Source organism: Gastrolobium bilobum, unplaced genomic scaffold (genome assembly GCF_033153095.1).
Source record: "Gastrolobium bilobum isolate Gb01-03AN ecotype WA unplaced genomic scaffold, APGP_CSIRO_Gbil_v1 utg17070, whole genome shotgun sequence".
Classification (NCBI taxonomy): domain Eukaryota; kingdom Viridiplantae; phylum Streptophyta; class Magnoliopsida; order Fabales; family Fabaceae; genus Gastrolobium; species Gastrolobium bilobum.
The window spans coordinates 54,831-112,794 of record NW_026895873.1 but is presented as its reverse complement, the minus strand read 5'-3'; the positions used below and the strand labels follow the sequence as shown (position 1 = coordinate 112,794).

The following is a 57,964-nucleotide window of genomic DNA, read 5'->3' as shown; positions in this document are numbered from 1 at the left end:
GTAATAATTAACTAAGTCAGAATCTAATTGATTAAGGGCTTGTGGCTTTGTGAGGAGCCTAAAGACGTAAAACGTAAGAGAAATGTGTCGTCTTTTTGACTATGCTTATAGAGTATGAATATTGATGTTATAATTGGTCTAAACAGATTATGATCTTGCTGTTTGTGGACTTTGAGATTGTGTGGACTCTTGGCTTGAATAGCTAGCTTGCAAGGTAAGCTTTCGTGTCCTCGGTTTAGCCATTGTTGGTTCCACCATGTCCCATGGGGGGTATGGTTATATGTATGATGTTGTTTTCATGATATATTGTGAAATGCTATTGAGCTGTTATATGTGAGTGCCTTTTTGATATGCATGTGGTGTTCCACCTATACGGTAAGCTTGAGTATATGGCACATATAAGTGGGTGAGGCTGTGGGTGAGGTGCAAGCGGTGTTCCTTGTACTTATTGTGGGGTTGTAGACGTACGTCCTGCATTTCTCTAGCCAGTAGAATAGTTTTGACACACATGGCATGAATATCTGTTGCACTGCATAGTTTTGGAACTTATACTGTTAAATGCTCTTGAACTTATATTGCATATGTAAGTGAGCTTGGGGTGGAAGATCCTTGAGGACCCCTTGTCTTACTGAGATTTCTTGTTTAGAGATCTCACCCCACGTTTGGGGGCGCTTATTTCAGGTTCAGGTAACCAGGGGGTCGATACCTCTAGTGGCAGGAGGCCAGAGCTTAGTTAATACCTATTTTTGCTATTATGCTTGGATGCTGGATCCTGCTTACTGCTTTGTGCTTTTAGCTTCAGTTATGGATTACATTGTTGAGACTTTGTTGTTATGTTGTCTATTTGGTGAGCATGGGGTTTGTCTATGCCACATTGACTTGTCTATGTTTTAGTTTGGATTAGAGTTGTAATAATATATCAGGATTATGTCCGGATTATGTGTTGTAGATCTGTGACTTTAGATACTCACTATTATTTTATGAGGTATTTCAGTTAGTTATCCTTTGCAATTACATACAGGCGATATTTTTTATGAAATTGATTAAGTAATCAACTTGGCTAAGATTAATGACGTCATAATTGAACAGAAAAAGATATTCCGCCTTTTTAATTAAGCGTGGCTTAATACGATGACATGTTAACAAACCGGGTATGCACGGGGTGTTACAGGGTCCTACCACGATTACATGACGGTATTAATAACTACCCACGTTTAGAATAACTACCTATGTAAGGGCTATATATACCAAGAATAATAGCCTAAGAAAGACATATTTGAACCATACCATATCCATACTGATGTTCATCCTGAACACTTATAAAATAGGGTTTGATGTTTGTCATTTTAAATGACATAAGTTATGTCATATTAGGAGAGAGATAGACACAAGGAATGAAAATCATGAGGGAGAAAGTGAGTGATTTTTTTAATTTAAATTTTAAATAAAAAAATTAGTTTGTGTCTATCTCTCTCTTAAAATGACATAACTTTATGTAATTTAAAATGACAAACACTTTTTCCTATAAAATAATATTAAATGAAAGATGTTAATTTAATTTTAACATAACGATGATAAAATAATTGTTACAGAGAAATATTATAAATAATATATATATATATATGTGTGTGTATATGTAAACATTATTTTTTTTATTTTTAAATATTATGAAAGAAATCATCATGATAAAATTTTGTTGTTTGGCTCACCAAAAAAAAAAATTGTTGTTTTTTATTTTAAAATTATAAAAATATATATGAAGATAATATAATATTTTATGATTATAAACGAATATATATTTACTTAAAAGAATCATTTTTTTATTTTGAATTACATCTTTAAATGATCTAATTGGTTTTTACATATTTAATCATTTATATTTTATCCGTTGAATGATACCAAATTATCTCATATATACATAAAAATAGATGTGATCTACTTTTTATTTTTCTTCCTCTTTATTTTACTGGGGTTGACTCACTTTTTTGAATGTGCATGAAACACCATCATGAAAAATGTATTCCCCAATTTTGAAACAACGGATCTTGGTTTTGTAGTTCATTTTCTTTTCAATTGTGTGGTAGCTTAATCATTGTGATTTTTTTAATCAATTCATACTATATAATAAATAAATAAATAAATGCGTTATTTTTCACACTCTCAACATCCTTGTTGTGCTATTGTGGAGTTAGAGCTATATTTATATCCCTCAAGAGATGTAGTATTTTGTTGTGTATATGCTCAATGAGACAATGATATGTACCAAAGAGTCACATGACTGCTATCTAGAGTATGGCTGGGAGAAGTGAATGTGTAATGGCCCGAAAACTCTAAAATTTAACATACTAACACCTCAATAAAGTAACAATGCAAAATGCAACTTCAACTACAGAAGAGGGATTTATGTAGGTAAAAAATATTCCTTAATGATATGGGAGAGAGTAAGAGTCTCACGATTTTGTCTATTTCACCTATCTATTATGAGTGAGGAGGGGCATTACTACATATATGCAGTGAGAGTGAAATGATAGTTCCTCTGAGATGAAATTTGTTCTCATTATGAAAAGGCAGGAGTGTGATTTCTTAACGAATCTTTACACACCAATCCACATGTATTGAGATGTGAACGTCATTTCTGAACATTTGTCTATTTAACAAATAATGAAAATAATTTATAAAAAAATAATGAAAATAAACCAACGTATGTTTGCCGTATTATCAAGAAAATCAGACACATTAAATTACAACTAGAGAAATTTTAATTTTTGAAGTCTCAATTCCAACATTTTCACGCTATTTCAAATCTCATTTCCACCTCAGAAGCAAGGCTATTTTTAAAAAGGTCCTTTAAAACTTGAAAATTTATATATATATTTTTACAATAGTCAATATGAAAATTATTGTTGCATAGAGTTAGTCCTACCATGATATAAATATTATTGACTCGAGCAGAATTGCCTCTGTGGAAAATACTTGTTGTAGTTTATTGAAAAAAAAAGGACTCCAAAGATTTATAGGAAATTTTTTTTAAGACTATTACTATTAGTGGATGATATACTTTTATTAGTGGGGATTAATGAATAATATGTTATTATTGACATTAAGAATTGGTTGTGATCTGGATAAAATATGATAGGCCCATCAAAGACCAAAATCCATAAGAGCAAGGTCCAAACCCACAAGGCCCAGATTATGGCGTGATGTCTCCTATCGCGCATCAGAGGGCGCAATTTTTCCATTGTGTCTGAATCAACTTTCGACATAACTTCAGAGATAAGGAAACAATCACAGGAACTAATAAAGATTCACCGCACCACTGAATAAATAAACAGAAGACAACACCACCTTGCCACCACTCTACCAAGATAGCCTGACATAATAAGATAAGGCTATGGAAGCACCAGCTAAACCTGTAGCCCGGGAACAGCCAATTAAAAAGTCATACCGTCTACCTATGGCGGCATCAAATTCACTATATAAACACAGGGTACATGCCCAGGTATAACGATCTAATTCAGTAAGAATACACATAAACCTCACATTGATACTGACTTGAGCGTCAGAGTGTCATTGCAGGTACCCCCCAGTCGGAGAAGAATCATACTCCACACATCATCAACAACTATCTACTGCCCAGGAAACAGACAGCCCAACCCAAAGTCTTCTCATCTCAACCGTGTGGGATTAGGCCCTTTACACTTTGGCCAACCCTTATTGTATTGGTCTAATCATTAGCGCCACCTGTGGGGATTTATCAATTAGAACCCATTCATTCATAATCTAAAAACATGGTTGATACCAGAAGCAAATCCCAGAACGGTTCCAAAGGGAAGTAGAAATAAACACCAGCCTCCCGTGAAAAATCAGCTTCATCGGTTGCACCAATCTTCGTGCACCACGATAATCCACCCACAACCCAACACCTGTTGAAACTTATTACTCAACAAAGCAAAAAAATCGCCCAGCAGAATCGAGACTTAGCTTGATTGAAAAAATCACAAAAGGCTAGGGAGAAAAACTAGGAAAAAGGAAAAGAAAAACAAAAATAACCTGAGAAAGAAGCTGGAAAAGAGTTTGAAAATTCTGGCGAAAGTGAGTCAGGAGATGAATATTCAAAACAAGATCCTGGACCCTCTGGTCAGAAAAAGAAAGGAGAAGAAGAAAAAGAAACCCATGAAAATTCTCAGGGAAATTCTAGGACAGTCTCACGAGTCTTTCATCCCTTTACCCCATGTATCATGAGCGTTATAACACCTATTATTTCTAAAATATATAGTTATATATTAAATATGGATTAAAGGATAGGATTAGCGAAAATCCTGAAATTAGGGTTAAAATACAAAGGAAGGGTAAAACAATAATTAACCAAACACGTAACACTAGAAAGCAAAATTCTGGGAGCACTTTCTTGGATGAGAACCCTTAGGCTGTATGCCGAGGCCAATAGGCTGGATGTTGCATGGTATTGGCATCGACCATTCCAGCTTCATCGTATTTTGTTGCCTATGCTTACCTACTTCACTAAATCCCTTGCTTTATCCCGTTTTGAATGTTGTGTTATATTATTGATATGCATCGAAGTGAGCAATTGGGCGGAGTAATCTCCAGAACCTCTGGGTTACTGAGATATATTCGTATATCTCACCCCATTTTGGGGATTTTATTTCAGGTTGTGGCAGTTGTACGGGAGCGGCGGGCAAGAGGCTCGTGGGATGAGCATGATTGTCTAGTGCCCATTTTGCATTTTGTGGCCATTTGACCTAGGCTAGACTTAGGACATGAACACTGCATTGAGCTAGGAATATTCATATTGTCATCTTTGTTCATGTCACTTTTTGGCTAAGTTTAGTTATGATTTATCATGTTCATTTAAGGAATTATTATATTGTAATTAAAGTTGTAAATCGTATTATGTTTAATTGGAGAAGTTGTAATATTGAGACTTTGTTTAATATTGAAGCATGTATATGATGAAAAGGCAATAGGCCTATTCTAGGATATGATTTATGTTTTATGCCAAAAGAATGCATGCAATGGAATTAATGTGATTGAAATTGTTTAAGATTTGATAATGTAATCAATGAGTTGTAAGTAAGCTTTTGATATAAATTGTGAAGGGTTGTAAGAGCACCAAGACATTGTTGGTCCTTGAGTGCCACCCATGTTTATAGGTACAAATTGAGGATAGACAACACACTTTCAAAATTGGGATATATTGGAAAAACAAATGAGACTCTGGCAAAATTTCTATAAATGGGCAGATTTGGAGTGAACTTTGGGAGAGCATATCTCTCTCCACAAAAGTCCAATAGGGACGTTCCATACACCATTGTAAATCTTGAGATGTCAACTACCTTGTGTCAAAATTTGAGAACCATAGGAGTAGCATGATGCCCTGTAGAAGTCGTGGAACACAGACTGCCCAAAATCCCCTGCACTTGGGGGCTGTCACTGTCTAGTTTTTTGTATAAAAATTTGAGAGCTATTGGTATAGTGGTTTATCCGGAATCATTCAAAGAGTGAGGGCTTCTTGGAGCCCAGTTTGAGGTTGGCTGGCAGATTTGTTTGTCCAACTTCAAACAGAGATATCCGGAGCAAATGAGAACTTTTTAGAGCATGTGATAGCTCATTAGAAAGATAATTAAGTGTAGATTAACATACTAAAAGATGAGAGGCGCACGACATTCAAATTTTTCGCAATATCCAAAATACCGAACCATGTTCGAATAGGTAAAAACCATAAAAGTGAAATTTAGGCTAAGTGGATTTAAGGGAACCCCTTTGTGTCTTGAGAGAAGTATTATATGATATCTAGGCATTTTATATTATTATTTTGCAATTAGTTTTCAGTTACAGTCACAACTTTTATTTCTTACGCTTTATTATTATTTTAAATGCTCGCGTAATAAAAAGAAAAAAGTTTACTCGCATTTTTATAAATGAATTGCTATGATTGTAACTGCGCTTAATATCATAATCAATGTTAACAATACTGGTGTACAACTGACTGTTACAAGCGTCCCCATCCCCAGGGACATAAAAATTACAGCCGAGAAGTGTAATGGAAAGGGAGACCCTCAAGAACATCTGGAACAATTCCAGACAAATATGATGGCACAAGATGTTGCTGATCCAATAGCTTGCAGGCTATTCCCAACAACCTTGAATGAAGTAGTGCTTAGATGGTACTCCGCTTTAACAACTAAATAAATTCAAAGTTGGGAGGATCTAACCAACCAATTTCTTATACGGTTCGCAACGAGCAAGGCGCAGTTTAAATCCACACACACCTTAAAAACAGTACGACATGGACCACACGAAACTCTGCGCGATTACCTCAATTGGTTTTTTGAGGAAGTGCTCTTAGTAAGAGATCTAGATCCACAAGTTTCCCTACATCTCATCATATAGGGATTGCTTGAAAGGCCATTCTCTATGTCGTTGGCCAAACAACGCCCATGAACCATAACGGAACTAAGCGCGATTTGAAAATTCATTAATCTGGAAGATTATAAACGATCGCGGGATACTTCTAGCATCAAAACAGAATCAGACAATTTTGAAAAAGATGTCTAAAAGAATTTTCAAAGACAATTCCGCGAGAAAAAAAAGTGGAAAAAGTTTGATAATTATACTCCTTTGAACACATCCCGCAGACGAATCCTAAAGGAAGTCTTCCAAACCGGTTATGTTCGCGTTGCTAAGCCCCCCATTGAAAAAAGGAGGACAATGTGACGAAATCAAATTCTGCAAGTTTCATAATGATACCGGTCATACCACTGACGAGTGTTTTGATTTGAAAAACACCATCGAAATACTTATCAGAGCAGGCAAACTCCAAGAATTTATTTCTACCCGCAGAGAGTTTAAGGCACAAAGAAGGCGCGATAGAAGTCCGGATCACGATCAGAATCCTGACTGATAAAGGGCATATCCCAGGAAGGACTATAACCCTGCCAGAACTAACAATAATAGGAACACGCACGATGACCCCACTGATAAATGTTAAGGAATCCCAATGCGGGATAGACAGCAGGCAGCACAACAACACCAATTGCCCAATAATGCTGCCGGAGTTTTAGCCACCATCGCTGGCAGAATAGCCAGAGGAGGGGCTACTAGCTCACAATGTAAGAGACATTTAAAATCAGTCATGACAGTTCGCGATCATGCACAACCATCTACATCCCGCGTTTATCGTCAATCAATCAGCTTTGACGATGATGATTATGGCGACATCATCTCAGACCATGATGACTCGCTGATGATTTCCGCTTGCAAGGCCAATCTCCAGGTAAAACGAATTATGATTGATAACGACAGTTCTGCTGATAATCTTCTGGGATGCGTTCCGCGCGATGAATATCCTAGAAGAACATTTAATTCCAGGCTGTACAAATTTGATCGATTTTCCAGTGAATCTGTACAACCCAAAGGTACCATCGAAATGTGGGTAACCTTTGGGGTTATGCCTCTAGCTCGTACTGTTAAAGTACGCTTTTATGTTATCAAATATGCATCTGCATATAACGACATCTTGAGACATCCCACCTTTGTCGCTTTTGATTTGAAAAACACCAGCTTACGAGTAAAGTCAGCAACTCATCACGTTGAGAAAGGCAAGGCATCAATCAATATGACTGACTTAGACATGCACGAAGATTTGCGCAATGCGTGACCCCAGCCTGATGGTGAGTTAGAAGAACTCCAACTTGGTCCGTTACCTGAAAACGTTACCAAATTTGGACGTAACCTACCAGAAAGTGAGAAAAAGCAATTGGTGGCGGTATTTTTAAAAAATAAAGACCTTTTTGCTTGGACAACAGCTGATATTTAAGGAGTAGATCCTGCCTTAATAGGCCATCACCTTACTCTTGATCCTAAAGCAATTCGGTCTTAAAAACGCTGGCGCGACATACCAATGGGTGATGAACAAGGTCTTTAGGCAGCAGATTGGCCAAATGCTGGAAGTAAATACAGATGACATGATTGTCAAAACCATGACGACTCCACAACACCCTCAGGACTTAGAGCAGGTGTTTCAACAGTTGCGTAAACATAAATTACGATTTAATCCAGCCAAATGCGCATTTGGAGTTCCCCCTAGAAAATTCTTGGGATTCATGTTATCACATTGAGGCATAGAGGCAAACCCTGAAAAATGCAAAGTAGTCCTCGACATGGCTAGCCCTCGAAATATTAAAGAATTACAACAGTTCACTGGAAGGATAACAGCTTTAACTCGATTCCTGTCCGCATCAGCACAAAAGTCATTACCCATATTCAAACTGTTGCGCAAACAAACAGATTTCAGTTGGACTCCAGAATGTGAAGCAGGATTTATGGCTATTAAAGAGCATTTGGCTAATCCCTCAGTCTTGGTAAGACCACAACCTGACGAAACCTTGGTCTTATACTTTTCGGTAAGTGGCGAGGCGATTAGCGCGGTGCTATTATGCAAAGATGCCAGGGGTCAACAACCAATTTATTTTTTCAGCAAAGCCCTCCAAAGTCCTGAGATGCGTTATCAACAGATTGAAAAGGTGGCCTTTGCACTTGTTATAACGGTTGCGACATTACTTTCAAAGGCACACCATCAAAGTAAAAACTAATCTTGCGTCAACCTGATCTCGCGGGACGAATGATTACCTGGTCAATAGAATTATTAGAATACGACATCGTTTATGAACCACGCCAAGTCATTAAGGCCTAGGTATTAGCTGATTTTCTTGTAGAAATGACGCACTCCCAACAAATTCAGCCAGAAGATGATTGGACAATCTTCGTTGATGGATCTTCCAATCTCAAAGGAAGTGGGGCAGGAATTATCATTAAAAGTCCTCAAGGCGTCATAGTAGAACATGCTATCCATTTTGGATTCAAAGCCTCGAATAATCAAGACGAATATAAGGCAGTTCTGGCTAGACTAGCAATGGAAAAGGACTTGGGAGCAACAAGAATAATCTTGAAAAATGATTCACAATTGGTGGTTGCACAAGTACAAGGAAACTACCAAGCAAATGAGGCTCTAATGGCAAAGTATTTGGATAAGGTACGTTTGTTGTTAGGTGATTTTGAGAGTTTTAAAATTAAGCACATCCCAAGAGAGAAGAACGCCAAGGCAGATATCTTATCTAAGCTCGCTAGTACTAAAGGCCCTAGGAATAATAGACCTGTCATTCAACAAAGTGTTCCCAACCCAAGCATTGTGATGGCTGTCGCCAAGCGCAAAGCTCGTCCCTCTCACGATGCAGAACACATGATAGATGATGACGAGATACAACCAAATGATAGAGAAACTTGGTTGACTCCATTTTGGAACTATTTGACTAAAGGAATAGCGCCCTCAGAACCGCGTTCAACAAGGAAGTTAGCGTGCAAGGCTTCATTTTATACCATCATCAATAACCAGTTGTATAAAAAAGGATTTTCTTCCTCAATTTTGAAATGTTTAGACCCACAACAAGCCCAATATGTCATCACTGAGGTTCACGAAGGAATTGGTGGTATCCAGAAAGTTACTTTGCGCAGGGTATTTTTGGCCCAATATGGAAGAAGACTCTAAAAAGCACGTGCGACATTGTGTCAAATGCCAAGAGCATGCGAACTTACACGATGCTCCTCCTGTGGAATTATCTTCACTCATATCCCCATAGTCGTTTTACCAATGGGGTATGGATTTATTCGGACCATTTTCAATTGCGGTAGGGGGAGTAAAATGGTTAATAGTCACGATTGACTACTTCACCAAATGGATTGAGGCTGAAGCTTTAGCCATAATATCAACTAGCAACATCCGCCGATTCTTTTATCGCAAGATCATATGCAGATTTGGTGTCCTTCATTCCATTATTAATGACAATGGAACACAGTTTTTGGATAAAATGTTCAATCAAGTGCTTCAAGATCTACACATCAAACACAGGTATACATCCGTTGAACATCCACAAACCAATGGCTTAGCTGAAGCCGCGAATATAGTTTTAAAACGAGGGTTGGAAAGAAGATTGGAAGCAGGAAAAGGATAATGGCAGGAGCATTTGGATTATGTATTTTGGGGTTACAGAACTACTCCACACTCAACCACTGGTGAAACACCATTTTGCATAGTTTGTGGGAGTGAAGCAATGATTCCAGTTGAAATTGGAGAGCCATCTTGGAGAAAGATGTATGCAACAGAGGAGAGCAATTCTCAAGCATTATTACATAACTTAGATACAATCAATGAAATGCGCGAGATTGCTCATATCAAAGAAGCCGTGTTGAAACAGAGAATAACAACGTGCTATAATTCGAAGGTCATTAAACGAAGTTTCAATGTCGGAGAATTAGTCTTGCGCAGAGCAGATATTGGCAATAAAAATGGACGCCAAGGTAAATTGGCCACGAATTGGGAAGGGCCATATCGCGTCCAAGGTAAGACCAAGAAGGGCATATACGATATTGAGACGTTATCTGAACTCACAATTCCACGTACAAGGAACACAGATAAACTCAAAATATTTTATAGTTAAGTCATTTCTTCAATTCAATATATGTATTTTTGTTCATCATTCTATGCACATAAAGCTTGCAGGTTTATATATGATCATACCATTCATCGCGCATAACAAATAACGTGTAAAGGTTAAAACTTCCTTTAAGCGTGATGAAGAAAAAGGAAGGTAAAACCTTAACTGGTTAAAACTTCAACGAAGATTAAGGAAGGTAAAGCCTTAACTGGTTAAAAATTCCTCCAAGAAAAAAGAAGGTAAAAACTTAACTGGTTAAAATTTCCTTCAAGTGCGATGAAGAAAAAGGAAGGTAAAGCCTTAACTGGTTAAAACTTCCTCCAAGAAAATGGAAGGTAAAACCTTAACTGGTTAAAACTTCCATGAAGAAAAAGAAAGGTAAAGCCTTAACTGGTTAAAACTTCCTTCAAGCGCGATGAAGAAAAAGGACGGTAAAGCCTTAGCTGGTTAAAACTTCCTGATGTGCCTTTGGTATATAGATAATTCAGAGTAAAAAGAATAAAGATTTGATAGTAATTCAGTGATAAAAGGCATGATTTTAGTGAATTATTGATAATCTATCTTCAGGCACACTTTCACTTTGGTTTTAATGTTTTTACAGGAGAAAAGCACGAAGACTATGCTAATATGATTCATCCATGGCATTCTCACGCTAATAGTGTGAATTTCACGCTATTAGCGTGAAAACCTATTATTTCTCCACGCCAATAGCGTGGATTCTAATACCTGAAGGAAAATTGTCTTCAACTTCACGCCATTAGCGCCAACTTCATGCCAAGTCGCGCCACCAAGTGAAGAAGCCACTGCCATTTGACGCTAAAAGCGTGGTGTCCACGCGGTTCGCGCCAAGAATACCTCCCCACTTATCGCCCGCGCTGATCGCGCGGGACGTCGTGATTCGAAACCTGATTTCAAATTTGGATAAAAACGGAAAGAAAAATTAAATCTTCGATATGATTCTGACCTGATTGGATTACTGCTTATAAAAAGAAGTCAGAAACCAAAAAGAAGACACTTTTAGCAGGAGAGAAATTGCGAGCAACTGGAATCAGAGCGAGTTATTTGTTAATGAATTCTTCTTCTTCTTTCCGGTTATTTTTAGTTTTATGAATTCTTTTGAATATTTGTTAATGTCAGACATGAATATGTCTGGGTAGTTTTTATTATTGTGGTAACGGTCACAACCCTTGATGTGAACCCCTTGTATTTTGGTTAAGTTTATAGTTAATTATTTCAATTGAATTTATTTTACTCTGTTCTTCATCCCATAATTATTTTAGAATTCACGACTCTATTAGGATTGCGAGGGTTAGGGTTTACAATAGGAATATTGGGATTCTAATTCCTAACAAAGGGTAAGATAACTGTTCATGTATGCACTAGGGATAGGCTATATGAACTACAAACGTGGAAAATTCACTGGGCTAAAAGATTAACTTGAAAGGGAATTTCTAAGGGATTAGGATTCTAATAGGATTAATAAGGTTAAGATCACTAAGGGGTTAGGGCTTAACTCATTAATTATAGATGGTGAATTGTTTGATCAATTGGGTAATTAAATATAAATATTAATCAATATTACAAGGTGGGGATCGGAAAGGTGTTGGAGTCCTTTACTGCAATAGTTTTCTTTACAATCTTTTCTCAACTCTCATCCTTTTACTTTAAGTTTTCAATCTTCTCTTTGAATTGTTCACGAAATGTTGAATAGTTCACAATTGTCACAACACAATTACTTCACAAACCTCTTTTTGTTAATCCAATAAGAAAGGAAAAGTTAAATTAAATTTGGTGCCTCAATCCTCGTGGGACGATACTCTACTCACTTTTTATTACTTGGTACGATCGGTGCACTTGTCGATTTTACGCAACACTTCCTCCAAGAAAAAAGAAGGTAAAGCCTTAACTGGTTAAAACTTCCTTCAAGTGCGATGAAGAAAAAGAAAGGTAAAATCTTAACTGGTTAAAACTTCCATGAATATTAAGGAAGGTAAAACCTTAACTGGTTAAAACTTCTATGAAGATTAAGGAAGGTAGAGCCTTAACTAGTTAAAACTTCCTCCAAGAAAAAGTAAGGTAAAACCTTAACTGGTTAAAACTTCCTTCAAGCGCGATGAAAAAAAAGGAAGATAAAACCCTAACTGGTTAAAACTTCCATGAAGATTAAGGAAGGTAAAGCCTTAACTGGTTAAAACTTCCATGAAGATGAAGGAAGGTAAAGCCTTAACTGGTTAAAACTTCCTTCAAGAAAAGAAAGAGAAGAAGCACGAAGAGGGTAACAACCCTCAAAGGTTATAACCTTCAAAAGGTTGATGATGGAGCAACCTTTCTTGCCTATGGGAAAACGTCATATGTCAAAAAGGTACAATGAAAGTACATTGTTTCAATTTGATACTCATATACAGATATTGAAGTTATTTACAATTGAAGATAGATGCTTTGATATAAACCAAGGATTGATTAACAATCATCCTATGTGCTGGCCTATCTTTATTCTGAAATAGTGACATGACATATCACGGCATAATATATCTTATGATAAAAATTTCATGAGATAAAAGGATAAGTTCAGGAATGAAAAGACATACAAAAGTTATGTTAATTGTACCATGGGACAACCTAGTTACAGACCAATTCTTCAGTAATAAAAATATTTCAGACTGTTTGAATAGACATGTCCTGGGGATCTTCATTCGCCACCCTAAGGTCCTTATCTTGGTTTGCTGGCACAGTTGTCTGGGGAGGAGTCTCCGTGTCCGTCACGCTAACTAAATCCACCAGCTCTTCTTCATTATTATCGTTCAAAGTCATCAGCTTTCCATCTTTGATGAAATAAAGATAATGGACGTTATCTAACTTAAAAGTTGGATTGAAGAGACACACTTGATTAAGGATATTCACATAGGTCCCCTCGGCCTCTTTCTCAAATAAATTTTGATATTTCTGTACCTCACTCTTCAAATGAGTCTTCTCCTCCTCCAGAGTACCCACGCCAACCTCAAGATCTATGATGAGCTTCGAAAGATTAGTCTTCTCCGTCTTCAGTTCTTTATAGCTTGCTTTCAACTCCTTTAATTCTTGCTCCATCTTGGCTTGATCATCCTCGGCCTTTTTCTTAAATTCCTCAAACTCAGCGCGCAAGATGGCCTTCTCGCCCTTCAAGTCCACAATGCGCTCCTTGAGATACGAAACTGTCCCTGGAACACAGAAAATATTATGTTATGAATTAAAGGAAAAATTTTATACATAAAAATGACATATAGTGAAACTTACCCACCACAGACATGATGTGCTGGTTGGTAACACTCAGCTTCCCCACATCTCTCAGCCAGTTATCTATTGGAGTGTCTTCAATTAGCGGGCCAATTTCCCTGCCTTTCGCGAACAAGTCCGTGCTAACCCCCCAACCGTCCCCAAAATAAGTTGAATCCAGAAAACCTGCATCAGTCTCTGCAGACTTTCTCTTCTGTCCTTGCGACAAATGAACCACTTCTTTATTTTTGGAGAAGGGGCATGGGTCACCACTGTTGGTCCCGGTGACTTCAAACGCGCGGCACCATGACTCGATTCGGCACCAGCAGGAAAGGCAGTGGCTGATGGCATCGTAGGGCCAGAGGAGGTAGCACCCTCAGCAGCTCTCATTGCCGCTATTGCCTCCAATTTAGATAAAGTGGTAGCCATCGCACTATCTGGAATGCACAAAACATATTACATTAGAAGACAAATCCATATAAGTAAAGATAAAAATTCACGACATAGTGAAGCAATTAATTTATAAACTATTTACCCAGGAAAACTCTAATGTCAGCATCAATGTACTCATTCAAGATAGTATAAGTACTCATATAACCAGTGTCAGACGCTTCCCGTGCGATCTTAGACAAAGTTGTCACGGTATGCTTCTCCAAGTCAATTAAATCCTCAAAACTTATGTTCAATTTAAATTCCTCTGAAGGGCATCGCGTCCAATACAAAGGAAAGATTGGGGGTATTATCTTCCTCTCTCAGGTACAAAGGATGACAATCCCGCGCGGGGTAAATCTTGAAATATTCAGGGCTCTACTTGTGAATTTTCCTTTGGTATGAATCAAAAAATTTGTGTCTTGACCTCCCCCGAAACGATACCCAACTGGAATGTGTCCCATATACATTGAATAAACAAAGAAAGGACTCGGGAGATCGAAAAAGGCCGTAAGCCTTGCAAACCATCTCGTACCTCTAATAAAACCCCAGGCATTGGGGGTTAACTGGGAGGGGGCTACATGGAGATGTTCCAGTAGCTTACAAATAAAGGAGGAAAAATGGAGTCTTACTCCAAAGTTTAGAAAAAAAAAGCATACATCATAAGAAAATGCTTGGAGGAACTGCCTCCGCGCGATGAGCATACTCGTTAATTCATAGGAACTACAGCCAATTCCCACTTGCCGTCCTGCATTTTGTTCGGGGTTAGATGGATTACAGGTTCCAACTCCTCTAAATTCCCTGAAGAGTCATAGATAGAGACTGTGTCCAACACAATTTCAGACACCCAATCCAAAGCTTCTTCATCGCGGATACCTCGCTTACCCGACCCAATGGCCTTAGGATCAAGCTTCTGCTTCTTCTTTTTATCACCTGCACTGTGCTTGGCCATGATTGCTTTAATTTGAGGCGAGATGAGATCTGAGTCAAAAGAGGATGTATTAGTAGAGCTAGAAAAATTAGACGAGGAATTAGCAAATGCAGATTTAAAGTTGTCAAAATTTCATCTTTTATACAGGTACCCAGCTGGGTAAATAATATTTAATTGTAGAGGACTTGGACTTTTTCGGTTTGACTGATCATGCGCGGTAGAAGGCGAAGTACTGCGCGATGAAATTGAAGGAGAAAAGTCAGAGTCTAGAGCATTAACAGGGTTATAGCCAGACCTAGATTTGAAGAGGAATCACCGGATATGAAAATAGGATTCGTCATTTTAGGGAAAGATTTTGGAAAAGTAGATGAACTTTATTGCGACAAAGTTCTGGTTATACCGCGATTAGGATTCCGAGATGAAGATCCAACTTCAAAACATCGAAAAGAAGAACCACAATCATTCAAATTAACTTTCTTCCAGGGGGCAGCACCTTTGCCAGTTAGCCACAACTCCCCAGTCCCCAACGACCTCGACCTAGGTAAGGACCTTGGTGGAGGACTATTGGAGCCTGACCGTTCGGCCGTTCTGATAAAATTGACAAACTTGTGATTATCAGACATACCCTAGCTTAAATGCAAGAAAGAAAGCGGGTATGCAACAGAAAATGAAGGATACGAATTGTAAGCAGAAACATACCTGAAATTTATATTTCGAAACGAACAGAAGAGGAGTAGGACGTGTCAAGCACCAAGAGTGATAAACCACAAATAGAATACAGCAGAAGAAAGCTTTCGTAACAAAGGTAAAAGCTTAGAAGTGATTTCCCTCCAACTAAAAAGCTCAGTACAAATATGAAAAGTCACCACAAGGAAACCCAAACGGTTAAAACGTGCTGAGTTAAGCAGATTAGAAGGAGGGCACTTGGGCAAAAGGTAAATGGATTAGATTCTAAAATGTCCCACATTAGTCACTAATACACCCATGTAATTACGGTGGCATTTAATGCCTCTAACAGTTAAAAATCTAATTGACCATACTAAGCGGCTAAGTAATGATGATCCTTCGGCATGACATGGGCGACATCAAGTGAGTGCGCCAAAGACTTACCGCGCCTGGAAAATACATTTATCTCTCAGCTTTATAAATACCAAAGCTGCGAGCTAGGGGGAAACCGATCTGGATAAAATATGATAGGCCCATCAAAGCCCAAAATCCATAAGAGCAAGGCCCAAACCCGCAAGGCCCAGATTGGGGCGCGATGTCTCCTATCGCGCATCAGAGGGCGCGATGTTCTCATCGCGCCTAAACCGACTTTCGACATAACTTCTGAGATAAGGAAGAAGTCACAGGAACTAATAAAGGTCCACCGCGCCACTGAACAAATAAACAGAAGACAACACCAGCTTGCCACCACTCTACCAAGATAGCCTGACATAATGAGATAAGGCTATGAAAGCACCAGCTGAACCTGCAGCCCAGGAATAGCCAATCAGAAGTTATACCACCTACCTAAGGCAGCATCAGATTCACTATATAAACACAGGGTACATGCCCAGGTATAACGATATAATTCAGTAAGAATACGCATAAACCTTACATTGATATTGACTTGAGCGTCGGAGTGTCATAGCAGGTACCCCCCAATCAGGATCATTGCGCCGGAAAAGAATCGTACTCCACACATCATCAACAACGATCTACTTCCCAGAAAACAGACAGCCCAACCCAAAGTCTTCTTATCTCAACCGGTGTGATTAGGCCCTTTACACTTTGGCCAGCCTTTATTATATTGGTCTGATCAGGTTGTCTTTTAATTTTAAAATAAAAGGTTCTAGTGACGTATATATAAACACGTGGAATTAAAATTCAAAGACCTATTTTAGAAAACTTATTCCTTTTTCACAATAATTTAAATTGAAAATTTATTGAAGGATTCAAAATAAAATAATATAGGCCCATTAACAGATAAATTACAAAATGAGAAGGTTTAAGCCATAAAAGTAGGGGTGTAAATAGGTTAGGCCGGCCTACGACCTAGCCTATATTAGGTCAGACTTGACCTATTACAAATAGTAAAATAGAACATGCCTAGACTTTTAAAAAAACCTATTTAGAAAATAAGCCATAGGATTTTTTGTATATGTCGGGCCTATAAGCCTACATGTCGTCCTATATCATATTATTTATTTTAAATAAAATAAATAAAATTATTATTTTAATAATTTTGAATAATAAAATAATATTATTTTAGTTATTCTTTTAATTGTTGAATGTTTAATAGGCTTAAACAGGCTAACAAGCCTCTAGGCCAAGGCTTTTAGTTTTTAAATATAGGTCAGGCCAAACTTGTAATTTTGAGTCTACACAAGCTAGCAAGTCAGGCCAGACACAACGTTTTTTATATAGTGTTAGTATATGGATGTCCTAGAGACAATCTTTTGATTAGATTAGGACATATGTGGACCTTTTTATATTGTCGCAAATAAATAATAAGCACTATTTATCCTATTTCATAATTTGTCTCAATATTATTGTTAATAGATTATATGAGTAACTGGATAAATCCCTTGGAATAAAATAAGTATCTCTTGAGTATTTGTGATGAGATTACGATCATGAGGATTTAAGGATACCAAATGTTTATTCCTAATTTTATGTTCCTAGTCTAGAGACACTGAGAATGGGGATAAGTAATCTCGGGTAAGACTAGCACGACTTATCTACTTGTATTCGGATACAAGGTAAAGACCTCATGAGCTACAGATATAGAGATGTCTTAGCTAAAGTCATGGGTGGACTTATAAGGGTATAGCTCGCACTGAACAGACCCACAAAGAGACTCTATGAGGAAATCTTACAAAAGTATCATTAGAGCAGTCTCTTAATATTTGGGTATTTCTTTCCTTAGACCATAAGTTGTCACCTAGACTGTGTTCTAGAAGGCATGTTTTGATTGTATACCTCGTCTGCCTGAAACATGGAGACTCATAGGTATACTTTTGGGCATGTCCTGAAAGAGCACAGGCCTAGGGTGATAAGCTGAAGGAATTCGTCAAATCTCTGTAAAGGATTAGGTTTTCTGTAAACCGGAGAAATCGGGATGACATTTATAGGAATCGAGAATCTATGCATAGTAAAAGAGATCATGAGATGATCTGCCTTTAGAGTCAGTAAATTGAAGATTCCCTATTTCGAATTAAAGCTTACCCTAAACCGCAAGGGTTGATACATTTCCTCACCCAAGGTTTAAAGGGAATGTAACCGAGACGAAAGGAAATACATACGGCAACCAAATATGTGTAATAGGATGATCAAGTCATTAATCTAACTAGTTCTGGGGCAACAAAACATTGCTAGTGCTCTGTGTTGTCATTAAATGGGTTGTGAGCTTGTTGGGCCTGAGCCCATTTATGTCAGTGGCTATGTTGGACCTAATGGGTCACACACTAACACCTTATTGTCATGATGAGCTAGCATTAAAGGTATTGGGCCTAATAATGGTTGTTAGCCCAAGAAGAAGTTTGGAAGCCCTCCTAAAAGGGAAAAGGGCGCATGGATCATGTAGTGAGCTTGGATGGTCCAAGACATTACTAATTAATTTAATTAGTTAAATTAATTATCAAATATTTAAATTTTGAATTTTGAATTCGAAATTTGAATTTTGAATTTGAATTTTGAAATTTGAATTTTGAATTTGAAATTTGAATTTTGAGATTTGAATTTTGAATTTGAATTTTGAAATTTTAATTGAGTTTAGAATTTAAATTTTGAATTTGAATTTTGAATTTAAATGTTTGAATGTTTGAATTTGAATTGGCTATGAAAAGTTGTTTCATAACAAAAGGATAAGCTAAGATCTTGTTGGAACAAATCCCTTGTATCAAGAGCAGATCTTTGGAGATCACCAAGGGCTGTTTGGGGCGCTGATTTGGTGTGATTATAAGTGTCATCTAGTCAACCAAATAAGCTCCAATCATATTTGGTTGGTTGAGAGAATCAGTGAGTGAGTTGGTTCAAATTCGAATGCAACTGCTCAACGTATCTGGACCCCTTTTGGGGCTGAATGGGGCGCATAGATGGCTAGCAATATGATGGCCATTAGGTCAGAATTTTGACTAGATAAAGATCTAGTCTCATGAGGATTGTATTGTAGGTTGTTGGGAATTTTGAATTGCAACAACTCCACCCTTTCTCTCCCTTTATGTGCGCCATTTGCGATCAGAATTTTGAGAAGAAAATCGGATTGCATCCTTGCTTCCTCTCATCCTTTTGGTGCGCCACTTTTGTTAGGTTTTTCCTTAAGTGTTTTTGGAATTAACCTAGCCTTTTCTAAGAGCATCCATGCCCCACTTTTGTGAAGTTTTCATGCTGAAGACTTCACTATTCTAAACACCTTTACCTAGCCTCCTCTTTCACACATTGGACGCCTAGCAAGCTTTTGTGGTGATCAATTGGTGGATTTTCAAGAAGAGTTCTTGCATCTTGACGTGGGGTGGTGTGGATCAACGTTAGAGGGTTTGAACCTTTCAAACCTGACACTGATCTCCTTAGTGTTTGAATCACAAACAAAGGTAACATCATGTTGTCTTAAAGCATGAATCTTGATTGCATGTGTTATTCCGCTTGAAAATTTTTGTTTTTCCCTCTCACATGCTTCGACCTTAAAGGTAATTTTTCTTTCAAGTGGTATCAGAGCCCGGTTGCTTTACAATCGGCGGGTGATGGTACCTTGTTTATGAAAATTGTTTTTCACGGTCAAAAGATCTTTAAAGGTTAAAGCTTGAATTTTTGCATATGGATTTTGAATTACAATGCTTTAAATTGTTAAAGTTTTTGTTCTTATGAACATGTTAATACGATTGCTATGTTCATATATCTATATGTAGTCATGGTTTTTTTTCTTTTTCTTTGTGAAAGTTTTAAAAGGAAACACCTTTTTTTGAAAGGAATGATTCGGCCATGAAGGGTACTTAGAGTACGTTGATTGTTTTCTTATTTTTCTCCATGAATTGTATCATGAGCATAGCATGAAATTTTTGTGACAAAATTTATCATATACATGCATATATGATTCGGTCATTAAAGGGTTTATGGCTGCATGCATGGTTTAATTTTGTGTTCTTTAAGAAAGAGTTAACAAAATTTAAATCATAAAAAAAATTATTATATAATTCGGCCATTGAGAGAAAAATTAAGAAAATTTGAATCATGATTCTTGTAATTACATTTTAATTGTTAAAATGTTAAGACGTGTGAATGAACATATTTTATGATATTTGATATTTTGTGCTTGCAAAGTTGTCTAACCTTTCAGGTGCAAAAGGGAAGGGGATGGTCATGGTGCTCGGATTTGAATTTCAAATTTTTTTAATTTTAAATTAAAGGTGTAAATTTGAATTTTAAATTTTGTATATTCATTTGTACCTGCAAAGATGTTTTGGAGTTTTTTTAATTATTTTATAATTAGATAATTAGGCTAGTGGCGTTTAGAAGACAAGGAGTCGTGGCTTAAGAAGCAAGATGGACGAATGCACGAGCACCATGACCGTCTCAAACAAAATTGTTTTATATGCTTGTATGTTTTTAAACGACTAGTATGCATAAGATAGTGTATCGCGGATGTATGCTTTTATGTTTTTAAACGACTAGTATGCATGAAATTGGACAAATCACGTTTGTATGTATTATTATGCACGTCTAATAACGATAATGTAATCCGATAGATGTTTGACATATGATACGACTAGCATGATAATAATGCATACGCGTTTGATGAGACTTAAAAAACCCTAAATAAAAGGAACCCTTAAAAGGAATTAATTATTAAGTGCATGATTACCTCCCACCACCAATATTACTCAAACCTCCTCTAAATAGTGGTGCTCCACAACTCAGTTAGGACCCACTGTTTCGTTGAGTAAGAGTAGTATTAGAATTGTTAGACACTTAGGGTGCTGGTTAGTGCTTAACTCAGAACATAAGTTGCAAGCTCAGCCGTGCTCATGTGCTTAGGGTAATAGTGCTAGGTTGGCATGCATGAGATGCACCACTAAGTGACAAGGAGTTGTCAACCTAATGTTAAAAGAGGGTATGAGATACTGTTGATAAAGATCAACCCATTATTTAATTTAATCTTGCGGTCTCAGACGAGGGTTAAAATAATTAATTGCACTGTTAAAATCCCACTGAGGTAAAATCTAAAAGTAGAACAACCCTTAGTCAAAGTTTAAGGGTCGTTGACTTAGATAAAATAGTAGAAGGGGCATATTATGTAAAGTTTTTAATAATTTGCTCTTATTACACGACAATATATATTAATTAATCTATCTTTACATTTTTCAGTATGACTAATCCACTGTCACTGCGCTTAATACTCGATACGAACAAATTAATCGGTCCTAATTTTATGGACTGGTATCGGAACGTCAGAAATGTTCTGCGGGCCGAAAAAGTTGCTTATGACCTTGACACTGCTTTACCTATTGCGCCTAAAGAAGGGGAAGATGGGTTCGCGAAATTTGAATTCGAGGCCCACAAGCAACACATGGATGATAATGTGTTGGCTTGTTGCATCATGTTGGCATCTATATCACACGAGCTGCAGAAACAGCACGAGCATATCGATGCCCCCTCCATTGTCCTTCATCTCAAGGAGTTGTATGATAAGAAGGATAAGCATGAGAGGTATGAGACCTTTAGGGAATTGTTCCTATGCAAGATGACTGAAGGCATGTCTTTTAACCGCCATGTCCTGAAGATGATAGCGCTCAATGAGAAGCTAGAGGGTCTAGGCTTCATAATGGATGCTGAATTAATTAATGACTTAGTTCTATCATCACTTCCTCCTTCTTTCAGTGAATTCATTATGAATTACAACATGCATGGGATGCTTGTGAGCTTGCCAAAGTTGTTAAGTATGTTAACAAATGCTGAAGTGTCTATCAAGAAGGATAAGACACAAGCTCATCTGATTGGTAGGCCTAAAAAGGCCAAGGGTAAGGGCAAGGAGCCTGCAAAAGGCAACTCCCTTAAGCCCAAAGGAAAACCCAATAAGAAGAAAGGCAAAAAGGTAAGAGTGCACTCAAAGACAAAAGCGGTGTTGTGTGCTTCCATTGTGGCAAGAATGGCCATTGGAAGAGGAATTTTCCAGACTACCTGAAGAGTGTGAAGGACAAGAAGCATGGTGATGCTTCTACCTCAGGTATTTACATGATTGAGATAAATTATTCTTGTGCTAATCCGACTTCATGGGTATTGGATACCGGTTGTGGTTCTCATATTTGCAATTCATTGCAGGTGCTTAGGAGCCCTAGAAGATTGGAGAAGAATGAGATGGACCTCCGCGTTGGTAATGGAGCAAGAGTTGCTACTCATGCTGTTGGAGATACCGAGCTCATTTTGGCTTCGGTCCTTTTATTGCATTTGAATAATTGTCTTTATGTTCCAAGTATTTCTAGAAACATTATTTCTATTTCTTGTTTAGAACAAGATGGTTTTGCTTTCACTATTAGGGATGGTACATTTTCTGTCATTTCGAATGATATTGTTTTTGGTACTGCTTCTTTAATAAATGGCTTATATGTTTTGGAAATGGGAACTAAAGTGCTCAATGTAGATGTGAAACGACCGAGGACAGATAATCAATCTTATCTTTGGCACTGTAGACTAGGGCACATAAACGAAACAAGATTGTCTAGGATGCATGCAAATGGATACCTAGATTCCATGGATTTGGTATCCTATGGACAATGTGAATCTTGTCTAGCTGGGAAAATGACTCGTCACAAGCCCAAAGGACTTGAGAGTCATAGGGCTAGTGAGTTATTAAAACTCATTCACATTGATGTATGTGGCCCAATGTCTATAGAGGCTAGAGGACGATACTCCTATTTCATTACCTTTACTGATGATAAATCAAGATTTGGGTGTGTATACCTAATGAGATATAAATCCGAAGCTTTTGAAAAATTCAAAGAGTATAGGAATGAAGTAGAGAAACAACGTGGCAAGATGATTAAGACATTGCGATCAGATCGTGGTGGTGAATATCTGAGCCATGAGTTTCAGGATTATCTGAGAGAAAATGGAATTCTCTCGCAGTTTACTGCACCTTACACACCACACCAAAATGGTGTCTCCAAAAGGAGAAACAGGACCTTGTTAGACATGGTCAGGTCTATGATGAGGGAGACTCAACTTCCAAAATCGTTTTGGGGATATGCCTTAGACACAGCGACATACCTTCTAAATAGGGTACCGTCTAAATCTGTTCAGACCACACCATATGAGATATGGAATGGTAAGAGACCCAACCTAAGTTACCTCAGGGTATGGGGATCGCCAGCATATGTCAAAGCGTTGGCATCAGACAAACTTAGTGCTAAGAGTACTAAATGTCTATTTGTGGGGTATCCCAAAGGTACTAAGGGATACTACTTTTACTCCTTGGATGAACACAAGATGTTTGTGTCCAAGAATGCTGAGTTCCTTGAGAATGATTTGATCTCTAAAGGAGCCAGTGGGAGTAAGATTGATCTTGAAGAAGTTCAAGAACCACATGAACAGATTGAGGAACCCGAGTCTGCTCCGCAGGCGATGTTCTCCAATGGAGAAGTAAACACACAACTCCGTAGGTCTAGTAGGGTCATCAATCCACCTGAGAGGTATAGGTTTGTGATTGCGAATCAACAAACCGTCGAGGATGATGAACCTAGTAACTAGGGGTGTAAATGGGCTGGGCTGGGCTGGGCTTTGGTCATCCTGGCCCAAGCCTACGTCAACAAAAATTTGGCCTATCTGGCCTACTGGCCTATTAAAGGCTTTATTTGTAGGCCAAGCCCGCCCATTTTCGAAAATAAGAAAGCCTGACATGGCCTACAGGCCTTATAGGCCTCCCACTATATATACTAAGCAAAAAAAATAATTGTATATAGCAAAGATAGTTCCATTCATGCATGCACTAGTACTTCTCATAATAAAAAATGACAAACAAGAAAGAGTCAACATAATACCTCAGCTCTAGAATGTATATCATAGAGGAATAGAGTCAAAGAAATGGGAAAAATAAGAAAAATACAATTATTGGATGTTGAAATAAAGTCTACAAGAGAATGTCATTCTTCTAAAAATATTTAAACCACCATCAAGACAAGGGAAAGAAGAGTATTATTGAAAGATCTTCATCAGTAACATCATAATCCAGCAAGGTACCCATTGCTCCATGGTATTAAGCTGCAACAACATGTAAAATTTGGAGACATTAGACAAGTTTTCCTTTCATGAAATAAAATAGCACAAAAAGTAAGAGATATTGATATTTGGTACTTTGTATCTTTGTCACATAAAGTAAATATTATTTTATTATTTTATTTTAATAAATTAAATGGGCCAGCCTACAAGGCTATAGGCCGGGCTTGACAAAATTGGCCTATGGCCTATTTATTAAAAAAGCTTTTTTATAAGCCTAAGCCTACTCTACTTTTCTGAAAGGCCGGGCCTAGGCTGGGCTCAATGTAGGCCGGGCCGTCCCAGCCTGGCCCATTTACACCCCTACTAGTAACTATGAGGAGGCAGTCAAGGATGTTGACTCCTCTAAATGGCTTGAAGCCATGGAATCTGAAATAGATTCGATGCATCAAAACAAGGTATGGACCTTGGTTCCAAAACTGCAAGGAATAGTGTCTATCGGTAATAAATGGGTCTTTAAAAGAAAGACTGATGCAAATGGCAACGTTCAAACTTACAAAGCTAGGTTGGTTACGAAAGGATATCGTCAAAGACAAGGAGTTTACCATGATGAGACTTTCTCACCAGTTGCCATGATCAAATCTATTAGGATCATGCTTGCCATAGCAGCATATCACGATTATGAAAGAGGAAGTGTACATGACACAACCTGAAGGTTTTGAAGCCAAAGGTCAACAACATATGGTTTGCAAGCTTCAAAGGTCGATATATGGGCTAAAGCAAGCATCAAGGAGTTGGAATATTCGTTTTGATGAAGTCGTTAGGAGTAACAGTTTCATCAAGAACGAGGATGTACCTTGTGTTTACAAGAAGGTTAGTGGGAGTAATGTCGTCTTCCTGGTACTTTATGTAGATGACATATTGCTAATAGGAAATGACATCCCTACATTACAAACAACAAAAGACTGGCTTTCAGAAAGCTTCACCATGAAGGATTTGGGAGAAGCGGTCTTTATACTTGGTATAAAGATCTATAGAGATAGATCCAAGAGGCTGCTGGGTTTATCTCAATCCACGTATGTTGGCAAGATGCTAAAGAGGTTTAGCATGGAAGGGTCGAAAAGGGGTTTTCTTCCAGTCAGTCATAGGGTACATCTTTCCAAGGCTATGTGTCCTAAGTCACAGCCTCAGAAGGATCGCATGAGTGAAATTCCATATGCTTCGGCTATAGGATCCATAATGTATGCCATGATATGTACGAGACCAGATGTCTCATATGCTTTGAGTATTACGAGCAGATACCAGCCTGACCCTGGAGAGGGTCACTGGACAACAGTCAAGACCATCCTTAAGTACTTGAGAAGAACTAAGGATGCGTTTCTGGTCTATGGTAGGGTGGATGAACTATCAGTGAAAGGATACACTGATGCCATCTTTCAGAGTGACAAAGATGACTGCAAGTCACAGTCAGGATTCGTATTCACCTTAAATGGTGGGGCAGTGTCTTGGAAGAGTTCCAAGCAGGAGACTACATCAGATTCAACGACAGAAGCTGAATACATAGCTGCTTCAGAAGCGGCTAAGGAGGCCGTGTGGATCAAGAATTTCATATCTGAACTAAGGGTGGTTCCAAGCGTGGATGAGCCCATACAGTTGCTTTGCGACAACACAGGAGCCATTGCGCAGTCTCAGGAACCTAGGTCTTATCAAAGATCCAAGCACGTGCTCCGCAGATATCACCTGATTAGAGAAATCATTGATAGAATGGATGTAAAGATGGATTATGTTCCCATAGATGATAACCTAGCCGATTCTCTGACGAAGACTGTTTTTCAGAGAAAACATGATAGTCATTATGAGGCTTTAGGTATACGACTTAGGTCAGATTGGCTCTAGGCCAAGTGAGAGCTTGTTAGTATATGGATGGCCTAGAGACAATCTTTTGATTAGATTAGGACATATGTGGACCTTATTATATTGTCGCAAATAAATAATAAGCACTCTTTATCCTGTTTCATATTTTGTCTCAATATTATTGTTAATATATTATATGAGTAACTGGATAAACCCCTTGGAATAAAATAGGTATCTCTTGAGTATCTGTGATGAGATCACGATCATGAGGATTTAAGGATACCGAATGTTTATTCCTAATTTTATGTTCCTAGTCTAGAGACACTGAGAATGGGGATCAGTAATCTCGGGTAAGACTAGCACGACTTATCTACTTGTATTCGGATACAAGGTAAAGACCTCATGAGCTACAGATATGGAGATGTCTTAGCTAAAGTCGTGGTTGGACCTATAAGGGTATAGCTCGCACTGAACAGGCCCACAAAGAGACTCTATGAGGAAATCTTACAAAAGTATCATTAGAGCAGTCTCTTAATATTTGGGTATGTCTTTCCTTAGACCATAAGTTGTCACCTAGACTGTGTTCTAGAAGGCTTGTTTTGATTATCTGCCTGAAACATGGAGACTCATAGGTATACTTTTGGGTATGTCCTGAAAGAGCACAAGCCTAGGGTGATAAACTGAAAGAATTCGTCAAATCTCTGTGACAGATTAGGTTATCTGTAAACCGGAGAAATCGGGATGACATTTACAGGAATCGGGAATCTATGCATAGTAAAAAGAGATCATAAGATGATCTTCCTTTAGAGTCAGTAAATTGAAGATTCCCTATTTCGAATTAAAGCTTAACCTAAACCGCAAGGGTTGATACGTATCCTCACCCTAGGTTTAATGAGAAGGTAACCGAGATGAAAGGAAACACATACAGTAACAAAATATATGTAATAGGATGATCATGTCATTAACCTAACTAGCTCTGGGGCAACAAAGCATTGCTAGTGCTCTGTGTTGTCATTAAATGGGTTGTGGGCTTGTTGGGCCCAAGCCCATTTATGTCAGTGGCTATGTTGGGCCTAATGGGTCACACACTAACACCTTATTGTCTTGATGATATAACATTAAAGGTATTGGGCCTAATAATGATTGTTATCCCAAAAAGAAGTTTGGAAGCCCACCTAAGAGGGAAAGGGCGCATGGTAGTAGTAATGGGTTTGGATGGTCCAAGACATTATTAATTAATTTAATTATTTAAATTAATTATCAAATATTTAAATTTTGAATTTAAGTTTTGAATTTAAATTTTGAATTTGAATTTTGAATTTAAATGTTTGAACGTTTGAATTTAAATGTTTGAATTCGAATTTGAATTGGCTATGAAAAGTTGTTTCATAACAAAAGGATAAGATAAGATCTTGTTGGAACAAATCCCTAGTATCAAGAGGAGATATTTGAGCATCGTCCAAGGTTGTTTGGGGCGCTTATTTGGGTTATTATGAGTGTCATTTAGTCAACCAAATAAGCTCCAAATTAGATTTGGTTGGTTAAGAGAATAAGTGAGTAAGTTGGTTCAAATTTGAATGAAACTACTCAATGTATTTGGACTGCATTGTGGACCAAAGGGGCACACCATATGGCTGGCCATATGATGGTCATTAGGTCAGAATTTTGACAAGGTTTAGACCTAGTCTCATGAGGATTAAAAGATAGGTTGTTGGGAAAATTTGAATTGCAACAACTCCACCTTTTTCTCCTTTGGTGTGCGCCACTTTGATCAGATTTTTAAGTGAAAAATCTGACTTGAATGCTTAGACTCTCTCATCTCCTTTGGTCATCCTTTTGTTAGGTTTTTCTTAAGAGAGTTTTGAAGAATATCCTAGCCACTTCTCATAAATTCCATGCGCCACTCTTGTGAAGTTTTAAGCTGAAAATATCACTCATCTAGACACATTAACCTTGCCTCCTCCTTCATCTATTGAACGCCTAGCCAGCCTTCTTTGTGGTGTTTAATTGGTGGCTTTTCAAGAAGGGTTCTTGCACCTTGACGTAGGGTGGTGTGGATCAACATTAGAGGGTTTGAACCCTTTCAAACCTTACATTGATCACCTTGGAATTTTAATCACGAACAAGGTATATCATTACGTCTTAAAGTACATATCTTTATTGGCATGTGTGTTTCCGCTTTTGAAAAATTTTGTTTTCATCCTCACATGCCTACGGCCTTCAAGGCCATTTTCTTTCAGTTATCTGAGGTGCAGGTGGAGATAAATTGACGACTCTGTTTTCTTGACCAAAATATTGTTGACTTCTTGTATGCATGGGTGCAGATGAAGATTGACCACAATCAATTTCAATATATATCTCAATAATATTTTGAAATTTTCGTCCATCAATTGCATCTATGACACATTCCACGTCTTCATCATCACATATATCGTTACTAATGTAGTATATAGCATCCTTACCAATTTTAGACTCTACCCTGGCTATCAACCGCTGAATGCATTGGCTGCCTTGTAGCCCCAATTTTTGGTGAATTCTCTCCTTGAGCTCGTTGTATGTTGAGCCCCGTTTGATTTTTAATATTTTTGATTTTCCTTCAAATTGAACACCATTGGGACCTTCATAATGCCTTCCATCGTGGTAGATCACTGTAACATACATGTTTGGACTTGAGCTCATCTTTCACACGAATTTGAGACTAGGGTTCGGATTTTGGGGGTTTGGGTTCGGATTTTCCCAACAACAAAGGAATATATAAGTGCAATGACAATGATTTTACAAGATTAAGGCTTTAGAGATGACGGGATGAAATAGACTCTTGATAGTTTAGATTACAGATGACAAACAAGAGAGATTTTGGTTTAAAAAACGCGTATAGTTGAAAAGATGTCAAGAAATGTAAATATAGGATTTCTGCCGAAGTTTAATCGATTAAATATATATTTCAATCGATTAAATATCCCGAGTTTTAATCGATTAAGAGGGATATTTAATCGATTAAACCTCGGGTCAACCATTTTTATGTGTTTTGACCATTTAACCGATTAAATATTGCAGTTAATCGATTAAAGAGGGACATGTTGGTGGATAGTTTTGAGTAAGGGACAAAATAGTTATTAATTAATTAATGAAGGACAAAAGGGTAAAAAAAATCTCAAATATGGAACAAGTCTAACTAAATCTATCCCAACTGAGGTAAAAAAAGAGAAAATGTTTTTGAAATATTTTATTTTTTTACTTTTGAATTAAAAAAAAAACTTAAATCTATTTCTAAAAATCCTAAAAATAATCTATTTGAGGTAAAGTTTTTTTATATTATATATATATATATATATATATATATATATATGAGTGTGTGTATTTAAGTTTGATTTAGATTATAGCGGTTTATTTAATTTTTGATTCTCAGCTCAACTTTATCTGTTTTAATTTAATTAATTGGTTCAATTTTGAATACTCCTAATATAAACTATTTGTTAAAGAATCAAATTATTGTTATTATTTCACCTAAAATTCAATAATATAAAGATATAGTATTCCTACATAATTACAAATTCCATCACACCATTTAAAATTTATATCAGTGGAGTTTTAATAAATGAAAAAGAGGATGATTTAATTTACATTAAATGCAATTATTAGAACACATGTCTATCAAAGTTAGTAAATTAAAGAAGTTTCGGGTTTTGTTGTTGTTGTTGTGGTAATCAGGTAATCAAGTTTCGGGTATTTAATTTATAAGTTTGTTTACAAGATGGTATATTATCTTTATTTATACCTGAAAAATACCTTTTTCAAGAAAAGTATCTTATTTGAAGTTATAATTTAATCACTTTTAGGAGAATATCTTCACTGTTATGAAAGTATATAACTGAGTTATTTATGGAAAAAAATATTTATCCTTTTAAATAACACAAGTTATATCATTTCACTCTCATAAAGAAGTGAGATCCACACCTTTATTTTTTTTTTGTCAACTCTCTCTCCTCCTTTATCTATCTTTTTCTCTATCTTAAAATGATACAATTTTACATCCTTTAAAATGACACATACTTTTGCCTTAAATGATATATTGAGTTTTCAATTTCAGTATTAGCTAGTACTAAAATCTTTTTCACTTTTAGATATTTTTGTCATGGTCAAATTCTTTTAATAATTTGAAGATAAATAATTGATAGTATAAAAATTTTTACACTATGAGAATAAGAAAATAAATCTTTTTCAGTAAATCAAGGTGGTTTTGTACAAAACTGTTGAGGTGAGTAGCAGTGGTTTTCGAATGCATATTTGGAAATGTATATAAAGTGTCCTGTGTTCAGCCTTTCGCCAAAAATATTAATGTCCGTAGGATTGGATTTTTTGACAAAATATTTTAAAGATCTGTCGAGGAGTACTTTAGACTTTAGAGCACTGGTTAAATAAATAAAAAATAGAAAGTATTAAATAAAAAGTAAAATACTTACTATATTGAGATTTTTAAAATATTTTATAGAGGGTATTAAATGCTTTTTGGGTAATAACCTTAATTAAAACACTTGTTAGGGAAATTCAATATTATAAATTCACATTTATTACTTTTAAAATGATCAGCAAGATTGGGCTGTTTTGGAAAGTAATTTAAGAGGTGGGTCCTTTTTTTGTTCAACTCTGAAATTTCTATAGTAGCCCGTTGATATTACTATGGTGTCATGCAATCACTAATATTAAACATGAACTCAAATTTATTAACTTTTTTTTTTTTTCAGTGTGTTCCTCTAGTAAAATGAGGAATACTGACCAAAATGTCACTTTTCATCAACTTTTTTACCTAAATACCACGCGAACAGTATTATTTTTCAATCTTCCACGGGCCAAGTTCGCTACCTGGTGTAGCGAACTCAGCGTGCTAACGTGTCACATTTCTAGTGGATAACAAGTACCAAGTTAAAAAAAAAAGGTGTGAAGTTTGCTACATTGGGTAGCGAATTTGGTGTCCAGTAGAAACGTGACACGTTAGCAAACTAAGTTCACTACACCGGGTAGCGAACTTGTCCCTGTGACAGATTGGAAAATAACACTGTTCGCGTGACATTTAGGTAAAAAAGTTGGTGAACAGTGACATTTTGGTCACTGTTCCGTAAAAAGATGGCAACTAAGCAAGAAAACTACCAAATAAGAGATAATTTACTTTTAGCTAAGAGTGAGATGTATTTTGTTTTATTAGTTCAACATTTTGATTTATAGGACAGGAAAATGAGATAGAAAATTTGATTCCATCGATCAAATAAAAAAATTATTTTAGTTTTCAAATTTTTGTTCATTTTGAGGTTCACTCCTTTGCTCTTTTTTCGATTTTTGATAATATTTTTATGAATGTTTTTCGAGGAATTTCGAACCTGTAATGTTGTAAGAAATTGTGTGAAGAAATACAGCAGACAAGGCATGCTGTTAATTTAAATAAAATGATTATTTGACAAACAGTGATATCATTTTTTTGGTAATATTTAAACAATAATATCATTGTTAATCATCATATTTTGTATTGTCTTCTTGCTATCATCACTCATTTATTGTTTCCATAACATTCTTAAATGTTATGTTTCTAGCATTTTTTTAATAGATTATTTCAAGCAGTTAGCACTTAGCATTAGTGCATTACTATCAAGAGTGAACAAAGCAATATTTTCATCTGTTTTTCGTTTCTGAATTTGGATGCAATTAGAGAAGAATCAAGAAGAGCACTAACTAAATAAATTGAACAATATCCTAGATTGCATAAAGCAAAATTTTTAGAATTTTGGATGATACTATGTAACTTTGTCATTAATTAACACATTACTACATGCAAAGCTGAAACAAAATATAGTGGATCAAAATATATGTTATTCATAACCCTCAATAACCATAAATCTACTAAGGTCTTCAATATGTCCAAAATAAAATCAGAAAGCTTATACTTTGTTTTTTTTTTTCTAGAATATTTTACATTCTTTGTGTGTAAAATCATTTTTCATAAATATAAATAATACGGTTATACCATTTTATAATTTACCTCTAACGAGTCAATTTCAAAATATTTTCAAATTTTTAGTTTAAAAATGACTAACTTTTAAATGGACAGTGTGAACGAAAGATTATCAAATCTTCTAAACAAGGAACCCCCTATAAAGCCACTATGTTTTTGGCAGAAAGCAATTAATTTTAACTTTTTCATTCAAGATTTTTTCCATTAATTAGTTGGAATTGAATATCTTACATGTATACTATTCCAAAAGAGAACTTGAATAAAATTTAAAATTTAAAATTTCATGATAAATGCGAATCAGACAAAATAAGGGATAAATTATAGTAAAAGATACCCTGAATCCCTCTACTTTTCTTGTCTCCTTACTTTAAAAATTGGAGTAACACATATATAAGAAGTTTGTTCTCACCGTTTGATAGAGGAAAGAACCCTTCATATAAGTGCTCACCTGAGTCCACTTAGTCAAAAACAAAACAAGATAGGATAAACAAACACACACATACTCACACTGAAAATGGCTTGTGAGAGAGTTGATATCTCTATTTTGGTTGTGGATGATGATGAAACTTCTCTGACCATCGTTTCTAATGTACTCATCTCATGGGAATATAAAGGTACGTGTGTGTGTGTGTTTGTTTATTAATTCAACAATTGTATAGCCGCAGTTTTTTTTCCCATTGGAATTTTATAGATTCAGACATTTTTTAAATATATATCAATTAGGCTTAAAGATAATTTTTTGTTGTCTAACTATGGGTCATTGCAAACAGTCATCCCTTGTTTTGAATTTCATTAACATGACTCCTTGAATGAAACTTGCATACTAATACATATTCACTCTAGTATATGTGTAGAAAATCTCACAAGATATTCAATATGCATGATTAATATTGATGAGTTTCTAAACACATAGTCTTTCTCCCCACATAATCCGTAATTAGAAAGAGTTTCTTGAATTCTAGACTATAAATTAGGAACTTGATTCTCATGTCTCCCCCTTTTGAGCTTATCCTTGATATTGTCTTCCCGTTTTTTTATCCGATTATTATTATTTTTTTGTTGTTGTAACCATATATAAGGTAAGATCTGTGTATTCCTTGCTTTTATAGTCCAAATCTAAATCAAATTTCAAACAATATTTTTTTTTCTTTACTATGTAATCCAATCTCTAGTCTCCTCCTTTATATTTTCTTATTTTGGTTTATGTTATTTTGCTCATGTACAATTGTATTTCTACGGTTTTTTACACTTGGTTTTTTCTCTAAGAAAAATTGAAAAAAAAATTGTCATAGAATTTTTTTGATATAAACTATCTAATCCGAATTTGAGCAGAGCAGGATCACAAAGGCACTGAACACCCAGGATTTCAACTCAAAACTACTAATTAAACTGAAATAATCCGCACTAGCTGATCCACATACTTAGTGGTAAAATTTTAAGTTACTTTCAAATTTGTTAGCTTAATTGTTCCGTTTGCTGTGTAGTTGTTCTGTAGTTCAGTTGATGTACTTAGATTTTTGGTTAAACTTAAAAAAGAGGTTTAATTTTTTCTCAAAAATCGGGTTTTTTAATCCAATAATAAAGTTTTAAAAAAATTATTAAAATCCTCTATTCAAGTTATTTGTCAAAGCGAGTTTTGCTATGTCTATTTTTTTTTTTTTTTGGTGAAATGCTATGTCTATTTTTATTGTAACTACAAACATAAAAAGAAAAAAAAATACGTTTTTATCCTCTAACAAGTTCTTTATATCAATTTTTAAAAGTGTTATTTAACTTGTTACTTGAATCCCATGTGACATTGTAGAACCACAAGACAGTCTTTGGGATACTATCTAATCGTTTTAATCCCAATTAATATCAATCACGATTAATTGATATCCCGTACTCCTGTCTTGTGGTTATTACATTTTTTTTTTTGAAACTATGGTTATTACATTATTGATATCCTGTAGACCGTCTTGTGGTTGCTAGTGACACCGAATCCTTTAATATGATTGTAGGCAAGTTTTGAATGTCATTGATATTATATCTAAGTATTCCTTAAGTTATTTATTTGATCTCGCTTTTTTTTTTGTTGGTAATGTATCATTTTACGTGTTATTTAACATGTACGTGAGATTATTTTAACTATTCATGGGTGATAAGAGATAAAAGAGAAAAAAATATTGGAATAAAAAGTAACAAAATGATAACTGTTGATTTGTGATATTTGTCCATATATGGTTGAAATAGTCTCACATGATAAAATCTTGTTATAAATGACATATGAGAAGATATATTCTGATACTTAATTGGTATGAGACTGTGTTTTAAGTGTTACTTCTATAAACTATTAGTGTTGATGTAGTTACTAAGAAGCTTCCTCTCAGCACATTGAGAAAACAATTCTCATAAATGCATCAGCCTAATAATGTATGGGTTCCTTATTAAGATCATAGCAAAGAAGGATTTAATCTTAGTTAAAACGAAAGGGTGGCTTGATAATTCAGACCAACACATTTCAATGAATCTTGAATCTCAATCACTAAAGCGCAGCACATGCATTTATTTAGAAGAATCAGTCAATTCCCCTATATGCTTATTCTCTTTTCATTAAACTACTAATATGAAATATGTACACAACAGGAATATTAATAACTCTTATCTTTCCAAAAATCTTATATATATTTTTTAATGAAAAATCATACTCTTATGTTGTTAGAAAAAAAAATATCTTATGTCACCCATTATAACTATATACATCGAGGAGTACATAGTTATAATATTAAAGTTTTTTTTCTCTTAAAAAGTTGTCAATTGACGTGGGGAGAGAAAAATAATAATTTTAATATTATAATTATGTACTTCCCACGGTACATAATTATAATGAGTGATATAAGATAATTTTTTTCTGGTCACATGAGAAAAAATGGACCCTTAATTAATATAACAATTCAATAAATGCAATCTTGGCCTCAAATGCTAGACATAAAAATTTTTAATATCACATCGATCCCAAAAAATAAATACTTATCTATCATACATTAATAACATTACCGAACTATTTTTTTTTTTATTAAAAAAAAATATAGTTCAGTAGTGGATTAGTTACTTCTTGTTCTTTAAGGCAAACATAAGTTTCTTAATGGCTTATAGGTAACTAAATTTCACCCGTGCTCACTGTGTTTATTCATTTTCTTTGGCTTTGAATTTCAGTTCTCACTGCCAACAGTGCTCGTAATGCTTTGGAGACACTTAGAGAGTTTGAAGGCTTTTTTGATCTCGTCATTACAGAGCTTCATATTTCAGGAATTGATGGATTTGAATTTCAAAAGCGTGTCAAAGATGAATTCCAGCTACCTGTAATAAGTGAGTATCATTTTGAACTCTCATATTACTTGCTTTCAATTTGGTCCCTTAAAGTTATCCTCTTTTTTTTTTTTAATTATATACCTTTACAAATATACTTGTACTTTTCACCAATACAATGCAAAAACACAAAAGTATACTTGTACTTTTCACCAATACAATGCAAAAACACAAAAGTTAGCGGTTTAATTCTTTTGTACAAAAGTTAGCGCAGTGCAAGACGTGCATCCTAATAGTGGGCAGTCAAGTCGTGTATACCCCATGCGCATTTTGTGGAGCATGACACGTGGCAGACACATTTTAATTTTTGCATAAGTTGCGTATGAGATGATTGAACGCGCACAAGTCTATGCACGTTTCACTAGCATTAGATTGAACACGACACACCACCTGGTTCGTCGACTTGTGAAGCTAGAATACAAGGACGACAAGAGTATGATTGAACACCTCAACACCTATAAAGGTATTGTAAATCAACTGTCTAAAGCCGAGATGAAGATTGATGACGAGATGCAGGCCCTGTTGCTGTTGAGTTCGTTGTCAGATAGCGGGATACTCTGGTAGTTACCTTAAATAACTTGATTCTTGTTTGAAAATTGGCAATGGACGTCGTGACTGACAGCCTCCTGCACGAGGAGTCCAGGAGAAGTGAACGAGGTGTTACGAGTACGTCCGAGGAAAACGTTGTTGAGAATGTAGGAAGTTCTGACACTCGGGATCGAAGCAAGAGTCGTGGTCGTGACGGACGTGACAAGAAGCCCGACCACAAGAAGCCTGACTGCAGGACTCCACAAAAGACCAGAAGAACGACACTGTGAAGCCGGATTAGATATTACCAAACAAAAATGAAAACAAGAGCACCACTGCATTGGCAGCCAACTTGGATGCCGAGATCTTCCTCCTTGGTGAGGACAATTTTTTGAACGTAGCTTATGATGACTTCGCCTGGATTGTTGATTCTGGTGCTTCCTTTCATGTCATCCCACACAAAGACTTCTTCTCTTCTTACTGAAGCGGTGACTTCGAAGTTGTGAAAATGGAAAATCAAGTGACAAGTAAAATTGTTGGTGTTGGTGATGTAACCCTGACCACGGATGTTAGGTGACGACTTTTGCTAAAGGAAGTAAGGCATGTTCCAGATATGCAGTTGAAACTAATCTCGGTAGGATAACTTGATAATGCCGAGTCAGTGAATTATTTCAGGAATGGAAAAAGAAAATTGGCCAAGGGAAATCTGATGTTTGCCCAAGGCAAGAAGGAAGGGTCTTTGTACGTGATGTAAGGAAAGACAAATGGTGCATAAGACAACTCTGTCCGAGATGGACCTAGCATGGAGTTGTGGCACAAGCACCTCGGCCACTTGAGCGAAAAAGGGCTCCAGATCTTGAACAAGAAAGGACTTCTGACCGGGTTGAAAGGCCAAGTGCTGGAGAGTTGCATGCACTGCCTAGCTGGAAAACATCATTGAGTTTCTTTTGTGAGACCGAATCAACCCAGACAGCGCAGTTACGTTCTTGACCTCATCCATATTGATGTTTGCTCCATGTCAAAAAAATCACTTAGCGGAACTCGTTATTTTGTTTCTTTTATTGATGATCATTCCTGTAAAGTGTGAGTATATTTGTCAAAATTTAAAAATCAAATACTCCAAGCCTTTAAAGAATTTTAAGCTATGGTGGAAAGGGAGACTGGTAAGAAGCTTAAAGTGGTCCGATCTGACAATGGTGGTGAGTACTGCGACCCGTTCGATGCTTACTGTAGAGCGGTCGATATAAGACTTAGGAAGACGCTCCCTAAGACTCTTCAGCTGATTGGAGTTGCTGAAAGGATGAACCCGACTACCGAAGTATATACTATCCCATGCCGAGTTGCTGAAATCATTTTGTGGAGAAGTCGTCAGAACTGTTGTTGACCTAATTAATCTATCACCTTCACGGTCACTAGAAGGAGAAGTTCCTGAAGAAATTTGGACAGGTCGAAAAGAGGCCTATGATCCCCTGAAGGTATTCAGATGTTGAGCTTTTGTGCATATCCCTAAAGACGAAAGACAATGCTCGATGCCAAGACAAAGGAATGCATTTACCTCAGCTCATCAAGATGTGAGTTCAGATATTGAGTTTGGGATCCTGTCAACAAGGAAATAGTGAGAGTTAGAAGTTGAGATGTAGTCTTCCATAAAGACAAGACCATCAAAGACATCTCGAAGCCCAAAGCTCGGGTTGCTATCCGATGTGAAGAATTTGTCCCTCATGTATGAGCTGAAGTAGGGGGAGAAATAAATCAAGAAAATGAAGTAAATGACCAGCAACAATAAGAGTCAACTATTGAAGGCGATGATGAAAGACAAGCTAAAGCAGGTCGTACTGAGATCTGAGATGAGAATTTTTAGCCAGACTCTCAACATGAAGAACTAACCAAGCCATGACGAGCTCAGAAAAGAAAGAATAGGAGAAGGCAATGCATGTTTATAAAATCAGACTTATGAGTTGACTGAGCTGCCTCAAGGAAGACGATCTCTGAAGGATAAGTGGGTTTATAAAATCAAGCATGAGGAGAACGACCAAAAGCCGAGATACAATGCCAGAATTATGGTGAAAGGCTGTAATCAAAAGAAAGTAGTAGATTTTGAAGAAATTTTCTCTTCTGTTGTGAAGATGACTTTGGCCCGAACGATATTAGCCATGGCGACCTCAATGGACCTTGAAGTTGAACAAATGGATGAGAAGATCACATTCCTTCATGCTGAACTTGAAGAAGAGATATATATGGAGCAACCTGAAGGGTTCTGAGCTCTGGGAAAAGAAGATCTGGTCTGCTGTTTGAAGAGTAGTCTATATGGCTTGAAACAAGCACCTCGACTGTGGTACAAGAAGTTTGAATCCTTTATGATCGAGCACAAGTTCATGATGACGAAGGCCGACCACTACGTATTCGTTGAGAGGTATGAAGCTGGAGACTTTCTGAATTTGCTTTTATATATTGACGACATACTTATTGTAAGGCAAGACAAATCGAGGATAGCTACCCAGAAGAAGGCATTAAGCTCGTCCTTCGCAATGAAGGACCTCGGCTCTGCAAAACAAATCCTTGGAATCAAGATTATAAGAGATTGACAAAGAAATCTATTGTGGCTAAGTCAAGAAAAATACATTGAGAAGATTTTGAAAAGATTTAGCATGGACAAAGTCAAGACAGCTAGCACTCCCTTAGGTGGACACATAAAGCTGAGTCAAAAGGAATGTCTGAGGTCTGAAGAGGAAGAAGACATGATGCTGAAGATCCCGTACCAGTTTGCAGTCGGAAGTTTGATGTATGCAATGGTATGTACGAGACCCGACTTGGCATATACTGTTGGAATGGTAAGTCGATATCTATCTAACCCCGATAAGGAGCATTGGCAAGCCATCAAATGGATCTTCAAGTATCTCAAAGGAACTTCCAACCTAAGCCTCCTCCTTAGAGAAAATTAGGCTGAGCTGCAAGGCTACATAGATGCTAATTTAGGGGGAGATGCTGAATCGAGAAAGTCGACAACTGGATACTTGATGACTTTTGCAGAAGAAGTTGTCTCCTGGCAATCAAAACTGCAAAAATGTATGGCGATTCGACGACTAAGGCCGATCACTTAGCCGCGGTTGAGGCTTGCAAAAAGATGATTTGGGTGAAGAAGTTTCTTCTAGAACTCGGTCATGATCAAGGCAAGTACAAGCTGAAGTTTGAAAATGAAAGCGCTATTCATCTAGCAAAGAACTTGATCTATCACTCCCGCACCAAACACATTGACATAAGATATCACTGGATCCGGGATGTGATGGAGGATAGACAGCTCAAACATGCCAAAGTGCACACCGATCTCAATTGGCCCGACATGATTACCATGCCGGTACTGTAACAGCCCGTTGTACACCGATATTGTTAACAATAATTATCATATTAAGCGCAGTTACAATCACAACAATTCATTTATAAAAATGCGAGTAAACTTTTTCTGTTTATTATGCGAACCTTTAAAACAATAAAAGCGTAATAATTAAAAGATGTAATAGTAACTGTAAACTCTTGCGGAATACTTATTTAAACTACTTTTATAACTTATTTTACTTACTACAAGTCACTAAGGGGTTCTCATAAACCCACTTAGCTAATTTCCCACTTTTACATTTTCTACCTATCCGAACATGGTTCAGTCTCTACTTTTCTGAGGATAAACCGCATTCTAAAGATCTACCATCTTTTGATATATTATTCTACACTCAATTACCTCTCTATTAAGCTATCACACGTTTTATTTAAAGCTCATTTGCTCCGGATATCACCGTTTGAAGTTGGACAAGCAAAACTGCCAACCTACCCCAAAACAGTTTCAAACATCCCTCACTCTACGAATTACTTCAGAAAATTAACTCAACCAATTTCTCTCAAATTTTTATACAACAAACTAGACGCCTCAACCTTCAATTTGATATATTATACACTTAATTTGACTGAGAAACGAAGTGGGAATTAATTTCCCAAAAACTGCCAGAAACAGCCCCTGCACAGGTGCGTTCTGGACAGTCCGTGTTCACAGGATTCTACAGGGCATCGTACAACCCAGAAAGTTCTCAAATTTTAACACAATGTAGAGGACATCTCAAAATTTAAAATGGCGTATGACACGTCCCTATCGGACCTCTGTGGAGGGAGATATGCTTTCCCGAAGTTTACCTAAATTCTGCCTATTCTACAGAAAATTCGCCAGAGTTTCCTTTGTTTTTACAAAAATTCCCAAGTTTGCAAATGCTTTCTAATACCTCAAATGTACCTAATAACCAATGGGTGGCACACACAAGGACCAACAATGTCTTGGGGCACTTACAACCCAACTCAGTTTATAGTTATTACACAATTCATACCATATTGCTCACTTTATTATTCCTTAACTTATTTCAATCACCAATGTCCATTTACATGCATTTTCTAAATATACATATAATCATAATCCTAAAATAGGCCTATTGCTCTTTCATCGTATTACACATGCTTCAAATTACACAAGGTCCGAATACAATCTTTACAATTATCCAATTACAACATAATTCATAAATTTCCAAATGCTATAAAATACTTGTATCTAGACTTAGGCAAAATATCATGAACAAATGTGAACATAAAACTCATCCTATTAATAAATACCATGTTCATGCCTTAAATATAGCCTAGGCCCAATGGCCATCAAAATGCAAAAAGCATAAAGTCCTCCAACGACTTATCTTACGTGCTTCTTGCCCGCCGCTCCTGTGCCACTGCTACCTCCTGAAATAATGCCCCCAAGACAGGGTGAGATATACGAATATATCTCAGTAACCCAGAGGTTCAGGAGAATACTCCTCCCAATGGCTCACTTCGATGCATATAAATAATATAAAATAACTTCTTGAAAACAGGATACAACAAGAGATTTAGAGAATACGAGGATTATATGATACAAAATACGACGAAGCTGGAATGGTAGCTACCAATACCACGCAACGTCCTCGACATATACGCCTATGGGTCTCCTCCAAGGCGTGTTCCTAGAACATCAACCAAGGTACCCCTCCCATCCGCATATATTCGAGACTTCCTAGTGTGCTCCTATCCGGATCACACACCACGACCCTAGGTCAACTGGAACTCCCTCTCGGAGACCTATCCAGTGAAAGTCCGAAACACCCGAAGGCAAAACTGTCTACTGTACAGAGACTCAGTACCTACGTACCAGCATACATACTAAATGCATGATCATGTTATTCTACATTACTCATATACATTTTCCTACCATCACCCTCAACGGCATGGTGGAACACACAAGGGGAACAAGCTCCAGTACCAAGAGGTTACCTGAATACTCCTCTCCACGTAGCTCCAACGTAATATATTTCTCGAGCTCGTTATACAACAGAAATGCCTACACAGAGGACATTCTCAATTAATTACTGTTCATATGAACACATGCAAGTTACTAATTCTACAAGCATGGTTCTAATTACTCACCTCAATCCCACTTAATCCAGGACCAAGAGCAATCCACCGAGCTCACGGTTCGGGGTTCAAATCAACGTACGACAACCTACAACAACCATGTACGAATCGTCAATACACAGTAATTCTGTCAGAATACGAAAAAAAAAGTCAAAACATCATCTTAACATATAGAAACCAACATCCACTTCCACCTAGAATTTTATTAACATACGGTTTCACTAATTTTTCCTTTTGGCCGAATTGGCCTAGTTCAAGTCCATGATTTTCTTTCCAAAATATTCTCATGTTTATACACTTCAATCCAAGGGATTCATCAACCATCAATCCATAACATATTTAAATGAAACTTCATCCAAAGTCAGCCCCATGGTGCGCACAATACATGCTTGGAAACTCATCTTTTACCACTTATCAAAAGAAGAAAATACAAGGTTATGACCACAAGAACACAAGGATTCTTTTCCACAAAGTAACTAAGCATTTTAGGGACAAGAAAATACTCACAAGCTCCTCTTAACACCCTTGGTTGTTACGGTATAGAAGAAAGAATTGAGCTGCTTGATGCTTTCAACCAAGTGAGAACCGACTTGCTATCTTAAAACACTTAGAATCCTCTTTGGCCGTAAGAAAAGAAAGAAGGAAACAAAGCAAGAAAGAAGACAAAGCGGTCATGTGTTGGTGTAAGGAGGAGGAACCGATTTGATTAAAGTTAAGGACTTCAGTCAGAAAATTTGAAGATTGCTGAACCCGACACATTAAAATCGGAAGGGGGAGATTTGTCGGGGTGTTTCCTCAATTAATGTTGGCATGAACCACATTTATTGGTGCAGGACTCATTGTCTGCCCAACCACCTAAACCACCATTATCATTGAATTAGATTCTGGAAGAAAGTGGAAGGTTCCCCACACCTTACTTTATAAATACACTTGAAGACCTTTAGCAATATGTTAGAGATTTTGAAGCTTGGAGCTTAGAATTTGAGAGTACCCCTAGAGAGAAGTTTGAGATTACCATCGTTCTTGGAGAAGCTTGATTGTACCTCTAGTGTAACTAGGAAGCTTGACTCTATGTAATATTTTTTTTTTCACAGTGAAAGATTTTCTGGATTAATGTCCCGTGATTTTTACTTCTTCACACCGAAGAAGGTTTTCCACATTAAAATTTAATTGTCTCTCTCTATCTCTGTGTCTCTCTCTTTCTACCCTTTTTGTTTTACTGCATGTTGGCCGACCTGGTGACTTCTGGCCAACCTAATAGTTCCGAGCTCTGACCTCGACGTATGGACTTGCAAATTCTCTTCCGCATTGATTTGAGGGACCGATGTCCCAACACTCACTATATTAATTATAGTTTGGTACAAGTTGTGATGTGCTTGTGGTTGATTTTCTGTGATTTAAGTGTATTGGAAATGTGATAGAAATATATTTGTGCAAAATCTTGTGATGTAGTATTTGACCTTTGTCTGTTTTGTTTGATGCAGTGATGTCTGCAGATAGGAGAAAGAGTGTAATGTCCAAGAGTTTAGAAAATGGTGCAGCACTTTATATTTTGAAACCCATTTGTGCAAATGATTTCAAAGACATTTGGAAGTATGCCATTGCAGCAAGGAAAGAGAAAATATTCATTGAAAATGAATTGAGAAGAAGAGAAAGAGAGTCGCCATGTGAAAATATTATCTCTCATGATGTTGCAATATCTTCATTGACTGAGCCTAAGAGAAAAAGAAAGTATAGTAAGAGAAAGAGAACTCAAACGAACAAGGAAGAGAGCTCCTCTCCTATTCCAAAGAAACCAAAGATTGTTTGGACAACATACCTTCACAATCTGTTTCTGCTTGCCATAAAACAAATTGGATTTGACAGTAAGTAATCTGTTGCAAATTTTGGGTTTTCAGATTTTATAGATTTGTGTTTGTTTTTTGTATATGTAGATTTTTAATTCATGTGATTGCCTTTTGACTCATAGGGGCCGTGCCAAAGAAAATTCTCGAAATCATGAATGTGCCAAACTTGACAAGAGAAAATATTGCCAGTCACTTGCAGGTTTGCTTCTTAATTAACTTAATATATCTATATAATATGATGGAATCTCCCTAATTCTCTATTTCTTTGTTCCCTTATTTTTTTAATGACATTGAAATAATTGAAAGACAATTAAATATGCTAAGTTCTTACGTTTAAGTGTGCATATAACACTTGCAGAAGTATCGCATTTTCCTGAGAAAAGTTGCAGAGAGAGGAATAATTGAGGGCTTATCTGAGAGGACTCTAAGGTCAAGGTTTGCTTCTGGGGTTTCAGCTTTAATGATCAAAGAAATCCAAACAAGAACAGAGAAACTATGTGTTCCTGTGCAACAATATTTGAAAAGATTAGCACATCAAAAAGGAATCAGAGGGATTGTCAATGATCTTCATGATAAACAAGTTTCAAGCAATGCTTATATGACTAATCAACTAGGAAGAGGTCAATCTTCTTATCCATTGCACAATGGCTTAATGCTTCATAATCAACCTGTTGATTCTCTTAGTCAAGTCAGACTTGGACAATCAATCTTTGGAAGCAATATTGGGACAAATAATGTCCAGCCAAAAATGTTGGGATGCTATGCAAACCCACCTTATCAAGCAAACAGTTCATTCAATAATGCAGGTGCTATGTTTCCTACATATGGAATGGGACATTGCATGACGACTTCAACAAATGGCCTCACAAGAAGAGGTTTGAGATATGGTGACCAAATGTACCAAAATTATGATTCATTGGGAACTAACAAATTTAGCTATGGTCTAGGAAATTGCAACATGGGATCTTTGAGCACCTCTAATCTGCCATCGACTTGTACTTCTTATCCTAGCAGTAACTCCTCTGTAGTTCAACTGAATGGTGGATCAAAAACTGTTGGGACTGGGAACAATGATAGTTTTGGCTTGATTAATGAGACTCAAAATGCAAATATGGATGTAGCAATCTTGGGGAATGTAAATTTTGGTTTGGTACAAAGAGGGCTTGCTTCTACTTCTGATTCTAATGTTGGGAATGGTTTTATAAGTGCGCTTCCAACTACATTGATGACTAATGGAACTCGAGAAGAAAATATTCCAGGGATCTCACAATTACCTCAGCAACTAGATGACAATGTTGTAGAAAATGAGCATAAATATAATGCCACTTCAATATGTGAGATCATCAGCAGCCAACTGGAAGACGATCTTTCTGAGCTTTTCTTGATGGTAGATGATATGCAACTTCTTAATAATGAGGTAAGCATTCAATATATATATATATATATATATTTTATCAAATATTATATACATTTGTATGATCCAGTTTTTCAATGTTATAATTCCATTTTAGTCCTGACTTTTTTTGTTGTCTTAAATCAGACAGAAGAGAACCCTAATGCAAGTGAATTTTTAAATTCTGACTTTTCTAGCTCTAGTCAGGTTGTGCAATCATTTGAGCAGGTACATTTGTTACCTATGTCATTTCATGTATTATTTTTTAGGTTAAAGACTTCTCATGTTACATGAGAAGAATATATTCTTCTACATACACAATAAACATGTGGATTCCATTAAAAAGAGGAAAGAGAAAAAAATTTCAGTGAAATCCATATATTTGTTATGTGTGTAGGAGAAAAAATTCTTTTCATGTAACATGAGAAGTCTTTAACTCTTATTTTTTACATGGCTGTGTTAAGTTATGTATATGTCTTTAGTGAATTAAGTAAAGTATGAGACATCACACAAGAAATTTTCTGCTGTTTTTTTTCCAACTGCATTAAGTTATGTATATGTCTCTCACTGACCATAATTTGACTCAATATCCTCATTGCAATAGTCTAATAGTAGAGCTGGTGATGATGTGATTGTGTTGCCAACTAAAGACACATTAAACTTTCCAAACGAGTCTTCAACAAGCTCTGACAAAAATTCTAATCAGGTAAGTCTAAGTGGTTACCACACTTTTTAGTTTGAGCAAGTGCTTACAATGCTTCCTCTAACAAATAAACAAATTCTTTTATAGTTTTTATCTACATCATTTGTGTGCAGAATAGTTTCTATTGGTGAATATAACACAATACAATATTTCAAAAGGGTTTTAATAACACAACAAAAAAGATTTAAGTTTGAATCACCCGTATAACCCAATTTCTTGATATCTAGATGCAAGGCAATGGGGAATCTGGGGACTGGGAACACTTTGATAGGTTCTTAGTGGACAATGTATCTTCAGCAAGTAACTCAACTTCTGAGCAGGCAAGTCAATTTACTAAAAAATGTTCATGTTATTGAAATGAATTTGAAATTTTTTTAAATATAAAATTTTACACTAATTTTAATGCAGGATTGGGATATGGACATCATTGAAGCTTTGTTTGGTACCGAGGTAAATTAAAGGGTACGGTCGAAGGTTTCTTCAAGGATCATGAAGTTATAGATTAAGAGGGATAAATACTAGAGATTTTGCAAAGTCACTAGGACTTTTCTCTATATCACACAGAGAGAGAATTGTATAAATCGTATGAATTGCTTCCTCTTTATATTACATGTTTGAATGGTTAAGGACCTTTGCCATAGAACATGTATATTATATATATATGAAATATATTAGGGTTGTCAAAATTTTATTTTGCCAATGTGGCTGCCGGATTCCGCCAGAGTATGGCGGCGTGTCTGGTAGCCTCCGGTCATTTTCAACCCATCAAAAGACTCATCTCTTAGAGCTTTACGTTGTGGTATATTTACTTCTAAAAAATAACGAAGATTGATGGAAATCAACGGTGATTAAATTGGTTGTAAGAGTTGTAAACTTTTTTGATGGTAAGTAGATCATCTCCCAACTTATAGAAAAAAAAAATTGTCTCTAGTTTAGTTTTGGGAATTTTTTTTCAGAATCAACCAGATTCCAAAGGCATGAGGAGGATGCCTCCGGCAGTTTTAGGTGGTGAATTGTGAACAACCAACCAACATCTTCGTCCTATCAAGGGATACAACGTGATATCTTTATTTTCTAAAAATGGTGAAGTAAATTTTTTCGATATAATGAAAAATATTTATCTCTATTTTAAAAATATGAAATTTGAGGGAAAATTTATGCATTTTTAAAAGGCTTTAATGTTTCTAAAGTGAATGTAGATAAGTGTAACACCCCGTGTATACCCGGTTTGTTAACATATCATCGTATTAAGCTGCGCTTAATTAAAAATGCGAAATATCTTTTTCTTTTCAATTATGATGTCGTTATACTTAGCCAAGTTGATTACTTAATCAATTTCATAAAATATCGCCTGTATGTAAATTGCAAATAAACATCTAACTGAAATACCTCATAATATAGATAAAGTGAGTATCTAAAATCACGGATCTACAACACGTAGTGCGGACAATAATCCTGATATATTAATACAACTCCAACATAAAACAAGACATAATCAAGTCTATGTGGCATGGATAATCCCCATGCTCACCAAATCAACAGCATAACCAACAGAGTCTCAACAGAAAAATCCATAAACTGAAGCTAAAAGCTTAAGACAGTAAATAGGATCCAACATCCAATCATAACAGCATATCAGCATAATCAGCATAAACATGTAACATCTATCAACTAAGATCTGGCCTCCTGCCACTAGAGGTCTCAACCCCCGCGTTACCTGAACCTGAAATCAGCATTCCCCAAACATGGGGTGAAATCTCTAAACCAGAAATCTCAATAAGACAAGAGGTCCTCAAGGATCTTCCAACCCAAGCTCACTTACATGTGCAATATAAGTTCTAAAAACAGTAATTCAATATAAGTTCTCAAAACTATGCAGTGCAACAGATATTCATACCATGTGTGTTTAAACTATTCTACTGGCCAGAGAAATGCAGGAATACGTCTATTACCTACAGATAGTACAAGGAACATCGCTTGCACCTCACCCACAGCCTCACCATATTGTATGTACTACATAATCAGGCTTACCGTATAGGTGGAACACCACATGCATATCATAAAGGCACTAGCATATAACAGCTCAACAGCATTTCCGGATATCAATATCTGAATAACAGCTCAATAGCCCACTGCATGAACAGTGCAGCTACTGTTCTTCACAAACCCAGAATATCCGGATATTTGTCAGGGACATATCCGGATATCAATATCCGGATATCATATCCGGATATCATATCCGGATATGCATATCCGGATACACATATCCGGATACACATATCCGGATATTTCGCAAATGATAGCAGCTTCTGCATTCGCGAAGATATCCGTCCAAGGTTCCTTTTTAACACTTATACACGTTAAAGCATGCATTTTTATGCACATTTAGGTTCATACTCAGATTACATACTTCTTTAACTTATAAAACATGCCAAGACATCAACTTTAACCCAATAAAATCAAGATCAAGGTGGTAACACTTACCCAAGGTTCAACCAGCCAACAAAAGGTGCTCTTGGAGCTCACAAGACAACTCCAAGGTACTGACTTTGTAGAGCACGGAAATGGACCAACAAAGATGAGTTCTTTCTTCACAAAGGTGACACTTTGAAGCTCAAAATGTCATCACCAAGGTTCCCACAACCCAACTATCAAACTCAGCTCTCAAACCCAACAAAACAGGGACACCAAACTCAAAAATGATATCACTCACACCTCACAAGGCCAATCCACACAAGGCAATGGTGTTTTGGTAGAGAAATCAAGAGTAAAATGGCTCCTTTGGCTCAAGATAGTGAGGGAAGGTGAAGGTGGCAAGGCTGACTTAAAGACTCAGAATTTTCACGTAGGAGGCAGCCAATATGACCTAGGATCATATGCCACTAAGCTTATATAGTCACTTAACCAATAAGCACACAGTATTAACTTTAATTGCTACGCTTAGCATTTTAATCCCACACTCAGGATTCTTAACCTACTCGATTTTACAAGAATTATCATATTTTTCTTATATTTTTCGCAGCACATTTTCGGTACACGCTTTTCATAGCCAGTATCAGTTTCTGGCACCAGTTCTCCTTATTTTAATTTGAAACTCGTTTTACAAGTCCTATATATTATTCTAAGAATTATCATGCACTTGTTATAATTTTTCGGGATACTTTATCGGTACGCATTTATACTGACTAGCAGAACCGGTATCTGCACTTTTCGTCAGAAAAGCGACTTTAAGCATTATTAACCACTTTCTATAATTATTTAAGCCTCATAATAATTATTAGGGTCAATTATGGAATTATTTTCTAATTTCACATATTTAATTAATTAACTTCCTTAATTAACGGTGCGGGTTCTTACATTCACCCCTCCTTTTTAAGGATTTTGTCCTAAAAAATCGAAAACATACCTGTCTCGAAACTCGGGGTACTGCCGGAGAAGCTCGTCCTCACGCTCCCAAGTACACTCCTCAGGAGTTCTTCCAGTTCACTGCATTTTGACCATCGGAATGATCTTGCTCCTCAGCTGCTTCTCGCCACGATCGAGAATCTTGAGTGGTCCGACAGGAGTCTTTAGGTTCTCCCGAACCTCCACATCATCAGGTTGCACCACGTGCGAAGGATCTGCTATGTACTTCCGAAGCTGAGACACGTGAAACACGTCGTGGATAATGGCCAAGTTCGGAGGCAAGGCAAGCCGGTAGGCAACAAGTCCTTCTCTACCAAGGATCTGGTATGGCCCAATATATTGCGGGCTCAGCTTCCTCACTCTGAGTGCCCGTCCAACACCGGTGACAGGTGAAAGTCTCACAAACACGTGCTCACCCTCACTGAACTCCAGTGGACGATACTTGACATCATAGTAGCTCTTCTGGCGATTATACGCCTGCTTCAACTTTTCTCTGATCATCTGGATCTGCTGGGTGGTATCTTGGACAAAGTCCAAGCCAAAAAGCTCCTTGTCTCCAACCTCTGACCAACAGGTAGGAGTCCGACACCTCCTACCATACAATGCTTCGTAGGGCTCCATGCCCAGGTTAGCATGAAAGCTGATGTTGTACGAAAACTCAACCAACGGAAGATACCTATCCCATGCCGAGCCCTGCTCCAATGTGCAAGCCCGCAACATGTCTTCCAAGGTCTGGATGGTCCTCTCAGTCTGTCATCTGTCTGAGGATGATAGGCGGTACTCAATCTCAACTGCGTACCAAAAGCCTCCTATAGCGCCTCCCAGAAGCGAGATGTGAACTTCGGGTCCCTATCACTGATGATACTCTCGGGCTCCCCGTGAAGCCTCACAATCTCGCGAACATAAAGCTTGGCCAACTGCTCTGTAGTGAAGCTCACCTTCACTGGAAGAAAATGGGAAGACTTCGTCAGTCAGTCCACAATGACCTAGATAGAGTCATAACCTGCCTGAGTCTTAGGCAATCCCACCACAAAATCCATGAAAATACTTTCCCACTTCCACTGTGGTACTTCGAGAAGTTGAAGTTACCAGACGGCTTATGGCGTTCAAACTTCACCCATAAGCATAACAACATAAGGGCACATAAGCAAAAAGTTCTTCCTCCTTCCAAGACACACTGTCCTGGTTGTTCACATAATCCCGGCACTCTCTTAGCACTTGCGCCTCTTGGATCTTCTCCATGAGCTCATTCTCAACTTGCACGGTTTCCATTTCGAGAAGTGCACCTCCAAACAGAGAGGTCACCATCAAAACTCGAAATTTCACGATTCACTGGGATCACCAGTCACTTTCTCAATAGAGGTGACCTGACCCCACAAACTCTATTCCACACAATAACTTGAGTGAGTTTGGTCCTATTTCTTGACTCTAACATCGACTAGGCTTACAATTTTATAAATCATTATTTTCAAAATAATTTCATGTTTCCTTTACAGTACGAAATCATAATCATGTCATTTCAACCAAAACATGTCACTTAACATTCTCAGTCTCATAGTAATATACCTTAGTTCACGTACACCTGCAAAATTTCCTATTTTAATAACATAATAAGTCAAATACTCAAAGCAATATTATACCTTAATTTCCATGGCATCTGCAAAATCGAGAGTCATATCAAGGCGAAATAACATTGAAACATTACCATAATTTATCGTACTTAAGTCATGCTTACACTACCCATGGTTTAACATGCCAACTATTTATGAAGCATATCGATAAACAACAAAAGAACCTAGAGTCATGGAGACCACTCAACCCACAAGCTACTTGTACATGCACTGCCTCGCATATACAAGATCGCGCGTGGCCTTGCCACAAAGTCCAAGTGTTATACACTTAGTTTCCCTAAAGAGTATTTCTCATCCTCCAACAGAGCACCATCACGCTTAAGTAATGGCGTAAGGCATCTTGCCTCAAAACAACATGACTGGTGCTTCCAATGGAGACACGCTTGGTCGGGAGAAGTCTTTCGCTGAAAGACCCTCAGAACGCTACTTCAACTCAGCCAACTCAGGTGGCGGCATCCGGTGTGGATCTAATAACGAAGCCCCACACCAGGCAACAATTCTATAGAGAACTTTATCTCCCTCTGAGGCGGAAACTCAAGAACCTCCTCCGGAAACACTCAGAGGAATTCCCTCACCACAGGAATGCTAGTGATATCCTCCTGTGTCCCACTCACCAAACCTCCCAACATGATATAACCAAATGCCCCTGCTCGCAAAGCCCTCCTAGCCTGCAGCAACAAAATGTACGGCGAGGAACTGGTTGTGGAATCACACGGAGACATCACCACACGCTTGGCACAACATTCAATCATCACATAATTCCTGGACAACCAATCCATGACCAGAATAACCTCCAAGTTGACCATCGGCAATCCTATCAGATCTACCGAGAACTCACGGCCGTCCCACTGAAATGCTACGTCGCGATGAATAGTGGTAGCATCACACTTTTCTTCGGTGGCGGTAGTCACCCATAATGGTGGAGAAGCACATACATGGGCAACTCAAGCCCCACAGCAATCGGGGTTGCAACAAACGAATGCGTAGCCCTGAAATCAAGAAAAACATCAACCGATGAATGACCAAAAGAAAACAGTACCTCTGACAAGGTTCGAAGCTCGGTCCGACTGCTGCCGATCTAATGAGTAAACTCGCCCCGTGGCAGGTAGCACATCTGGTGCCGCTGAAGGTGGAAGGGAACCATCTGAAAAGGGACTGCACGAACTGCTGCAGCTCTCACCGTCAACGACGGACACTCTCTAGCAAAGTGGCCCTCTTTGCCACACTGAAAACAAAACGTCTGACCGGTAGCACACGACCCCAAATGGACCTTCCCACATCCCGAGCATCTGGGAGAAGGAGGTCTCGCTGCTCTCCCGGGAAACATTTGAAGAGGGTTCGTTTGAACTGCTGCGGCCCCCGCAACTAAATTAAAACAATTCTTGGCCATATGGCCATCCTCCCCGCATTTGTAACATAGCAACTTTCCAGTAGCACCTCGTCCCAAATGCTCCTTTCCGCAACCTACACACTCCGGAAAAATCAAAGGTCTAGCAAAGTTGCATGTCAGAGTAGTAGACCTCTTGAATTTGTTGCACAATTGTTTGACCTGTAGACGGTTCCCTTTACCTCTGACTCCAAACTTCTTGTCCCTCCAGGAAGTGGAACCACTGTTTCCTTTAGCCTCAGATCCTTTAATTTTCTTTGCCTTGAGGTTCATACGAATCCTCTCGGGATCACTGCCTTGCAATGCAGGTATTGAGGTCTTTAGACATCGCTCCAGCTATCCTCTCCATGTGACATACTGAAACATTCTGTATTCCCGCAGCTTGCTCCGCCTTGGTAGCGCGCCTGTTGATAAGGCGGCCTGACTTGCCACATCTGAAACATACTTTTTGACCTTGTCTGCAAGTACCCAAAGGAGCCTTTCCACACGGAATGCACTTAAGCAGCGAGGATTCATTCCCAACAAACAACACTCCAGCTCCACTCCCATCTTGCTGTGGGGATGGAGGTGGTGGCGGCAGAGGATGTTGGCCGTCATGACGACCAACTCCCAACTCCTCCAATACGACCCGAACCATGGTCATATACGCAGTCGATTCTCCTCAAAGGCATCCTCTGTGGCCTTCTGGTTCGCCTCTCTAATGGAGTCCATCATTGCCACATTGGCCAATCTAGTGGCCTCCTGCATCTCAGCCAATGCAGTCAGGATTGGGTCGGGTTGACCCTCTGCAGTCTCGCGAGTTCTCTTGGGTATTACCATGACTCTGCACAAGTTTCACAATTTATGAGTTGATCAGGCCCACGCAATGTGATTGCATATGCATCATCATAATAACACTCAACGGAGCAAACACACAAGACAAGACACAACCAAGCATCCTAGTTATTGCAATACATACAGGCTTTTCCCTCGAACCGTTGCTCTGATACCATAAAATATAACACCCCGTGTATACCCGGTTTGTTAACATATCATCGTATTAAGCTGCGCTTAATTAAAAATGCGAAATATCTTTTTCTTTACAATTATGATGTCATTATACTTAGCCAAGTTGATTATTTAATCAATTTCATAAAATATCGCCTGTATGTAAATTGCAAATAAACATCTAACTGAAATACCTCATAATATAGATAAAGTGAGTATCTAAAATCACGGATCTACAACACGTAGTCCAGACAATATTTCTGATACATTAATACAACTCCAACATAAAACAAGACATAATCAAGTCTATGTGGCATGGACAATCCCCATGCTCACCAAAATGGACCAACAAAGATGAGTTCTTTCTTCACAAAGGTGACACTTTGAAGTTCAAAATGTCATCACCAAGGTTCCCACAACCCAACTCTCAAACTCAGCTCTCAAACCCAACAAAACAGGGACACCAAACTCAGAAATGATATCACTCACACCTCACAAGGCAATGATGTCTTGGTAGAAAAATCAAGAGTAAAAATGGCTCCTTTGGCTCGAGAGAGTGAGGGAAGGTGAAGGTGGCAAGGCTGACTTCAAACACTCAGAATTTTCACGTAGGAGGCAGCCAATATGACCTAGGATCATGTGCCACTGAGCTTATATAGGCATTTAACCAATAAACACATAGTATTGACTTTAATTTCTACGCTTAGCATTTTAATCCCAAACTCAGGATTCTTAACCTACTCGATTTTACAAGAATTATCATAATTTTTCTTATATTTTTCGCAGCACCTTTCCGGTGCGCGCTTTTCATAGCCAGCATCAGTTTCTGGCACCAGTTCTCATTATTTTAACTTGAAACTCGTTTTACATGTCCTATATATTATTCTAGGAATTATCATACACTTATTATAATTTTCCGGGATACTTTATCGGTACGCATTTATACCGACTAGCAGAACCGGTATCTGCACTTTTCGTCAGAAAAGCGACTTTCAGCATTATTAACCACTTTCTATAATTATTTAAGCCTCATAATAATTATTAGGGTCAATTATGGAATTATTTTCTAATTTCACATATTTAATTAATTAACTTCCTTAATTAACGGTACGGGTTCTTACAATAAGTTATCTACATTCGCTCTCAAAATGACGTCATTTTGGATAGAAAAATTTAAAAGTTATAATGAAAAATATTATTATAAGCCTGAAATAAATTATAATTATAAAAAAACCTTGATTTCTGCCTCAAAACGACATCGTTTTGGGCTCACTGTAGATAAGTTATCTACGTTGACAGTAGAAAAAGTGAACCCTTTTTAAAAACAAATATTTACATCTTTATTATTGATTCTAGGTAGTGGTGTTCATTAACCGATTCAAACCGCGGTGACCGAACCGAAAAATCGATAACCGAACAAATCGAAAACCGAAAAAAACCGCAACTTTTAATTGGATTGGATCGGTTTTCGGATTGCTTAATGAAAACTGATCCAAGCTAAACCGACCCAATATATTAATCTCCCTCTACTTACTTTGGTCTTTCTCTAATCATAATCCAAAAATTTCTAAAGCCAAGACCCATTAACCCATCAACTAAACCCAAGAAAAAACCTAGTCACATCTCATCGACAAAATTTCATCTGCGTAGAGCTTCATATCTCATTGCCTCCGAAAAAAACTATATTATCGTTTACTGATGCTTTTGTATTTCAATTTTTTTTTACAAAGCCAATATATATATATAAAAGATGTTATCTGCATAAAACAAATTTTAGGATTTTCAAAAAATCAAAAATCGACCCAATCCAAACCGAAAAAATTGGATTGGATTTGAAAAAATTCCAAACCTAATGGTTGATTACATGGTCAAACCAAAAGGATTGGATCAGATGATTTTTGCTTCCAAAATCGATCAAATCCAGACCGCGAACATCGCTAATTCTAGGTATGTATGAAAGGTTATACCAATTGTTAGAGTAATCTTATGATCTAAATCATACAATACATAGAACACCATCATGCAATATAATCTAAGGAAGAAGAGGAAGAAGAGATATGACTTACTAACCTTTGGATCTTGATCTTAGGTAAAAAATAAACTTAAGATGGACACTTTGAAAGAACTTTTCTACAACTTCTCATCTCTTCTTGGAATGCCTTTCTTTGTGGTAGAAAGGTTAGAGAGAGAACTTAGTTGTAGGGACCTTTCCATAATGTACTTATAATACATTCATAACACCAATCCACTTCCACAATAGATAGGATGAGACTTATCTCGAGTAAAAAGATCAATCCAGAATAACATGTGTTAAACTGGCCCGTATAATTCAAACTTATTTTAGAAGTGGACCTAATAATTAATTAAGCCCACAATATACTTAGAAAATTATTTAACAAGTTATTTTATGCTCCTTACGAATAAAAAAAACAAAATAAGGGAAAGGAAATTTTAGAGAGTATTCAGAGTTTATACCACAAGAACTTCCAAACTTAGATTGAGGATTAAATTAGTTTTTGGCTTTAATGTTTCATTGATGCAGACAAATTATCTATATTCACTCTCAAAACGATGTCATTTGGAGTTAAAAAATTAAAAAATTCTATTGATAAAGACTGTTATAATCTTGAAATATACTATAATTACAAAAACTCATTGATTTTCTTCCCAAAATGACATCATTTTGAGCTCAATGCAGATAACTTATCTACATTCATTGCAGAAAAAATAAATCCTTAGTTTTTATACTTTTTCTTTACAATTTTGTTCTATGACTTGTCACTTTAAAATCTACTCTAAATCAAACCAAATAATCATAAAACAAACTTGATCGGACCAAATACGGTATGTATAGCCCAATACGTATTAAGCCCAAATCACACACGGTTGAGACTTTTTCGATAGTTTCTGGTCTGGGCCTGATATTGCAGTTGGGGTGAGCCTGAGCTCTTTTGTCCTTCGTCCTAAACGTTGCACCAAATGGGGGGTACCTGCGAAGACACTCCGATGCTTAAGTTAGTATCAGAGGCAGATGTTTATGTTGTGAAAGTAAAGGATGATCGTACCTTGGTGATACATCGTGTATTTATATAGTAGTTGAGATGTGTGCTTGGAGGATGCCTTTCTTCATGGTGAAGGCAAAGGTTCCTTGGTGCCAACGTAGTGTGGCTGTCATGGTTTAAATCTTGAGGAGCTTGCCGCCACGGTGTCTAGTAGTAGAGTTATGGCGAGCTGGAGCTGTCCGTTGCTTACTGGTGTGAGGGCGCGGAGGTGTTGCCTTGGCCCTTAAGTTTACTGTCTGTAGAAGGTATCCTGTTGCAAGGTGAGTAAGTACATCTTGCGTGCCGCGATGAGGTCATCGCGCCTTGTATGGCGCGATATGGTCATCGCACTGGTGTGCCGCGATATGGTCATCGCGTCCGTACATGTCCTTTATGCCTCGTTCTAGGTCCTTAATGGATTTGGGCTTCCATCTGTTATTGGGCCCTGGTTGGGCCTATATTATATCTGGATCAGATGCCCCCTAGCTTGCGGTGTTGTCATTTGACAAGGCTGTGAGCTATATGTCTTTTGTATGAGGCGCGGTAGTTTGTGACTCATATGTCGTTGTCTGCCGCGGTAATGATGCCTTGCAATGTCATCATGACTTTCGACCGCTTAAGAACGGTGGATTAGACGTCTAATCAGTCAGGAGCATTAAATGCTGCTGTGATTATGGGGGGTTTAAGGACAGTCGTGGGGGTTTTGCGAGTAAAACACTTCCCCTGCCTAATCACGGCTTTTGGTCTATCCGTTGGAGAAAAACTCTTCGTATTTGAGCCTTTTCATTTGGAGGGAAGATCATTTGGCCATTTTTGGTGGAGAATTTTCTTCGTCTCTCAGAGCTTGTTTCTGTATTTCTGGTGGTGACACGTCTTGCTTTTAGTGTGAACTTCCAAAGTATAATGCTCAGGTGCATTTTTTTTCTTACCCTCTGTTTTATCTGCATTTCTTTCATCTTGTTCAACATTTTCGTCTGCCTTTTATGAGTATGTCTGAGAATCGCAAATGTGTGGATTTTATCAGATTCCTTGAACGGTCTGGTTCGTCTAGTCCGCCGTCGGGATTGTTACCTAGATCAAGGTCCTTGGGAACCAGGGACAAAAGGCCTACTGTAGGAATTCTAGCCCCATATTCCAAAGCTTGTGCTAAGCGTGTTCCCTCTAGTCGTACCTTTGAGTTAGGGTCAACTTCGCGACAACCTAATCGCGGAAAGGTATTGTCAGCCCATAGCTCGTTAGTGTTTCCCCAGTTTACTGTGAGTATGTCTAAACCCATTGTGATATCGAGTGACTCCTTTGCCAGTTCTGATAGTAGTTATAAATCGGCTGAGTCGAAAAGCCCTAAATCGCCTTTCTCGAGTTCATGGTGCGATTCTTCGTGTTCCATCGTGCGTAAGTCTTCAGTACCGAAAAGTCCTAGTCCATTGCCTTTGAATGTGATTTATCCAGCCGGATATCCTTTTAAGAAAAGAAATTTTGATAATTATAAACCTGTGTCCACTGACTTGTCTTCTTCCACTGATTCTTCTTCTTCTGAATCAGATTTCGTGTCTCCTCATATCAAGGAAATTATGGCAAAACGTGGTGCTCGCGATAAGAAGATCGAGAAGACGCAGCCTGAGGCCAAGAAGAAAGTTGTGCGCCTTAGTCCGGAAAAAGAACATTCGGAGACGCGGTCCCTGAATAGGAAAAGCATCCGGGATGTGGATACCCTGGAGTGGGTGTCAGACTCAGTTTTGAAGATTGAGTCAGTATTTTGCTCGCCTGAAGAGTTGGCGCAAGTAACTACGACCCTCCATCTGACCCTAGATAAAGCTTTTGACAACCAATGGAGATTGGTGTCGTCTCGAAGAATGAGCGTGTTTGCTCATCGCGGGCTGAGGGATCATCCAGGCATTTCATGATGATGTACTTCTATTTTTTCTTGTCCATAGGGTTTCGTCTTCCCTTTTCTTCTTTTTTTTGTAAACTGTTGGCGCACTTGAATGTGGTGCCCTTACAGCTGACCCCCAATGCCTGGGGTTTTATTAGAGTTTATGAGATGGTATA

General features: G+C 37.4%; 2 protein-coding genes across 2 annotated transcripts; both read left to right on the top strand.

Annotated features, from left to right (window-relative positions):
* Positions 1-9,674: 9,674 nt before the first annotated feature.
* Positions 9,675-11,195, top strand: LOC133296546 (uncharacterized). The gene is made up of 3 exons (XM_061495551.1): positions 9,675-9,925; positions 10,067-10,416; positions 11,113-11,195. The coding sequence occupies exons 1-3, from the start codon at positions 9,675-9,677 to the stop codon at positions 11,193-11,195; spliced, it is 684 nt and encodes a 227-aa protein (XP_061351535.1).
* Positions 11,196-32,684: 21,489 nt separating this feature from the next.
* Positions 32,685-46,483, top strand: LOC133296545 (two-component response regulator ORR23-like). Its single transcript, XM_061495550.1, has 9 exons — positions 32,685-32,784; positions 35,366-35,518; positions 43,491-43,567; positions 43,727-44,785; positions 44,909-44,989; positions 45,366-45,467; positions 45,692-45,784; positions 45,873-45,914; positions 46,421-46,483. Exons 1-9 carry the CDS (start codon positions 32,685-32,687, stop codon positions 46,481-46,483), a joined length of 1,770 nt encoding a protein of 589 aa, XP_061351534.1.
* Positions 46,484-57,964: the final 11,481 nt, after the last annotated feature.

Bases quoted from the DNA above. Each gene is read 5' to 3' on its own strand.
- LOC133296546 (XM_061495551.1), top strand. From the start codon at position 9,675: ATGGATTTATTCGGACCATTTTCAATTGCGGTAGGGGGAGTAAAATGG. The intron at 9,926-10,066 runs GTATACATCCGT...TTGGGGTTACAG, and splicing joins GATCTACACATCAAACACAG to AACTACTCCACACTCAACCA. The intron at 10,417-11,112 runs GTAAGACCAAGA...ATGTTTTTACAG, and splicing joins AGGGCCATATCGCGTCCAAG to GAGAAAAGCACGAAGACTAT.
- LOC133296545 (XM_061495550.1), top strand. From the start codon at position 32,685: ATGGCTTGTGAGAGAGTTGATATCTCTATTTTGGTTGTGGATGATGAT. The intron at 43,568-43,726 runs GTTTGCTTCTTA...TAACACTTGCAG, and splicing joins ATATTGCCAGTCACTTGCAG to AAGTATCGCATTTTCCTGAG. The intron at 44,990-45,365 runs GTACATTTGTTA...TCATTGCAATAG, and splicing joins TTGTGCAATCATTTGAGCAG to TCTAATAGTAGAGCTGGTGA.